At 31.8% G+C, this 54,716-nt stretch overlaps 1 protein-coding gene across 1 annotated transcript; it reads right to left on the bottom strand.

Moving 5' to 3' along the window:
* Window positions 1-23,081: 23,081 nt before the first annotated feature.
* On the bottom strand, window positions 23,082-44,295 carry LOC143069656 (uncharacterized). The gene is made up of 4 exons (XM_076244397.1): window positions 44,230-44,295; window positions 40,891-40,983; window positions 27,602-27,884; window positions 23,082-25,231 (listed from the first exon to the last, which is right to left on the bottom strand). Exons 2-4 carry the CDS (start codon window positions 40,907-40,909, stop codon window positions 23,782-23,784), a joined length of 1,752 nt encoding a protein of 583 aa, XP_076100512.1. The 5' UTR covers window positions 40,910-40,983; window positions 44,230-44,295; the 3' UTR covers window positions 23,082-23,781.
* Between the last annotated feature and the right edge of the window lie 10,421 nt (window positions 44,296-54,716).

The raw sequence follows: 54,716 nt of genomic DNA, 5'->3' as shown, positions 1-54,716 counted from the left end.
TGGAACAGGACCTGCTTACCCTTCCGAAGCACCTGAGATCACCCCCAGTTTTTGGTGGGGTTAGTGTTGCTTATTCTTTAGTTTTCAATGTTGTGTCATGTGTTCTATTGTTTGTCTATTTGTCTTCTTTCCTTTTTAGCCAGCAGTTGACAGTTTATTTTCGATTTATGAGTTTGACTGTCCCTTTGGTATCTTTCGTCCCTCTTTTACATGCATGAGCTTTTGCAAAATAAACGTTCGGGATAGAAGGCTTTAATTGAAAACAACATTTATCATTTATTGCTGAGGTTGGATGTCACCCGGCAAGGTAACTACTGTAACTTTAACGGAATGTGTATTGATCTTGTATTATAATAATAGAACAAGTGTTTGAAAAACGCCAATTTTCAGAATTAATCAATTAAAGTAATAAGTTCCTTTTTTTACATTTTCGAGATAATTCAAAATCAATTGATTTAAAATTAACACAAAATGCTACTGATATCTTTCAATTTTGAAAATATAGAAAGAAAAAGAGAAAACAATTTGTTGATCTTTGACCTTAATTTATGCAAAACTGTTACCACATTTCTTTTTGACGACATCGATATTCCAAAAGTACTAATTTTTCCGAATCCAATGATATATAATATAGCCATATAGTATGTTTGACGATTAAATTTTAAAAATATTGGGTCTGGTCACCGTACTATTATTAGAGACAGATCGTAAGTTGTGGTGTTGAACATCATTAACATTTAGCATTGCTAAGTAATCAGGTATTAGTCCATTTACAATTTTATACATCAGAATTGATGGTTGATATTTTATTCTTTTATTTCCTTTAAGAGGAGACTAGTCCGACATATATCCAATCTATTTGTCTATAGGAATTGGCTACTTCGAAAGGAGGGAAGTATACCTTACCTAATAATGACTTCACGCTTCAGCTAGCAAGCAAGCTAACCAAAGATATTACCGTTACCTACACACTCATTGCAATCGGCTGTAACGAAAACGAAAGGACACTTTTAGAGTTGCCGTCAACTGACATAATATATACTAATATTCCCAGCTTTTAACAAGTATATATCCGACTGTAGGTCATGTTAAGTTATGAAATAAACAGGGAAGACATAACATAACGAAAACAACAACAACCAGCTACTTATTTGAGGAAATCGATGACCGATATAATATGATGGACAACAAAGTTTTAATCTGACTATAGAATATGATGTTCCTTGTTAGTGGCAAATACTTTTGTCGTGTTTACCATGTTTACTGAGATATTATTTAACTAGTGTTAGATATTATTGCATATTGATGCAAATAGTGATGTAAAGGTCACAATTGGAGATTCAAATTCTCTTTTTTTGTTACTCTTTTTTAGAAGTCGTCCCTTACTGTATATGATTTTTTGTTTTCTTAATTTATATAAACGAAAATTCATAAAACATTTTGAAGATTATTTTTCGAAACATGCCTTTATGAAGTTGCATTAAAGTTAAAAATATAATAATTACAATTGTTTTCTTTTATTATTTATTTATTATGTTTTGGTTATTGTTTTTATTTTCAATTTCCTTTTCAGATGAAGATAAAAACAATAACCAAAACTAACTTTAGGTTAGTGTAAAGTTAGTGTCGCAGTGGTATTTTTTCGCATGGGAGTTTATTCTAAGTGTTGATTTTTTTGGCAAAAGAATTAGAATGGAAAAACGTCTTTGTTTCATTGAAGTTATCCTAATGTTTTTGATGGATTGGTCTTGTTTTAGACTGGCATATTCAGAAGTATATATGGTGATGGTATGGCAATTTATAACTTCATGATACATGCAGTTATTTAATGTTCGTTCTCTTAAGGTTAATCAGTTGATATACAATAATTGACTTATGATGAGATTGATACAACGATTATTTAATCTCAGAAATATATATCATAAGTCAAAAATTATATTTCAACAGTTGTCCATTAGTTAAGGTGTACAAAGTTCAATTATAGAATCACGTTCAAAAGTTGAACGGAATATAGCGAATAAAATCTCATCTTGAGTCATCTTGGAATTTCTACACTTGGTGAGCCATGACGAATCATCATACAACATCGGGTGCAAGGAAATAAAATATGTCCATAAAACCTGAAAAATAAATCAAAACAGCAGCAGTATATCGCCAAAATACACGTTTTGAAATCAAGAGGTGGGAGGGTGGGTTTTTCTTACATTACATAGAAATATATTAATACAAAACCCAGAATTTACTCTGACGAAAAATGTCTGCCTTTTCTTCTGAAATCTCTGAACGCCTATGCAGACGATATATTGACATCACAGACGATATTGGTCCGCTAGGCCACATGACCCTTTTTCGAGAAACTTAGTTTGATTTTCAGAAAATTGCAAACCTACATTATAAACAAACTGTATAAAGAAAGGTAGCTCGAATAACTGAAACGGCAGCTTCACAGAGTTAAAGCAATCTATCCCATATTAGGATAGATTGAATTATTCTAAGTGTTGATTTTTTGGCAAAAGAATTAGAATGGAAAAACGTCTTTGTTTCATTGAAGTTATCCTAATGTTTTTGATGGATTGGTCTTGTTTTAGACTGGCATATTCAGAAGTATATATGGTGATGGTATGGCAATTTATAACTTCATGATACATGCAGTTATTTAATGTTCGTTCTCTTAAGGTTAATCAGTTGATATACAATAATTGACTTATGATGAGATTGATACAACGATTATTTAATCTCAGAAATATATATCATAAGTCAAAAATTGTTTTATTATAGAAGAAGAAGAAGAAGAAGAAGAAGAAGAAGAAGAAGAAGAAGAAGAAGAAGAAGAAGAATTTATTATAGTGAAACCTGAATATACAAATAAATACATGTCTTAAAATACAAAATAATCAGCCAGCCAAATAGGCTTATGATGCTCTTTCTGATGATAATAGCCTATTCTGAATCTTAAAAATGATTTGTTTTAAATCAAAATTAAGTTTGTTTCTAACATGAAAGAAAAATTTAACGCATTTACAGCTTGAACAGATGTTATAAAATAGGTTTGGTAATTTATATACACACTATGTAGATTGATTTTTCAAAATTGAACAGTTAATAATAAATTTTGCCACTGTTTTACTCTTATTACTATTTAGAAGTTCTTTTAGTTAACAATTGATGAAAGGTTCGGGAAGTGATTGTGATGTAAAGTTTGTAGCTCTCGAAGAAGTTCCTATCGAATATTGCTATACAATTTACAGTTAATCATGAAGTGGAGCTCGTCTTCTACTTCATGTTATATTACTTTATAACCATCTCTAATTCTCTGGTATGAGATCATGGCAAGATATCTAACTCGTCCTTTTATAGCTCACCTGACCTGAAAGGTCAAGTGAGCTTTTTCATCACTTGGCGTCCGTCGTCGTCCGTCGTCCCGCGTCCGTCGAACGTAAACTTTTACAAAAATCTTCTCCTCTGAAACTACTGGGCCAAATTTAACCAAACTTGGCCACAACCATCATTGGGGTATCTAGTTTAAAAAATGTGTCCGATGACCCGACCAACCAACCAAGATGGCCGCCATGGCTAAAAATAGAACATAGGGGTAAAATGAAGATTATGGCTTATATCTCTGAAACCAAGCATTTAGAGCAAATCTGACGAGGTAAAATTGTTTATTAGGTCAAGATCTATCTGCTCTGAAATTTTCAGACAAATCGGACAACCTGTTGTTGGGTTGCTGCCCCTGAATAAGAATTTAAGGAAATTTTGTAGTTTTTGGTTATTATCTTGAATATTATTATAGATAGAGATAACCTGTACACAGCAATAATGTTCAAAGTAAGATCTACAAATAAGTCAACATGACCAAAATTGTCAAATGATCCCTAAAGGAGTTGTTGCCCTTTATAGTCATTATTTTACAATTTTCACATTTTTTTACAATTTTTGTAAACTTATAAAATATTTTCCACTGTAACTACTGGGCCAAGTTCATTATTGATAGAGATAATTGTAGCAACAAGAATGTTCAGTAAAGTAAGATCTACAAACACATCACCATCACCAAAACACAATTTTGTCATAAATTTATCTGTGTCCATTGTTTAATACGCACATAGACCAAGGTGAGCGACACAGGCTCTTGAGAACATCTAGTTTATACTATCTTCAGTAAATTTTCGACTTTGCAGTTGTTAAGGTTAATATAAAGTTGAATTAGTAAATACATATTCTAAAACAAATTAGCAACAAGAAAGAAAGAATAAGAAGAAAGACTAGAATCTGAAAGCCGTTATATATCTTCGTTATTGACGTTGATTAGGAGAACAACTGTTTATAGGTAGACATTATCTCTTCCATATCTTAGACAGGTGCCACATGTAGAGCAGAAATTGCTTACCCTTCTGGAGCATACGAGATCACCCCCAGTTTTGGGTGGGTTTCGTGTTGCCAAGTCTAGTTTTCTATGTAATATTTGTGTACTGTCTGATTGTATTTTTATATTTTAGCCATGCCATTAATTTATCAGTCTATTTTCGATTTATGTCCATTTGGTATCTTCCACATCTCTTTGATATTAACCTCTCATATCTTTTTTGGCGGTGAATATAATGTTTTATCGCTATTTTGTGCATTTTTCCTTTGATCTTTTTTTGTGAAAATTTTCATATCATGCTACTCGCTTGAGATGGAAAATTATCGCTAGAAACTAAGCATGCACGTGGCGTTGCTTACGAAATTGACATGAAATTGACAACGTCGTCATAAAATAGCGATAACAAGATTATCATTGTTCATCTCAACTCGATTGCCTTTCTCGCTTTCGCCGTCCCGGCTCAAACGAGAAAAACAATCTCGTTGAGATGATCACCGACAATCTATAATTAACAAAGAAGATCCATTATTATTAATTTATAGATTTACTGTTTACAAAATTTTTGAATTTTTGAAATAATAAGGCTTTTCTACCTCAGGAATAGATTACCTTAGCTGGATTTGGCAAATCTTTTAGATATTTTGGCCCTCATTGCTCTTCAAATTCGTACTTTATTTGGCCGTTTAACTTTTTTTGGATTCGAGCGTCACTGATGAGTCTTTTGTAGACGAAACGCGCGTCTGGCGTAAATACGAAATTTAATCCTGGTATCTATGATGAGTTTATTTTGTTAGTAACATATGTTTTTGATGTTATTGACCACGACATCAATTTCTACATAATTCAATTATAAATGACACATATTATATTTATATACAAGTACACGAAGTACTTCTTTTGTTATTCACAGAGGAACAGTAAATGACACATATGTTCAGTCTATCTGTGTCCTCCTTCATGCATGGGACTAACACTATATATTCAATGCTAAATGCATTTGCAAATGTACGAAGCAAGAAGGAGTACAAGGGGTTAGGGTGGTCTTCTCTGGAAATGAATTCAATGTGTGCGCTGCCTATAATTTTGCAAAATGGTTAAGACGAACCCTAACATCTTAGCTTATATATGCCATTACTTTAACCATGCAATATTTGTTATAACACTGTCTCACTCTTTATCAAAATCATATGATGACCTTTAAGAATACAACTATTGGAAACCATGAATCGAATTTAAACTTTAGGGGTCTGTAAATAATATCCTTGAAAACATTATGATGTTTTAATCCATATTGAAGAGGGTTTCTTCATAATAAGCTAAACTTCCAAACTAAGATTTTGTATCTAAGAAAGAATAAAGCAAAGGTTAGAAGACCTTTTTCAAAACACTTTCCCTCATTTCAATGTCAATTGATCATTCCAATCTTAAATATCACGATAGTCTTGGATACAGCGAACAAGTTTAAGCAAAATACACATTCTACTTAATATATTCTTATATCTCGATCATGCAAAACTCTGATTCCTTGTCCAGTTTAGGTTATACCCATTTGCCCTTCTAACGTCTTTAAGTTTTCGATTTTTAAATATTTTGGCCTGGAGCAAATAGTGTCGAAATGTGCATCTGGTGCAGACAATTAGTAACGTAAATATTATTATAAACGGATTCAAATGACCATCTCCGAAAAAACGAAAATTAACAATAGGAAAAAAATAATTGCTTTTCAGTGGTTATTTTTTGTGTAAAGATTTTAGCGTGAAGCTGAAATATTCGAATACAGAATAGAATACCTCTGTGATTTAAATTGTTTGAAAATGTTTACTTTGAATAAGTCATTTGGGATAAATTTTTTGTGTTATCATTGGAAAATCAATGAAAAGGTATTGTTTTTTTTCAAGAAAAAATATCAACCTCATAGTAATAAGGCTTTATTATTTTTTTTAATTTAATTGCATTTAAACGTCTATTCACCAATTAAATAAATATATAAAAAGAATATCGTTAAAAGGGAGCACTATTTGTACCAATAGGATAACATCCAACCTGGCAATACTGTTTTGGCAGAAACTGAAGTACATATCTATATGCTACTTAAATAGCCAAACATTATGACATAAATAAATGCAGTATGATTTCCAGTGAGAAAACATTTTGTTGTTAAAAGTGACATCGACTATGAATGTGCATTGAATTTGCAAATGATGTCAGCCACGGACATGACTGCCGTCGTGGTTGTTTGTGCATCTTGCTCAAATTCGTGTTTCGGTACAGTGAAATGTCCTGCTTTTGGTCGAATATATAGAGGCCTACTCTTTTCACTATTATAGCCATATATTTACAATACATATTAACCACCAAACCTGTTTAGTTCTATTAATCAATTTTAAGAATCACAAAGTATCCAGAATATTTCCCCGTTTAACAACAAAAACAAAGCCAAATCTAAAATTTGTAAGGTGAACTACATGTATATGTTAAATGATGTGAATAAGTTTCCTTCACTGGTCTTCTTTTAATCACAGACTCGTTTCTGACATGGCGACCCAAGTATTTAGATTTGGAGCTTTCTGTCAAAGGTCTGCCATAGTCTGTACTGTGTGGTTTAAACACAACCCATGCACATTCAATGTTAGCAATATAGTGATCGTATCTTCCTTTTGCTACAATTCCTCTGAAAGAATGGAAGTAACCTCTATTTTGCGAGGGAGATGAAGATGAGGGATTTCCACCATTACTTCCATACGGGCCATATGTACGACCATAATTAGTATCAAAAGATATGCTATTTAAAAGTATACCTGTTCTAAGATTGATGTTTGTTATGACTTCATCCTCATCCATTTCAAATTCATGCTCCGATTAAATGGAATTTCTAGCTTTTGGTCAGATGCCATGAAGTACGATCTTTTTACTCTTATACTCTATTTGTATTCCTCCAATTACAGTAAACCCTTCCCATCGTGTAAGCCATACCCCAACTTTTCTAGGTCGATCATTTATATTTGACATTTCCTTGAAATCTCTCACCAACTGAAGTTGATCCGGAAGTTTGGAATGAGGATTTTGTGCACAAGCCTTTAAAAACTCTAAACTTTTCAGAATCTGTGAAAATTGTCTTTTTGGATGAACAATATTCTGCAAATCCAAAAAAATAACACTAAGAACATCTTTCACATATGCTATATTATCGACTTGATTGGCTGTTAATGTTTTATCAACAACTTCGAGGATATGAAGTTCAGAATTATCAACCGGAATCCCTTTATGAAAAGCGGACAGGTTACTGTTTTTTTAAAAGGAACTTGAAGTCAACAATAGAAAGACTACAGAAGGCATTTTGCTTAACAAATGTTTCAAAATTTCCCGATAAACACAGGATTGTAGTATCGATCAATTTTGTGAGGTCATAACGAATCGCGAAGGAAAGTAGAGAAATAGCACTATTGTCATCGACTACATTTATCAAACCCTGTTCACACTCGTCCAATATATGCTTGACTTGGAGATATGAAGCTGTTGCAGTCACATCTTGTAATCTGTCAGTACTTATTTCAAGTCTTCCCGTATATGCAAAGTTTATGACATCGTTTAACGCATCGGGTGAAACAAATTCTCCATTCAGACAAATATTCCCCTCATGGTTGTTGAGTTCTAAATCAGCTTTAAAATACTAGTAATCAGCAACATTAGACAAAACTTCCCTATGGGCATAGGTTTTAAATTCACCGCACGTTATTTCTATATCACAGTTCTTTTGTGCTTCCCATTCACTTATTCTGTTTTCTTTGACGGTAATATTGAGACGTGTTTTGAAAACAGGATTCATATTACCTGGCTTTCTAAAAAAAGAAAAAAGACGAAACAAAATTAATTAATTTCTGATACGTAATACAACCATGTTGGTGACCTTCTGCTGTTGTTTTTTTTTTCTATGGTCGGGTTGTTGTCTCTTTGGCACATTCCCCATTTCCATTCTCAATTTTATTGAATGTTTGATTGATTTATATGTGCTTGTTAAACGTAAAATGTAAAGTAGGTATGTTTAACATGTGTAATAATTGTAACCTCACCATATTCTGTATGTGCCTGTCCAAAATCAGGCGCTTTTAATACAGTAGTTGATATTAGTTCATGTTTCATAATTGTTTTCGTAAATTGCTTTGAAAAAATTAAACCGTTGCTTTTTCTTGTATCATTTTTTTCTCTTTTTTAGGGACAGTCGTTAATAGCTGACCATACATTATGTTATTTACTCATTTCTGACGACCGTACGGTGATCTATAATCTTTACCATTTGAACTCTGGAGGACGAGATATTTCATTTCCAACAAAAACATATCTTTGTATTTGCACAGTTAGCATGAAAGCCGCGAAACATTCTATAAGCAGAATGCACCAAAACACTCCAAAATAGTCAAAGGTCACATGACTTATGCCATTGTAGCATGTTTGTGATTTATTGTAACGTTATACTGTGGATTCATTTATTGTCGTGGGTATCAATTTTCAATAATTGAGGAGAACTTGCGTTTTCGTGAAAATTTGATTTCTTGGTTTTGCCAATCTCTGCATTCAAAGTCAATAGAAAATTTTGTAAGTCGTTGAACATTTGAATTCGTAGTACCAACGAAACTCGTGAAAATTTGCATCCAAAATAATGAATCCACATTAATACTTAAAACTAAAAACATTAATTCACAATGTAATATCACTAATTATATGACAGTCATTATGTCCCCTGATTTAGTTTTTATCATATGAAATATTCATACCAAATAACCATAATACCAGGCTTGTTATGTTTTTCGTGCGCCAAAAGCTTTAGTCTACAAAAAACTCAGCAGTGATGCGCGAATAAATAAAATTAAATGACCAATAAAATACGCCGTCGAAGATAATTCAGGACCAAACATTTGTAAAGGTTTGCCAATTACATCTAAGGAAGTTTATTAATAGAATAGCCTTAATATTTCGAGCAATTCAAAGTTTTGTGAACAGTTAATGTATGATTATGATTATAACAATGATAATTCTTTTCAACATAGAAATGATGACTACTGGGACAAAAGAAAAGTACAAAACAAAAATGAAAAATTTGTATATTGTACATTAATAATGATATCGTGTAGTTTGTCTGCATAATCATATTTCAATGCTCAATTAACCGCTAAATTTGAAATCAATCTAACTTTTGCATATATTGTTAACATACACTATAACAATATATCATTTTACCAGACCACGATTTGCGGAAGTAGTCAAGAAGACAATATTATGTTTTTCAGGGGTTGACAGGATACACGTGATCGTTGTTAGTTTCAACTTCAATATTATTATGCAAGCAGATGTAATAAACAATGATTTCATACACTATTTTTTTTTGGTTTACACTTTATATAGGGCTTTATTTATGATCTTATTCCAGAGTGCACAATTCTTATTCTACATATTTCACCTTTATCAAAATTAGGAAATCTGTTTGGTCGTCCCATTTTGTTGTAGGGATGTTTAGATTAAGTGTCGAGTTAATATGTATATTATTTTGTGTTGTCTGCGAGAAACAAATCATTTTTCTGATCTAGTAACTAAATTCAAAACCAATATAGATAATGTTAACATATATATTTTATTGAACTGTGTAAATTAATCGGAATGCGAATGACAACATGCACCTACAATTCTTTTGTGTGTTTCCCGTTTCGGTAACACATGACATTTGCTCGGGAACTTCTTACATAACCGAACCGATTTACTTTTTGAAGTTTAATTACTATACTATATATAAAAATATTAATTTTCGCGAATCATTTAGGTCACGGAAATTCCAAAATATGGCATCAGTAAGGAGAGTTGTACAAATAATGTGAATACACAGAACCCCCATCCAATTCATCTTTAACTAAAAGTATTCATCATTTTCTATTTTATATGTACTAAGGGACAACATCAAAAGTTCAATGTAGGATAAAAAACTTAATTCACATAGTTTTTTTCACTGACCCCCCACCCCCCACCCCCTCTTAACTTAATTTGGGAAAAATTGATTTACCAATAGGGATATACTGTATGTAAAAATCGATTTTAGATATACAAAACTTGCAGAACTTTAACCCCCCACCCCCAAACTATTTGATTTAAGTTTTTTTTTTATCCTACATCGATCTTTTGATGTCATCCCTAACAATATTCCATTTTTCTATATTAAATTTGGATTAAAATGTGCAAAAATCTGAGTTAGAATAGGTCGAATGCCCCAAATAAACATTCCCTGATTGGTTGAAGCACTGTGGCGTCGATGTAAAGCATAACAAGCCTCGATGTAAAGCACACGCTTCACAGGAATAATTAAGGAGAGTTTTACAAATAATGTGAATACACAGACCCTCAATCCAATTTATGTATTGCTAAAAATAATCAAGTGTTCATCATTTTCTGTTTTGATTCTGTTAACAACATTCTATTTTTTCTATAATTCCATTTGAAATATGTGAAACCCCGCAATGAAAATAGATGGCCTCAATTATGTAAAAGCAACCCAAAAAATTTCCGTTAATATGTTAACATCTTGAACTTCGACCCTGGGTTCAAAGGGTTAATAAACCGATTCACAAATAGAGATATCCTTTCGCTCAAGTGAAGTATACAGGCAACTTCGTTTACAGAAATATATACACACTTTATCAGTAATATATTGTCATGCTTCTGCATATCCACGTTTTTTTGTATGCTGAACTTCAGTCAAATTCAATTCTATACAAACTTTATTACGTAAAGCAATAGGAGTAAGAATATTTTTTCGCCAATTTAACCGTGACCAGCATCATCGTCAGTATCAAAATTGTTTATTGTAATCATTGTGAAATTTCAATGACATAGGGTTTATTAATATAGAGCAATTTTGGTAAGATGGCTTATTTATGTTAAAGTTCTCCAGATGAGCTTCTCTAGACATCTTTGGCAGTCAGTTTAATCCCATTTATCTCAATATTATCCCCCAATGACAGAAATGTCAACCCGACCTATTCGTGTCAAAAGTGAAAATCTAATCTATTTGATGAACTAATTTCTTCTAAAACTGTACATGCATTATTTCTGTATTATTTGATAACCAATCACATTTGCGTTGCATGATAATGGGTACTGTTTGGGCAAACTGTCTAGTGTACTGCAAGATCGATGCAAATTGTGACGTCAGTGAGTGATCACGTGACATTATTATTTGTAAACAAACCAGCTCCTCATGTAACATGTGTCTCAGTCTGAACTATACATTCAAAGTGCAATCAATCTTTCAATCGCTATTTTATGATATTTTTGTGTCTGTTTTTTGGTTTGCATATCAGTAGTCGAAGTAAACTCAAGGTTATTATATAAAATTATTTGTCTCTTTTCTTCTGTAGTACATGCGTTTGAGGTCAGCTTTAAAGCTAGTGATAGAACCTTAACCAGATAAGCAACTGTCTAGGGCCAAGTAAGGAAGGTAAAAAAAAAACAGTATTGGTACTATTACGCAGAACCATAAACAGATGCATAGACAGACCCAGGGGTTGGCAGTGGCGGATCCAGAACTTTTCATAAGGTGGGGCCCGCTCCAGTCATGCTTCAGTGATTCCCTATATAATCAACAAAATTTTTCCAACGAAAAGGGGGGAGGGGTCTGCCCCCTAGATCCTCCTATTGGTGGGAAAAATTTAGTTGATTATATAGGAAATCATCAAAGCTTGACAGGAGTGGGCAGCCCTTTGGAAAGTCAGAGGCCACCCCTTTATGAAAAGTGCTGAATTGCTACTGAGATTTGCAGGTTTTCTTTGTAAAGATACCTTAAAATATCAACAACTTTGACTGAGTACACAATTTGATTCATTTTAGCTCATTAGCTGGGCTCACTCGCTAAAAATATTCATTGCGGCTCACTGGCAAATATCTTACGATACTCATGTGTAGAAAAACTGATCTATACATGTGTGTGAGGAGTAGTTAGCTTAAATATAGCTAAATTTGGAAAATTTGAAAATGACTTGGGGAATGAAGATGTAGTAAAGACCGAATATCAGTTATGGTCTTATATATGAAGTACTTTAAAATTTTAGTCTTACATGTATATATGTGTACAAATATATCACTGTTTCAGTGGCAATGGTAAATAGACACTGAAAAGTCTTGGATAACATTTTATAGTTTTGAATGTTTCTTCATCAGTTGACTTAAATTAGGTGGAGCCAGGATGTGTGTTCTTATTTCCAACAGAGGAGCGCTCAACCTATATCAATTTGTGCATGAGGCAAATTAATAGTTGCTAGATACTGAATGATTATACCACAAAAATGTTTTAACCTGTGCATACTTAAAATACGATAAAAAAACATGTCTTTTTCAGGACTTCTGATCCAACCATGTAGTACGGCATTTTATTGAGATATGGTTTTGGTCAATGGATGTTCATGAAGAACCTGCAGTACAAAGTATATCACTGGATTTAGCTCTTTGTCTAAGTGTATTATTAAAGTACTTTGCTTTGAGCTCAGTTCATTGTTATGCAATTCATTCTTTGTGAAATAAAGATTTGACAGACAACTCTCATGTACAAGGATTTGTCAAAGTAGTATCACCTCTTTCTTCAATGTAAGTAATAGGGAGATAAAAAACATATATCGATTTGAACCAAACATTATATGTCCTTTGACCAAATTTTATAAAAAGAACAAATTTACCCGACAATGCTACTCCCGCTACTAGCAATATGATGCTAGGTTGTTTTAATACATCTGTACTGCCTACTGATGACTTGGTCCTGAGTGTAAATGGTCATTCGATTATGTTTTAAAAAAATTATAGGCCTATCTGGCCTAATTGATTTCTAAAACTATGTTTCATTGTACATGTTCAACATTTTTCATTCAATTGTTTATTTCTAATAAATTTGTGTGAATTAACATTGTAACAGTAAATGTTAATTACTACACTTTCATACCACAACAAATACTGTATTTGTGGTACATGTATCACTTATATTTGTATCTACATTGTATATAACAAACAAAAATGAAAAGAGAATAATTTTGCAATACCTTTTGAATACTATAACTTTTTAGATATTTAGACATATAAAGACTAATTAAGTAGATGTTGATAATATCCACTTGACATGCTTGAAATTCTATTAGATTACTTTTGGAGCAGTTTTGAGTCTTTGAAGCATGCTCAAAAAAGTTCTTTTGGTGAAATCATTTTCATATTTGTCAATTTCTTTTGCTTCGACCAGCTTTGGAGGAAATATTATCAAAGAATTGATAAAAATCAGCAAAGAAGTTTACTTCCTAGCTCATCTAGCCCCTAGCATCTTGTCAGGCATTGTCATTACTAAAAACCAATAAATGTATTTTAATCTGAGGAACAATTCGACCTTTTAACAATTCTTTTTACTAATGATACTGACGATCCTCCACAAAGTAATATAAATAGAACCATACAAATAGTAAGCAAATACATATAAAAAAAGATGTGGTATGATTGCCAATGAGATAATTCTCCACAAGAGACCAAAATGACACAGAAATTAACAACTACAGGTCACCGTAAGGCCATCAACAGTGAGCAAAGCCAATTCCGCATAATCATCTATAAAAGGCCCTGAAATGACAATGTAAAACAATTTAAACGGGAAGACTAACAGCCTTATTTATGTACAAAAATAAATGAAAACGAATATGTAACACATAAACAAACGACAACCACTGAATTACAGGCTCCTTATATCATGTTCTCAAATCTAGATATCATCTCCCATTTAGAAAAAAAAACACATGAAAAAATGAACCTAGAAAAATGTATTATGTGTTGCTCTCCTAGCTACAAAATGTATCCAAAATCAAAGATGTGGAACATATTCTATCATAATCATTTGGTAACTAATGCAATTAATGTCTCCTCCATGCCCGTCTTGAACATAAAAACTAAATAATAAATAAACAACACTCCTAATGCTCACATTGTTTGTCATCGTGCAACACAACTAATAACACCATATAGGAAAAACATAGAACTCCTTTTGTCATACAGTCAAACATCCAAACATACTATCCACACTCATATGTGTCCACACTTGTATCTTTGAAATATATATATTTCATTCCTGCTCATGAAACAAGACTGGCCTTTAAAAGCAGATACACTGGTTCATAATATTTCAATGAAACTTTAGGGTAGGTGAATTAATAGAATAAATCCTGTCTAACTAGACTTAAGTAAAGTTAATCTAGCAGCATACCACATTTATACTTCAGAGATCTATTATTCTCATAAAAAAAAGACTAAGCCAATTCGAGTCAAGCTTCACAAAATTGATTCTTAATTAAACTTAAACACATTTTATTCCAGTCCTTTAACAATTTGGCATACATGGCCTATTAGAACAAGAAGGATAAAATGCAAGTTACCTTCCTGCTGTATTTTATCTGACAAATATTTTGTAAAAATATCATAATATATCTTTGTTTTTAGTATCAATATGATTTGAACATAAGGTAGATTTTCTTAGACTAAATCTTTAAGTTATCGGTTATTTTTTTTTAAAGCATGTTAAAACTTGAAACATACTAGTTTCGAATTTAATTATTTATGATTTGTTTGTTAAAATGAACTGGTTATTTTATACAAAGGCAAAAACCTATTTTTACGTTAAAGCATATACTTGACAGATGAGTAAAACTACTCTTATATGGGAACCAATTGTTCCCCTCTTTTTGACGACTTGTTCGTTTATCATTATGAGGCTGACTTCATATATGAACTTCTTATGAAGAAAGATAAGAAGTTAGCAATATCCTTTAACTTTACTTTCCGCTATACAATTGATGTTCTCTCACTTAATAATTCTAAATTGGGTCACTATCTTGAACGCATCTATCCCATCGAACTATAGATAAAGGATACCACACATACAGCTCATTCTGGTTCATATCTTGACTTACATCTAGAAGTTGACGATGGGGTTGGTTGAAAACAAAACTGTACGACAAAAGAGATGATTTCAGCTTCCAAATTGTGAACTGTACATTTTTATATAGCATCATTCCATCAGCGTCTCCATACGGAGTATATATCTCGCAATTAATACGATATTCCTGGAATTGTATTTCCTATAATTATTTCCTTGAAAAAGGGTTGCTGCTCACAAGGGAGCTATTAAAGCAAGAGTTCCAAGTGGTGAAGTTGAAATCATCCCTTCATAACTTTTACGGACGCCATCACGAGTCGGTTGACCGTTATGGAGCTACCGTTTCACAGATGATATAGGATATGTTCATTATGGCCTTTTCACGTATGTGACCTACCGAATCAGACTATTTTAAGATTTGTAATAACATGAACAACAAGACGGGTGCAACACGTGGATCAAGATCTGCTTACCCTTCCGGAGCACCTGAGATCATCTCCAGATTTTAGTAGGCTTCGTGTTGCTTAGTCTTTAGATTTCTATGTTGTGTATTGTGTACTATTATTTGTCTGTTTGTCTGTGTGTCTTTTTCATTTTTTATACATGGCGATGAGTTTGACTGTCCCTCTGGTATCGTTCGCCCCTCTTCTATAGGTGTCATTAGGATAAAATACTTGCGCTAACATCTCCCTTTTGTAAATCGGTTCACACATCAACCCTTCGTCTTAAAGTCACTTATCTGTGAAAGTCTTCCGGTTGTATGACACAGAACTTGACAATCGTTGTTTCTTGGTTGCGATTCATGATCCCTCGAATTTTGCCCACAACAAGCTATTGATAAAACACAGTTCATCAATTCGGGTTGTAACTTTAGTTATATACATGTATAACTTAATAAATACAAGAGCATAAGAAGTGCCGTTGATAAGTTAGTCGCAATGTTAATTTCAACAGTACAAAAATATCCTCGCCACCCAAAAAAAATACCCAAGCCAAATCAACGAAAAAACAAAACAATTCAACCCCCCCCCTGCAAAATTGCATTTTCAAACTGAATATTTGTTACACGTATGTATCAGAATATTTAGTGTTCAACAAATTCTAAAGGTGTTAAACACAAAATATGTTGGAATGAATTCAAATTACTAATACTGCAATAGAAACCATTTAGATTTTTTGTTGTGTGAAAAAGATAGCTACAGGGAAGCACATATACCCAGCTAATGTACCGATAATTTACATTTGAAAAAAATGCATAAATCTCGTTAAATGATCAATCTTAACTTAATTCATATTCATACGTGATATTGCTTATTTATTTTTATGTTTTTGATATAAATCACTTGTTTTCGTCCGACATATTTAAAATTGTAACGTTTGATTAAGATTTCAAGAAAATCTGAGGAAACATTTAACTGCCAGAGCGGTCTCATTGGACACCTTATAAAATTGTGACAGTTCTAAATAGGGAAGAAAATTGTTTAACAATACATGTTTTTTTTTATCCCATTTCTCAATAGAGGTCTGATATATTTTCCCAAATCCATTAAAATTCTCATAGCTTCATGTTTAACACTATTTTTACAAAAAAAAAAAAACACCTTAAAAGATGCAGTATAATCAATCACTGACCATACAGTTTTAGATATACATCATATCGATATTCAATGTTTATAAACACTACCTTTTGATTATGAGTAATGTCTTTTCGTCCTGCATTGTTTTTGGACTAAATGACATGAGCAGTTTGGTTTGAAACACATAAATTTGAGGGATAAGTTTTTATATTTGGTGATGTCCTGTTACTTAATTACCCATAACACACACAGTATTTGCATCTTATATATCCCAGTGAACTTGAAATTGAGTATATTACGGATACAAGAAGGACGGCGTAATACTTAGATCTTATCCACAATATTGACACAGATGGAAGACTTCAACTTTAAATCTATGACACACGGGATAATTTCAACTTCCCAATTGTCAAGTTCCCATTTCTCAGCAGTAACATAGAAGAGGGACACAAGACACTAAAGGGACAGTCAAACGCATAAATCGAAAACTTATGCCCCGTCGTATGGTGTTTACATATTTCAATTGGTTCGTAAATTTTTTGTCTATTTTTTGTCATATCCATTTGTCATATCCATTTGTCATTTGTTATTTTACTTATATATCCCGTCATTATGTTAAAGTGTTATGGTAAATTTTTGTATTCTCTTCTTTCGTTTTTACTTATGTTCTTTGTTTATTTTGTTTTTCCTTTATATGTTTATAACATTTCTAAATATTTCATCTAACGTGAACTCTCTTTACACCTCACCAAGAAACTATGTCTGTTTGGACACACACGTTAACATATCAATACCTATGACCTTACTTTTTTTCGGTAACATATGCATTTATTTTCGTCTTTATTAATAACAATCGGGTCGAAACCTCTACTGTCTCCAGTATTGTAACAGCACAGTAGCTTAATTGCACATGGATGTGATGAATGTTAGCATATGTCAAATACTGTAGAATGTATCTGTCATAACAAATGTAATTTATTTCCTCTATCGTATAACAACTGTTTTGTGTTAATTTTACAATGGTTCTCTACACTAGTCGTATATAAAGTATAGACAATTTATAAAACATCAATAATCCTTAAAAAAATACTTTATCCTTAAAGAAAACTGGTTGAAAACTTGTCTTTGACTTTAAGTAAGAGGGTATACAATACAATTAGTGAATCAAAACAATCGACCCCCCCCCCCCCAAAAAAAAAAAAAAATACGATTAAGATTGATCGTAAGCCATGAACAATTCAGTCTTAGTCGTAAGTTGTTTTGTGAAACCGACTTCTGGACTAAATAATTAAAATAGAATTAACAGACATAGAAATTAATAACGTTTATCAGCAACAAATCGTATCAAATATCCAACAAAAGAAATAAATATACTAATATATAACATATAACTGATACCTCGAATTTGACATAATAGTCATCTCAGTACCAGAATCTACGACAAACTAGACGAAATTAATTTTGAAATTATAAATTTCCCACACCTTAGTTGCAAGTTTCCAACTTCAACTGAATATGGGATATACCAGTGTCTGAGCAGAAAGTTGATGAACCAGGGGGTATATCAAAGAACGTCTCGTCCTTTTCATAAAAAGGTTCATCGGAAGGTACCATGACCTTGTTGATACATATTCCGTATCAACTACAAAAATAATAAACGATGGTCTTGAAGTATGGACTCTGGGTCCTGACGTTGTTTATCGTCTAAATAACGAGTTATATAACTCTTTTATTTTTCCTCATTTATATAAGTTTTTACTGTTTAGTTTGTTTTGGTATATCTATTAGACGTGACTCTGTACTTATGTATTCCGCTATTGTGTTATTGATCCATGAATATTTTTGTATTCTTGTCTTTCATTTTTTCAAATGTGATTTGTGTATATATGCCTTTTAGTGTTTCTTTGATACATATGACGTGGCTCTATTTTATTTTTTATTAACTTTTTTTTGTTATTCTAAATTATATCAATTACCACATGGTAAACATCAAATTGTTAAATGCGAAAGCTGTATAGCCAGTCAAGGTCTTTAAAAACTTTATTTGTATTGATCTGTGATAATTTTTGCTTTCTTGTCTTTCAGTTTTATCAGAGTGATTTGTCTATATGCCTTTTTGTGTTTTTATGATACATATGACATGGCTCTGTACTTATACATCCCGTCATTATGTTATTGTGCTATTGTACCCTTTCGTATTCTTGTCATTCATTTTTGCTAATATGCTTTTTCTATATGACTTTTTCTGCTACTTTTTTTACGTATTTGTTTGTTTGTTTTTATTTCTATAAAGATTATAACACAATGTTGACTGCTTTTCTCTTATTTTGACATTTTTACCTATTATATTTGTTTTGTTCACTTACGTTGACATTATAATGGAATTTTATTCGACCGAAATATAAGTGAGAGGTTTAGCTAGCTATTGAACCAAGTTTAATTCACAATATCCACAGAAGAACATGCATAAACCAAGTCAGGAATATAACAATTGTTATATATTCGTTTAATGTGTTTGAGCTTTTGATTTTGCCTTTTGATTAGGGACTTTCCTTTTTGAATTTTCCTCGGAGTTCATTATTTGTGTGATCTTATTTTTGTTGTTAGGAATGAGGGATGCAATTAATTAGATCGTTAGTTTTCTTAATTGAATTGTTTCAATTTCTTTTAAATGTAGGAGTCTTTTATAGCCGAAAAAGGGTATTGGTTTTCTCGTGGTTGCAGGCCCTACGATTGGCTTTAATTGCTCACATTCACCTCTTTAAACTTTGTTGGATAGTTGTATCATTGTCAATCATACAAAATCTCTTTACTTTTATTAAAACACGCAACAGTACGAGTATTTCAATGTTCAATTTTAAAAATAAATAAAAAACATATAAAATTAGCTACAGATCTTATGACATTGTGACAAAGTGGTCTAAGTAAATCTACTACTGTAATCATTAGCCAGTCAAAACTGAGATTGTAAGTTCGATCCCTGTCCATGTGGATGCACTAAACCAATAAACAAGAAAACTTGCCGCAACGAAATAGCCCAAAAGTGGCATTAAAACACCACCTATTCATCAACAAATAAACCAATATAAAATGTTCAATTAAAAAGATTCTCGTTACTCCATAAATAAATAAGTTACTCACCTGGTAAAAATGTTTAAATCGGCAATTACAAAATTGATATTCATTAAACAACATGATTTAACCTTTAAACAAAGTAATGAATCCGATCAAGAAAAACGATATTTTACTCACTAATATAAACGAAATAATAGTGCACTGTATGGATGTTTTATTAGATTATTCTTAAATGCAATAAAAGAATACTTATCGATATGAAACACCGTTCGTATAGATATAATTATCATCATGGTACGCTACGGTTTAAGCTGTAGCAGGTAGGTCATTGGTAACAGTTTTGGTAAAAAACTATGAACTTTTTCCTTTTTAGCCATGGTGTTGTCAGTTTATTTTCCATCTATGAGTTTGACTGACTCTGGTATCTTTCGCCCCTCTCACCGAACATTTTGACTATCCTGTTATAATACGTTCTTTGTAAGGATTTTTTTTGTTGATTTTGCATCCGGTACATAAATCCGAGATTTTCAGTGTCTTTTTTAAGGGTCTAAATCAAATGTGGAAAAAAGCTAGTTTACAAAATTATTTTTGATTTCAAGCAATCTTTCTTCAATGCAATAGGATATTTTTCTACAGAACCCTTAATGATAACGATGTCCAAATTTCGAACAGAAAGAGTCAAACCAATGTAGGAAACAGATTTTGAACTAGCATATAATTTTATTTAGGGGCCAGCTGAGGCCCACCTCTGGATGCCGAATTTCCCCGCTGTATTGAAGACCCATTGGTGTCCTTCGGCTGCTCTTTGGTCGGGTTGTTGTCTCTTTGAAATATTCCCCATTTTATTTTCAATTTTATTTTTAATGATGCAACCGCTTGAACTCATGAAGAAGGGAAAATTGGTGCGTCGTTAAGGTAAGTGTCTTCTGCAACGTAAACTGTTATTTGAACAACCAATCTCAACAAAATTACTATTAACGGACAAAAATTCATTCTAGCATACCTTAATTGTGATCAACAGATCGATGCATGGCTACATGACGACAGTTTTTAGAACGGATAAAATGCATGGGTATTTTATATACTTCGTCTGAAATTTAGCCCGTAATGTTAAGTCTGAGAATTTGCGGACGTTAAGTTTTCTGTGGGATTTTAGACTATGCTTCTGTATTATCGTGGCACCATCTCCTAAACTGGGTCAAACTATGCTGTATAAAAGTAAAGTCACATTTTATATCGAGTATTGCCTCTTAATCTCGGATTTTAGTTCCGAAAGGTTTAGAATTCTGCTACAAGAATTTCATTCAGTTTTGTAATAGCATATATTCCAATCAAACAATGCATTTTAAAAAGATGGTGAAAGAAGAAAAAATCAAAAGTGGAAAAGGACAAATCATCTTAACGAAACATATCAAATTGTCAAAATAAATAAAATAAAAAAAAATTCTATTGATATAAAATATATATATATATATATATATATATATATATGAGTCTGAAAGATTGTGTAACAATACCGATAAATAGATGGAAAACAAAACACTAAAAAGTGTTGAATATCATTGCACAAAGATGGAAAAACTGAACAGATGATATAAATTATACAATAATTGCAAATATTTCGGCTCAACAAATGGCCTTCTTCGGTGACAAAAGTTTTAACAATAATGAGATATATATATATATATATATATGAAAGACGTCCTTTTTAAGTATTATCTTAAAATCAACTACTGTAAATTATCATGATTTTAAATTTGGCAAGGGCTTAAAATGACTAGAAACATAAGTATCAATGAAATTCATATTTGATAGAATACATAATGGGCAATGTTCAAGTGTTATCTCATACATGGGCATGTTTTCAGCAGAAATTGATTACCCAAACACTGTTCATGTAGTATATACTATACTGCATGATTAATTGTAGATAATCAGGTAGTATAGGTAGAAACTGTATATCTTAACCATATTTGTTTTATTTATTGTGTTAAAAACATTTCATCAAGCATGTAGTTTATTTCACCTGTCCAAGGAACTACGCATAATTACTCTACCAAATATGTCTGTCTCGACAATCAATGATACCTGCGGATCGGAATATCTGCCGATAAACAGTATTGTCTTAAGGGATATACCATTACAAGCCCGGTAGTTTAACTGCATATCACTTTTCGGGATTTGAGTATCGGTTAACTATTGTTGCCTTTAATAATTTATAATATTGTTATGCATTGTTATGCAGCTGTTTATGATAACTTCCAATTTTCATTACTCGACTATGATGTGGATTTTTTCTGTTTAAATAGTTTTGGTATTATATCTGAACTCCGAAATAGTACTTATTTACTTATGAAGATGAGATATGCGATGCGTATGCATGGTATATGAAAATATACACTGACATCGTTATGATAATTCAACATTAAGACTTTATAAACTGTAAACAAATACATAGATGCCAACACATGGAAATGCAATTAAGGAAGTACGCTACAGATTCAAAGGAGGTTATACCGTTGCTAGCGTAATATGTTATTTTTTTCGAGACGTCAAACATCGGGAAAAGCCTGTAATTCAGTGGTTGTCGTTTGTTTATGTGTGACATATTTGTTTTTCGTTCATTTTTTTTACATAAATAAGGCCGTTAGTTTTCTCGTTTGAATTGTTTTACATTGTCTTATCGGGGCCTTTTATAGCTGACTATGCAGTATGGGCTTTGCTCATTGTTGAAGGCCGTACGGTGACCTATAGTTGTTAATGTCTGTGTCATTTTGGTCTTTTGTGGATAGTTGTCTCATTGGCAATCATACACCATCTTCTTTTTTATAAAATGTGCATTTTCGAGTGATTTTGATTATAGCTTGAAACGAGTCCCTGGACTCTTTTTTTTAAATGTCATTGACTTGATACAGAATGAAGACAAATTATTTCAATTTTCATGAAAAAAAAATCAACGATGATTTTTAAATAAGATAAGTATGCAGCAAAACAAAAACCTATTTTTTTTCTTAACTCATAAAGTATTGATAAGATAACACAAGAGGGGCGAAAGATATCGAAGGGACATTCAGACTCATAAATCTAAATTAAATGACAACGCCATGGCTAAAAAAGAAAAAGAACAACATACAAACAATATTTAACAAAACATATCATACATGAAGAAAACAAAACACAGAGCAACACGAACTCTACTTAAGATTAGGAGACTGCAGGTGCTCCTGGAGGTTAAGACACCTGTTTGTGTTGCTCATACAAACATACAAATCCGGTAATAAGTCTGATTCGGTACGAGCATACTAGAATATTAAAGATATTCCTTTTACAAAATCTGCATGTGTTTATCTGTACTGATGTTCCTATTTTAATGCAAAAAAACCCGTATTATACTAAAAGTGTCAAAAAAATCATTTGAAAAATGCCAGTAATCACCGATGATGGAAAGATTTTGCGAAAGACTATGATTGTCAACCATATTTATGATATCAGGAGTAATCCAACCAAGTGGCGGTACAAGACATATTTCGTTATAATTCACAAGGAATACTATGCTGTCAATGATCATGCAACGTCAAAATTATTTTAAATTGTTTGTTTTAACAATTCTAATCATGCTCAACTTCGTGTTCCGATGCATTGGAGTGTTCTGCTTTTGATCGAATACAATGAGACATACTCATTTCACTCTAATATTCTTACCGGAGTCATCCATTTACAATAAGTCTTTACAACCAAAACGTTCTTGTTCTATATCTTCAAAATCTTATAAGTATCCAAAAAAGTTCACATTAAACAACATTAAAAATACAAAACACAAAATACATTTAAAATTTGAAGGCTAAACTATCTGCGTGTAAAATGCACTGATATTTTTTTCTCGACTTTATAGTTTGTGCTAAAGATACGCAAGGTAAAAGTTTGGAACTTTCATTCATTAGTCTGTCGTTGTCCGTATTGTGTGTTTTGAACACAACCCATGCACATTCAATGTTAGCAATAAAGTGATCGTATCGCCCTTTCAATACAATTCCTCTGAAAGAATGAAAATAACCACGTTTTTGTGAAGGAAATGAAGATGACGGATTTCCACCATTACTACCATACGGTCCATATGTACGACCATAATTCGTATCAAAAGATATGCTATCTAAAAGCATACCTGCTCTTAGATTGATGTTTGTTATGACTTCAGCCTCATCAAGTTCAAATTCATGTTCTGATAAAATGGAGTGTTTAGCTTTTGGTCGGACACCATGAAGTACACTTTTTCCGCTCTTATACTCTATTTGTATTCCCCCAATATCGATATATCCTTCCCATCGTGTAATCCATAACCCAATCTTTTTAGGTCGATCATTAATGTCTAAAATTTCCTCGAAATATCTCACAAACTTAAATTGATCTGGTAATTTGTGATGAGGATTTTTTGCACAAGCTTTTGAATTTTCTAAACCTTTCATAGTCTGTGAAAATTCTCTTTTTCGAAGAACGTTGTTCTTCAAATGTAAGAAAGAGATTTCATCCAATGTCATAAAAGCATGGTAACTGTTATATAAATAAGTAAGATCTACTTTGGGTATTTCTGAAAACCGAATAGCACTAAGAATATCTTTTACAGATTGTATATCATTTACTTGATTTTTTGTTAATGTTTTACCAACAGCTTCGAGGATATGAAGTTCAGGATTATCGACTGGAATCCCTTTACGGAAAACAGACAGATTCTTGTGCATCAATAGGAGCTTGAACTCGTCATTAGAAAGGCTACAAAACGCATTTTGATCAACATATGTTTCAAAATATTCCGATAAACACTGAATTATACAATCGATCAAATTGGTGAGGTCAAAACGAATAGCAAAGGGAAATAGAGAAATGGCACCGGAGAAGTCGACATTTTTTATCAAACGTCTTTCGCACGCGTCCAAAATAAAAGTGACTTGGAGATATGAAGAGGTTGCAATAACATCTTGTAGTCTGTTAGTACTTATTTCAAGTCTTCCAGTATATGCAAAGTTTATGACATCGTTTAACGCATCCGAGGAGACAAATTCTTCATTGAGGGAAATACTCCACTTGTGCTTGTTAAATTTTGTATTGGCTTTAAAGTAATCAGAAACACTTGACAAAACTACACTATGCGCATTGGTTCTAAATTCACCGCACGTTATTTCTATATCACAGTTCTTTTGTGCTTCCCATTCTTTTATTCTTTTCTCCTCGACGGTAATATTGAGATATGTTTTGAAGACATCATTTTTATTACATGGTACTCTGTACGAAAAAAAATGTATAACAATTAATAGATTACTGGAACCTTATACCACTTTGTTTTTTTGTTTGCCTAACATAAAGTGTCAAATATGTCATACATATTCAGGACGAAAACAAATCCACAATTGCTAAATAAGAAGGTAGAGGACCTGGTGTCTGTTCAATCTTGGATTTTGAAGTACTGATAACTGGTCAAGATTTTTAATGAAATGTGCAAATTTTGAGAGAAGTAAACTATACGATTCATGTGTAAGACTTTCGATATCAATATAGAAAATTGTGTGTTTTCTTATATCTATGGCTGTTTTCATTCTAAAAACATATTTTTTGTCTGTAGATATAAGAAGATGAGGTATACACGCCAATAATACACACTCTCCATCAAAGTTACAATGTATAAAAGTAAATAATCGTAGGGCTTAATACGGTCTTCAACACGGATCCTTAGCTCATACCTAACAGCAAGCCATACTCTCAAAATTACTAGTGCAAAACCATTCCAAGGGGAAAACCAACGGTATATAAAAAACGAGAAACAAGAAAAAATATCACATTAACAAACAACAAGTCAACATCAGATTCCTTACTTAGGACAGGTGCAAACAATTGATTATTTTTTTCCAACTCTGCAAGTTAAGGGGAGATAACTTGGATAGTAAGGGAAATAACTCAGATAAAGTAATTTTTATAATAATAGTCCAGTCAATCTAGCATAAATTTGACCCTAACCTGAAAATAATTGCAACAGAAGATTTTTAAGTTTTAATCTTTAGCATTATACCCCAAATATACACATAAAAAAAGTCCCATCAAATCTTACTTGAGGAAGACTAAAAAAATCATGATTTAAAATTTCATGGAGATTTACATTGAAAAAAGAGATAACTCTTGCAAAAAGGCAGAAATATCAATAAAAATTGATACAAAATTATAAATTAACCGCTTCTATTCATCTGAATGTATTGATTCTTAATTTTTTAGCGGTCGTTAGAGTATAAAAAACAACTCTAAAATGGTTTACATATCTTTTATCAAGCTATAATTTAGATTTCGTAATTCATTAGTTGACCATTTATTGAATTTGTTAACATGTCAAGGTAAAGAATCTCAAATTTAATAAAAATATTTAAGTATGTATTCTTTTTTTTGTGGTTTAAAGTTTCTTTAGACTAGAAAGATGATGAATAAATATAATATACAGATATAAACAATACCAAATTTTCACATTATTTTTTCATTGTGGTCACAAATCTGCAATTTCTTTAATGAAAAATGCACACAAAAAAATAAAAATACCCATAAAACTTCGGTTTTGTACATTTCAGGAGCAGAAGATTATATAATTTAGTCAAATACTAACTTATTACCCCATCAAAGTGTCATACTTTACATAAATTTCAAGAAAATTAACAAATAAAAACTGACAAAAAGACTCATTTTTGCGGGAGTTATCTCCCCTGTCAATGTTAAATTCCATAGGAAATTAAAAATGCTGATTTTGAGTTTTCCTCGATTTAGATTTAAGTGGACTTTTTTCTGTGTATATTTAGGGCATAATGCTATAGATTAGAACTATAACATTTTCTGTTGCAATTAGTTTGAGGTAAAATTTTAGTTTGACTGGACTATAAGTTTTGTGAATATACCTTTTTAATATGTAACAAGAAAACAAGTCCGGTGAACCAAGCTTTTCTATCACTTATCTGAAAGCCTGGTAACAGAGCTATTTTCTCACATTTTATCTTAGAATCCTATTGTAGATTTCTTTTCATTACACAAAATTAGATATGTCATGCATAACCTATGCAAAATCTGACAATTATGCACAACCTGTAGCGTGAAAAAAAGTCCGGTGACCCATACTTAATATCATATTTAGGAAAAAAAGCATCATAAAAACTACATTTTGACAAATGATAAAAACATTCTATGGATTTTAATCTAGATCCCCCATCCACCTTTAGAAATTAAACTATTATTAGTTATGATTGTATTAAAACTAAAATTAAAAATTTTGAACCTCTATACTTTAGTATACATTCTAAAAAGACCACACCACAAATAACACGTGTAATTAGCGTCAATAAGCTTTGATCATAACGTCATAGAAGATTTCTACAAACCAAAAATGTAACTCATCTGTTTTTGTGAATCAAATAAATAAAACATCATAAAAAAACAAAGAATGGTTTCATTTTGACTAACTATCTTTTTGACTGTTCAAATGAAGCTTTTTGGAATTCTTTTGATTCGAAGGCAAACCCATTTTGCTGGCTGATAACTCATTTCACGTTATAGCTATAACTTGAATGACAGATGAGTTAAACACTACTTTTATAAAAGTCAAAAGGATAAAATACTTGCACTAACATCTCTGGTGTGCAGATGGGTTCACACAGCAACTCTTCGTTTTGAATTATCTTATCTGTCACATTCTTCTGACTGTCCGAGAGACAATCGCTGTTTCTTGTAGGCGATACATACTCATTTGAATGTTGTCTTAAGAATGCTAACATCTCTGGTGTGCAGATGGGTGCACACACCAACCGTTCGTTTTTAATTATCTTATCTGTCGCATTCTTCTGACTGTCCGAGAGACAATCACTGTTTCTTGTAGGCGATACATACTCATTTGAATGCTGTCTAAAGAATGCTAGAAATAAATAATTTTTTTATCATTTTAGTTTGTAACCAAATTGTTATATATGGCTTACATAAATAGAAATGCATAAGTACCGTATTATGGTAGCACTACAGTCAGAATTTTCTGACTCCAACCAACATTTTTTAAAGATTAATTTCTCCAAAACTACTCAATGGATTATTAAATTCTCTAACTCATTTTAAAGCTCAAATATAACTCTTTCTTAATCTATAAATATATTTATTCTTTTGTATGATTAATCTCAAAATATAGCTCATTAATTGCCAAGAAAGTGGTCTTCCAACTTGGATATAAATGGCACATTCAGATCAAATGGTAGTAAAAAATTGTTTTCATCTCTTTAATCAAACATTCACAATCTACAAAACGTGTCTCATATTTTTGATATAGGCATCCAGTAAGAAGATATATTGTTTTTACTGCTGGATGCCAAATCTCAATTCACCTTTCATTTTTGCAGACCTATAAATTCATTTAGACACAAATTATCAAAAAACTGGGACATGGTATTGTAGAAAATACTCCATTCAATCACATATATCAAAGTCAAGTCAAAGGGGATACCCATAAAGTTTCTATATACATTTTTCCTTACAATTCTCATGAAAAATTGTTCTGAGAAATGACCGTAAAACTAAATTTCCTCTTAAGAACCCTATATAAATGACACATTAATACAAAACATCCACTGTGAACACCCCAGAAGGGTTCTGACACAATTGCTATACCAATAGAGTCACACATCTTGTGTCTCTGATGCTCTAATGCTGTAAAATTTGCATTTTGTGTGCACTGTAGAACACTAACTTGGCATTTGACCAACATCTGTGATGTAGTAATTGAATAAAGACAAAGCTCTTTCCAGACAGTCTTAGATAAGAGAATAACAGGATTGACCAGCTGCATATAATTAATACTTAACATCATTATTCTCACTATAAAAGATAATTTTCCTTTGAATTTTAAAAAGAAATTTGATATGCCATGATGACTGAAATTAGCTAGAATATTAATATTGTGCATCAAAAGACATGTCCATAAAATGTTCAAGACTATTCACTTCTTAAAAATAGACTGTCCAACATGATTTTCGAGTTTTATAGAATTTTTTTTTATATAGACTTTGAATTAGATAAAATGCTTTACTATATGCTTGACCTATAGTTGTTAATGTCTGTGTCATTTTGGTCTCTTGTGGACAGTTGTCTCATTGGCAATCAAACCACATCTTCTTTTTTATATTCAAATTGTTTTTAATTGTAGAAGACCAAAGACGAGAATTTTATACAAGCAGTCAGAGGCTTTCAAAGATACTTTTACACTCTTTTCCATATTTTTTTTTCATTTTCATTGGTAGATTTTTCCCTTTAGATTTTTATCTTTTCATATCTTTTTCGTTTTCTCTGTTCTAAACTTCCATGTTTCATAAATTAGTTTTGTTGCAATGTAATGAGATATTTATCTTGTGGTCAGGGATTACCAGCTGAACACTGGTATCAACAGATGATTGACATAATAGCTCCTCCCAAATGATCATATATTTAGATTAATTACATGTGTTTTTATTTTCATAAGTTCATTTCAATTTACTCCCTGTTGTGATATGATAATGACTTTGGGATTTTTACAAACTGTGCAGAATAATACTTACTTCAAAAATTATGTGATAAAAAAATATCTTCAAAAATTCATTGTTAGACTGTAGTGCTACCTTTGGTATCTTGAATTGTCCCTCTTTTTTTAAGTTGTTTTTCTTATTTCTAATGTTTTCATTCATATCATGAGGAGTACAACATCCTCTCCGTCAAAAAAAAAAAAGGAACCCAACGAAACTAAACATTTAAAATCCATCTTTTCATTTAAATAATGCAATCATTCTCAAAATGATTGGGATATATAAGATGCAAACAGTTCATCAATATATTTGAAACTGAATTTGGCATGAAGTTGATATCAGAGTAGGTTATGATTCATATTAGTATAATTCTTATATGATTTGCATATTAGGGAATACGTTGATATGATTAGTCGAGAGGACTTCCGGTAGTTGATCTTGACGTTGGTTATTTTTCGATAGACGACGTTGACCGAACTTCTTTTCGTAACCAATGTAAACAGGATGGCGGCGATAATAACACCGACGTTAACAAAATTTATTTCAGTGCACGTTAATCGTTAAATAAAATAACAAAATCAAAAAGATTCGTTTGAATGATAATAAAAGTTTTTGTAGCTTATTTTTATCAGATTGCAAAATTCGTTGAGTATATATTTTTGCGTAAGCCAACAAATAAATTCATGCGCCAGGCATATTCATTGTCACAAGTATACAACTTACGTGGGATAGAGGTTACGAGTGTGGAAACACATTTTCCCTATTTCCAATTTTAAAGAATTATAAGGATTAAACGCCTTTTTAAAGGAATTTATTGGTGTATAAACTGGACAAAGTCACTCACAAACATATCATGTTTGTGAGTTAATTGGTCGAGTTTATACACCAATAAATTCCTTTAAAAAAGCGTTAAATCCTATAATAAAACCAGACCAGTTACGCTATAAGTGACCAAAGTATGTAACCAAGTCAGGAATATGACAGTTGTTGAATTATTCGAAATACTAAGGATTTTCTTATCCCAGGCAAAGTTAACCTTAACCGTCTTTAGCACAACGTTTTGGAATTTAGGGTTACCAATGCTTTCCAATTTTGTTCTTGTTTGACTTTCTTACTATTTATATCCGATCGTCACTGATGAGTCTTATGTAGACGGAACACGTCTATGAAAGGCCGATCATGTCAAAAACCCGATCAAATAACGCGTTAACATTTAACGCGATAAAATCACATTTAACGCGATGAATACAGTTTAAACGCGTTAAAAAATCAATAAACTTAACGCGTTAAACTTTGCAATGATCCAGTTTGGGATTTAACCCGTAGGTCAAAAAAGACGTTTATCGCGTTTAAATACCCGTCGCACTGGCCACATGTGTCATAATGAATCACATTAACGCGTTAAATTTACGCGTTAAATTCAACACAATTACGTTGCTACGATACATTACTTTAACGAGTTAAAACATCATTTAACGCGTTAAAATATCATTTAACGCATTTAAACATCGTTTCACGGGATTAAACATCGTTTAACGTGATAAAACATCCTTTAACGCGTTAAAACATTGTTTAACGCGATAAAACATCCTTTAACGCGTTAAAAAATCGTTGGATGGAGTTATTGAATAATGTTGCTAACGAATACAATGATCTGTTCGCATTTTTTGGAGTATCGTGGTGTCCTGGACATTACAGACGAGGGGGATAATGAAGATATTACATTTCGTCTTCCTCTCATAATTGAACTATTCTCTTTAACAAACCAGATTTCAAAATAGCAAACACGGTTTGTTAACTGAAAACCATACAAGTTCTAACAGGTATCTTGAACAACATACTATCAAAAACAAGTGCTGCAAATGAAAAAAACCACCACAAACACAAGAAGATGACACCAAGGAAGACGATAACATTTTAGCACACTCGGAAATGAATTACAGCCTTCAACTTGTAGCCTTGGTTCACACCGATCAGCAAGGTATAAAGGGTCTTAAAAAAGACTAGTGTAAAACCATTCAAACAGGAAAGCCAACGGTCTAATCTATAAAAAGAAAATGAGAAACACTTATGAAGCACATCAACAAACGCAACCACGTTACCAGGTACCTGGCTTAGGACAGGTGCAAACAAATGCAGTGGGTTAAAACGTTTTAATAGGCACCAACCTTTATCCAACTTGAAACAATAGTGTGATATCACAACGTAGAAAGACACACTTTAAAATATCAACTGAAATGGCTTTACTCAATCAAATGATATATTAAAATAACTAATGAAGATACACTGAACGAATAAATTTGATCTATGACTCAATGTAAATACAAAATAAAACAATGGGGTTAGAGTCAAACAATATCAGAAAGACAATCATAACCTTGAACAAAAATCAGGACTGATAACAGAGAGAGAAACGGACGGAAAGTCTCTTTCAGCTTTACAGGTAGGGCATTAATTATAGCGCCCATTTTAAGGGGGGATAAATAATCGGTTCTCCATACATGCCATATTACAGAACAACGCAGTATTTAGAGGAAAAATTGTCGAAAATAAATGATTGCGCGGCAAACAAAAAAAAAACCCTACTTAGTAAGTAGTAAAAATCAAGAATAACATCCTCTTTCCCCAATGGATATCAATTAGGTATCCTCTTCCTTTTGGCACAGATTCATTACCTTATTGGGCATGGTTTACTAGATTCTGGATGCCTGCTCTTAAAAGCCTCTTGTTTTTTAAAAAAATATTTTCACAATTTACACATGATTGCTAGCTGATAAATTCATAATGGATACCAGTTTTGAAATTTTGTATTTGCGTCAGACGAGCGTTTCGTCTACATAAGACTCATTAATGACGCTCAAATGAAAAACTAGAGGCTCTCAAGAGCCTGCATGTGTATCGCTCACCTGACTCTACTTGGGTTTTTGAAAACGTATAAAAAAAGATTTTTTGGTTTAATATTGCATTCTGTTCTGCGGTTTTCTAAAAGAAGACATTTGTATGTATTTCCCTTGGGACCTATGTTAAACTAAGTCCCTCGCTTGCGGCCATCTTGGATGATGGATCGGCTACAAAGTAACAACACTTGGTCAGCACCTCATCAGGAACATTCATGCCATGTTTGGTTCTATTCCATTCCGTGGTTCTCCAGAAGAAGTACAAATGCAAAAGGTTAAGGTAGCACTCCACAGTTAGGTGTGTAGTTTCGCATTTTGGCCCCTGTGGATTTTTCAAATATGAGAGCTAGTGTGCAATAAAATTCATTTTTGGATAGCTGAGTATTAAAATAGCCTTTGTATTGGGTTTATATGAACATCAAGATTATGTAATGTATGTAATATAGGCTATTTTCTGTATGACAGTCCGTATTTGAATGTCCCTACCATACATTGGTCCGGCAATTATTGTAATGTTTTTTTCCAACTTTTTATCGCACGAACTTTGTGATTGGATTTTACGAAAAAATGAGGCGAAAGACACCCATTTTTTATTTGATCATTAGAAAGATTTATGAAAACAGTTTCTAAAAAGGTATCACTCAAAGGCATTGAAATTCTAGTTTGATCCAAATTTTGAGGGCATATGTGACATGTCCACCCCCCTTTTTGCAATATTTTATGGTAAATAAATGCAGAATGTTGCCATGGATACACATAAAAGGAATTAATTTTCACTCTTTTAACTTTTGAAAATCAAATCTATGGAATATACTGATTACATACATATGCACATGTACAACACAAACAGTTAGGTTAATGTATTAGAAATCCAGGAATAGGAGATGATAAAACATTTTGTGGCTCATTTTTAATTTTATTTTCTAACTGTGGAGTGCTACCTAACGACGACGACTACGAGGACGGACGACAGACGACGGACGCCAAGTGATGAGAAAAGCTAACTTGGCCCTTAAACTTAAAGTTGCATTTAACGCGTTAAAGTTGCATTTGACGCGTTAAAGTTGTTTTAACGTAAAAGTTGCATTTAACGCGTCAAAGTTGTTTTTAATGCGTTAAAGTTGCATTTAACGCGTTAAAGTTGCATTTAACGCGTTAAAGTTGCATTTAACACGTAAAAGTTGCATTTAATGCGTTAAAGTTGCATTTAACGCGTTAAAAATGCTTGTCACGCGTAAAAGTTGCATTTTTCTTATCTTTTTACGCGGTAACCTTCTTTTAACGCGTTAAACCCAACCTTCTTTTAACGCGTTAAACCCTCTTTTAAGAGGTTAAACCTTCATTTAACGCGTTAATTTTTATTTTAACGCGATAAGTAATTAATGACGATGATATCAAAAATGTGCTGAAAATCAATAAACTTTATCGCGTTAATTGATAAAGTTATGACACATGTTCCAATTTCATTTAGTAAGTTTCGAGTAAAATCTGACGCCTTAAATTTTAGTTGTGGCGAAAGAAGAAAGTATTTTCGGTAATTTTTTGTAGTTTTGTGCTTAACGCGTTAAATAATAAAATAACGCGTTAAAAATGTATTTATCGTGTTAAATGGGATTTTATCGCGTTAAATGTTAACGCGTTATTTTATCGGGTTTTTGACATGAACGACCTTTCATACACGTCTTGCGTACTAACTCATAAGCATGCTAGCTTTGATAACGATTTACACAACTGGGTCGATGACACTGTTCGGGGACGTTTTGTCCCCGAGGGTATCACTATCCCAGTAGTAAGCACTTCGGCGTTCACATAAATAACAAGCAAATGCCCTTTTTATATAAATATATATATAAAAAAAGTAAAATCACACAAATACCGAGCTCCGATGAAAATTCAAAACGGTTTTTCCTAATCAAATGGCAAAATCAAATGATAAAACACATCAAATGGACAACAAATTGGTACATTTCCTTTACTATTTTCAATTTGGTTATATACTCAATCAATGTTTTGATTACGAGTAATTCCCTTTCGTCTCGAATTTTTCAAATTGAATGTCATGAACAGGTACATGTACGTAACATACGTGAATATATACCCCGTCCCCTTTCCGAAAAATAAATACATGGTTGGGATATCGCTATAAAAACCACCAAAAAATCATAGTTTTGTTTATCATATATGTCCAACCCAACTTTGTCATTTGAATTCTAGGAAATAATATGAAGAACTAATGATCAACATGTGATGGAGAGAACGATCTTAATAGCAGATATATAACAAAAATAATCAATAAAATCAGTATTTGATTTTACACATATTGTGCAAGACAAATATTTCAAGTATTGTCTAATCATTTATCGCCGTATATTTGGAAAGTTAACGAGCCCTGAGTATGTCAAAGAACGTCTCGTCATTTTTCAAAAAATGTTCATCGGGAGAAAATGAAACCTTGTCGATGAAAATTCTGTATCAACTTCACAAATTATACACGGTGGTCTTGAAGTATAGATTTTGGTAACTGACTGAGTTTAACATATTTTAAATAATGTGTTATAGTATTCTTTATTTCTCATTATGAATATTACTTTTACAGTTAAGGTGGCTCGTGGGTACAAAAATTTCAGCCAAAAATTAAACCTTTATTTTTTCATTACAAATTTTATTTATTACACTATTTGTTATTACTTTATGATATGGTACAAAAATCAACCCCAAAAAAAAAAGATTCAGTTTGGCCCCAGATGACTTCTAAAATGTTTATATCATTGAAAAAGCTCCAAATTATCTCCCTTTGGTGGAATAATGCCATTTTTGGAATTAAATTTGAAATATTTTTTTGAACTTATCGGTGACCTATATTTTTTATTATTGTTTTCAAATAAGCTGTACACAATTTAAATAATTGTAAAATTTAAGCGATTTCTGTAATAAGGTTATTTTTTTATTTTGATATTACCTCTATTTCTCCTATTAGCTCAACAGAAAAAAGGACATTAACAAAAATGTATGCTTCTTCCGGAGGCAGATTGTGAGTTAAAGGTGACCCTATTTTTTTATTTCATTTTTACTTTTAAGTATATGATAAAGTTCATTTAGAAAAAAATATAACGAAATCCTATATTAGAAAAAAAAGATTTATACCCAGGAGCCCCGTTAAGTCTGTTTTTGGTGATATAAATTGATGTGGCTCTGCAGTTATACATCCCGTCATTATATTGTGTGCTATAGAACATTTTTGTATTCTTGTCTTTCGGTTTTGATTATGTGCTGTGTTTAAATATAAAAAAAAGAAGATATGGTATGATTGCCAATAAGACAACTCTCTGCAAGAGACCAAAGTGAATTAACAACTATAGGTCACGATACGGCCTTCAACAATGAGCAAAACTTATCCCGCATAGTCAGCTATAAAAGAAGATAAATACAAAACCAAAAAAATCAAACGAAAAAACTAACGGCCTAGTTTATGTACAAAAAATGGATGCAAAATAAATATGCAACACATCAACAAACCACAAAATTACAGGCTCCTGATATGGGACAGGCACATACATACAGAATGTAGCGGAGTTAAACATGTTAGCGGGATCCCGAACTTTTCATAACCTAGGACAGTGGCGTAACAGTACAACATAAAAATGAACTATAAAAATCCGTTGAAAAGGCGTCATCAGATTAATACAAATAGAAATACATCGAACAAAATCCCTAAATCAACTTTTCTTTTTCTTTGTTATCTATGACGTGGCTCTGTACATACCGTTATTGTGTTATTGTGCTATAGTAAATTTTGTATTCTTGTCATCGATATCATCATCATTATCATTACCAATTTAAACGTTAATACTATTTCATCTTTTGTTAATTAATAGATTTGTAAAGTATTTAATATTCTGAATTATTACATGCTCACATAAATATTGTTTTGTAATTTATTGTTATTTCAAGCGGACTTCATCAGTATGGTTACTTGTGTCCATTCCATTTTACTTTGAATAAATCAAATATGTTTAAGTTAAAAGTTGAAAAATAATGCATGTTTACAGGAATTAAGCTGCTGGGTACAAATAATTGTCATGATGACAATAATGGCTGTTTTCGGTTACTCACTAATTTTGTCAATATAACGTACTATATGCAGTTGTCTTGCAAGTAAAAGTTTTAGCTATGAATACAGGTTGAATCTACCATTGTCTACCAAGTCAGGATTATGCCAGTTGTTATACATTCGTTTGGTGTTTAAGCTTTTGATTTTGCCATTTGATTGTTGACTTTCGTTTTTGGATTTTCCTCGGATTTCGATATTTTTAATATTGTACTTTTAAAAATGCTAAAAAAATATAGAAAGGCTTAACATGACTATAAACGCATATGTCAATGAAATACATATTTAATGTTATTATATGATGTTGATGCAACAATTTTACCAATGGCCTTTTACATCAGTAATACAACTTTTTTTGAAATGATTCAAATCGTTAAGACAAATATTTCCAGAAATTATATACCCAGTTAAGCAATATTGTCTCCACAATTAAATAAAAAGAAATGTCGAAAACTCGCATACGAGTTCAAGTAAAATAATTGGATTTTAAGACATTTTCCTAAACATATGAAGAGGTGATGCAACTAGATATATACTAACTACTTTCATTTCCAGTGAACGCTAATAAAGTAAAAAATTCTCAGTCAACTTGAATAGACAATGATCACCCCCAACAGAGCCAAGGGACACTCGCCTGACACAGAGATGCGAGTCGAATGTGTTTTTAATCGGCCGCGTTTCTAGACGTTATTGCTAATTTAGGAATTTTTAGAATTTCCTCTCACTTGAACAAATTGTATCTTTTTAATCGATTTATGACAATTGAACATCGGTGATCTATTGCTGCCTCTGGTTTCTAATAACTTTAAGGATTTTCTTATACAAGGAATAGATTACCATAGCCGTATTTAGCACAACGTTTTGGAATTTTGGGTCCTCAATGCTCTTCAATTTTTTTTACTGTATTTGACTTTATAACTATTTTGATCTGAGCGTCACTGATGAGTCTTGTGTAGACGAAACGCGCGTATGGAGTATTAAATTATAATCAATGTACCTTTAAAAACTAAGATATATAATAATTACAATAAAAAAAGATTTTTTAACAGTCATATGTAACGAGTAACTTAAAATTGTAATGCTAAGGAAATTATTGAACGCATGTATATATGTAGGACTCACACCACCGGTTGGTTCCAGATGTATGTCATATTCCGAATATATGATAAATCTAAATCTCTGTCCAATTTTCAAGTGATCTAATCTGTGGTGGATTTCCATATGCATGATATGAATGCGACACCCGTAGCAAAGTCCACAGTAAACGAAAAAGCAGGTAGCAAGAAAAATTCAGAATTAGAAAAAATCAGTGTAAAAGTACGACGACGGGAGCATATCAATGACCATGTTAAATGGACCTTCCATAATCGTCAAACAAATCATGATGGCGACTATAATATTTCCCAAGTGAGGCAGTGATATCAACCGAGACAAACTATTAGAGTAAAATGGAAATAAGCATTATACCTGTTCAGCCCAGTAATTTAAGCAACAAATCAAAATAAAAGTCATCTAGTAACCTAAAATGCACAATATTTTTTAGGTGTTTATAAATCTTTTTTTAACCGATAGCGTTTAAGTCAAAGTAGTTTCCTGTGATTTCATCCTTAGCTTAATATACTTTGCAAGCCGTCAACCCGTTATCATAAAATATCATTCCTTTCCTGAATACATCGTGGTATAAGGAAGGTACATGACATATTGTCCCTCTTCTGGATAAAAGGTCACATTAAGAGGGAAAGTGTTTCCCTGTGTATTTATTAGTTTGAAAAACTCTGTTAGTTCCGAGTAATATGACGTTATTTAAATGTGACGATATAGTTTACTTCTAAAATTACTCAAGTAAAAATCTTTTTTTCTATTTTCCATGAGTTTTGATTGTTAATCAAACAGTTGAATTTGGTGTATTAAATATCTAGAATCAATAAAGACAGTCTTGCTTCTACGTTGTTTATCTCCCCCCCCTTTTCCACTTCCCTCCCCGATTTTTTATTGAACTTGCACAAGGTGGTAATTACTAACTTCATATCGAGAACTTGTGAAGATGAGATTATTGTACTGTTATCGAACTAGAGGCTCTAAAGAGCCTGTGTCGCTCACCTTGGTTTATGTGAATATTAAACAAAGGACACAGATGGATTCATGACAAAATTGTGTTTTGGTGATGGTGATGTTTTTGTAGATTTTCCTTTACTAAACATTCTTGCTGCTTACAATTATCTCTATCAATAATGAACTTAGCCCAGTAGTTTCAGTGGAAAATGTTAGTGAAAATTTACAAATTTTAGGAAAATTGTTAAAAATTGACTATGAAGGGCAATTACTCCTTAGGGGGTCAATTGACCATTTTGGTCATGTTGACTTATTTGTTTATCTTACTTTGCTGTTCATTATTTCTGTTTACAGTTTATGTCTTTCTATAACAATATTCAAGATAATAACAAAAAACGGCAAAATTTCCTTAAAATTACCAATTAAGGGGCAGCAACCTAACAACCAATTATCCAATTTATCTGTAAATTACAGGGCACATAGATTTTGACCTGATCAACTAATTTACCTCTTGTCAGATTTGCTCTAAAGGCTTTGATTTTTGAGTTATAAGCCAAAAACTGCAATTTACCCCGATGTTCTATTTTTAGACAAGGCGGCCATCTTGGTTGGTTGGCCGAGTCACAGGATACATTTTCCAAATTACATACCCCAATGATGATTGTGGCCAAGTTTGGTTTAATTTGGCCCAGTAGTTTCAGAGGAAGATTTTTCTAAAAGGTTACTAAGATTTACGAAAAATGGTTAAAAATTGACTATAAAGGACAATAACTTCTATAGGGGTCAACTGACCTTTTTGGTCATGTAACTTATTTGTTAATCTTACTTTGCTGAACATTATTGCTGTTTACAGTTTATCTCTATCTATAATAATATTCAAGATAATAACCAAAAACAGCAAAATTTCCTTAAAATTACCAATTCAGGGGCAGCAAACTAACAAATAAACTCATCATAGATATCAGGACAAACAACGGGTTGTCAAATTCATCCGAAAATTTCAGGGCAGATAGATCTTGACCTGATAAACAATTTTACCCCATGTCAGATTTGCTCTAAATGCTTTGGTTTTTAAGTTATAAGCCTCAAACTGCATTTTATCCTTATGTTCTATTCTTAACCATGGCGGCCATCTTGGTTGGTTGGCCGGGTCACCGGACACATTTTTCAACTAGATACCCCAATGATGATTGTGGCTAAGTTTGGTTAAATTTGGCCCAGTAGTTTCAGAGGGGAAGATTTTTGTAAAAGTTAACGACGACGGACGACGGACGACAAGTGATGAGAAAAGCCCACGGGCCAGGTGAGCCTAAAAAGGCATTGACGTATATGCCAACGAAAAAAAAAAAACCAAAAAAAAAAAAAAATAAAAAGAGACTTGTCGGTTACCTGTAATTTCAGATGTAGGCGTTTGACTTATTTATAGCTTGTTGAACAATTTTGTTCTTTACACTTTCTCTTTCTTTAATAATAAAAAAAAACATAACTATAAACTGTAAATTTTCCTACAAATCAACTATATCTGAATAGTAACCCAATTGTCCTATTGGTTTTAAGATTAATTGACAGATAGATCTAAACCCTTTCACCTTTGTCAGTTTTGCTCTTACTGCTTAAGTTTGAGACACTTCATTTGAACATATGTTCTCATTTTAGAAACTGCCGCCATGATTGTGAATGGATTAAATCCCGGAATTCAATTTATAAACAAGATACCCCAAGGAACATTCTATGTAAGTTTTTAATTTTTTGGCGAAGGGGTTTCAGAGAAGAAGATTTTTTTAAAAAGTAACAGACTTGCAGGAAAAATGTAATAAAATACAAACTTTTAAAAAATAACAAATACCTAAGGAGTAAATTGACTATTTTGATCATTTGACTTATTTTTAGATCATAATTTGCTTATCATTTTCGTCATTTACACTTAATCTTTATCTATTATGATATTCAAGATAATAACCAAAAATAATGTATGGTCGTATTCGTCTGAAACAGATAGATCTTTACTTATGTTTCACTTTAATTCTTTGTCACTTTTGTCTCAACTGCTATATTTTGTTTTAGATATAAGCTAAAAACTTGACTTGATCCCTATGTACTAATGTTAGCCATTGAGGCCAGGTTTGTTGACAGATCTAAAACTTCGGATACATTTTATAAACTAGATACTATTTGGAACATTCAGTTGAACGGTGTTTGACCCAGTAGTTTTAGAGGGGAAGATTCTTAAAATATTTTACGGCGACAGACGCCAAGTGATTGTATAAGCTATATAGCCCTCATATGGCCCTCAAAACAAAAACATAACATAAGTAAATTTACCTTGGAGAAAATTTCCCATCTTCAATCTCCGGCACTGTTATAGGGTTTACCTATGTAACTATATATAACCACTTTCTGTGTAAATTCTCAATTCTGAAACAATGCATAAGTGGATGAGTAACTATTAAAGGGATAATTCGCGATTTTTCACTTTTCATCTTATTATGTTCATAATACCATAAAAAACATATTCACCAAGTTTTATTTCGATATGAAAAGTAATAAAGGAGAAAATTGGGAATTATTAATTTTATTTTATCAAACTTCCTGACTTATGTGACGTAGTTTAAGTCTTTGAGCATGCCGGGAGTGAAATTAATCTCATTTAAGTCTTGTTCGTTAACCATCTAATAACGCTATTTAAAGCGCATCGACGACTTTTGGTGTAGCTATTAACCCAAGAAAAGTAAGTGATAGCCATGCAACTTTTTAAATTAGATTGTAGGATTCATGTGTGGATTTTTTATACGAATTCTAGTAATTAAAGTAAATAATACAATAGAACATTTTTATGATTTTTTTTCTTCAAATACTTTAAACAAACATATGAAACTGACACGATCGATAGTGTATTAAAAAATACATGTTTGTATTCTGAACTTTTTGCTTCATTCCAGAAAACATTTTCACTTGCTTGTACTGTGGAAATTAAATGTGTATTAATATGGACACTTAGTGAATGTTGAATGCGTAGTTAAACTCAAGGTAATTAAAGGATTAGCATTATGTAATTCTAATCTTTTGATCTTCATTCAGTGACACCTAGGCGTCACGGTTCAGCATTTCAGGTGTGAACAACATTTCGTATGAATTATATACGGGAGTCACTTATAGTTATAGACACAGAAATGTAAGAAAAAGAATTAAAATGAATTTACGGGAGAAATAAGGTCGCACAATAACTGGATAGCTGTTGTATATTTTTATATATTTTGCATTAAGCTCACTTTTAAATGAATTATGACTTCTGATTAGTTTTGTAACGACAAAATACTGAATTATTTTAATTGAATAAATTTATAAATAAAAATAGCCTTCTAAACACGAGTGTATGAACTAAAAATTGTACCTTTTTAAATTAAAATCGCCAACCTTTAATATTTCAAACAGATTGCAATTACATAATTTAGTCCATCCAAAGCGATCTTTATTTACCTATTTAGGAATTAATGTTCTCATCAAAATATTTTAAATCTCACAACGCATGCATGAATACTTCAGCTATTTGAAAAAAAAGATGTCCTCTTGGAATGGAATCGAAAAATTACGAATAGAATTTATTTTCAAGTGTGAAAAACGTCAAACAAATTTATTCATAATCGGGAGCGTCCTTATATTAAAATAGTCTTCTTCTCACAACGAATAATACTTTAGCTATTTGACCAACGATGTTTAAAAAAAAGACAACGAATTTAATGTCATCTTAATTTCCCTATTTTTGAATGTAATTATAAGTCTGTTCAACTGGCAAGAATACCCCTAAAGCGGACAAGCAGTTTATTCTTTAAATTGCTGTCATTGAATATCAAGAAAGAAAATAATTCCCGAAATCAATTTGAAACTTTAATACTCAAAAGTTTTCCTAGAAAATATTAACATCCCTTGGGGTTTATTAGTGTACGTCCAGTTGCATATGTTTTACATGAATGTCGGAACAATTGTGATGATGTCGAATTTCTTCCTTTATTGGAGAACGATCTAATTGATATATATACATTTGTGATTTTACTATGTTCATAACTTCGATGAACCGAAGCAAGTTTTTATATCGACCTGTATTTAAATCAAATTGGTCCTCTTCTTCTTCTTCTTATTCTTCTTCTTCTTCTTCTTCTTTTGGTATACAATAGTCTATCGAATTCGATGATTACATACTGTTGGCATTCGTGGACTAGTCTATTTACAAAACTGTTACCCCAATTTACACAAAATGTATGTTTCTTTCTTATGTTCAATGTATACATGTATATATTTTAAATTGCGATATAGCTCCGTAACTTTCTATCCAGGCGTAGAAATGAATCGTCGACAAGTGCGTACATTTTTTTAAATCAATATTTCTGGTATGTTCCAATCTGTCCTTTACTATTGACAACGAGTATATATTACATTTTCCCAAATTAAACCTTGGAAAAAAAATGTAAATAGATTTTTATTTTATCAAATTTTTTTTTTTTTTTTTGTATTATTTATTTTTTTATAAATAATATTCTTTACACCAGTTATGTTATTTATAAACAAGCGTATGAGTTTAGTAATGACTAGTATATTATATCACTTTCGGACACGCAAGACAGAGATGTATATTATACACCTGATAGTTCAAAATGGAGAGTTGTAAGTTATCGGCCGTGTACACTGATCAATACATACAGAAGTGAAACGATGCATGAACTTGCAAGCCCGACAGGAAATCGCTTGAATACCTGGACGTGTCACCTCACACCCCTCACAATACCTTTGGGAGTAATACCTTTAGTCATGCTGGTGATCCGAATTTATTTGAATAAAATTTATTACTTGAAAGAATTATAAACGAATTAGATTTACGAAAACAGTTTTAACGGAACACTTATTTATGATTTAAACTTTGACTTTTTAACTAATTCCAATATTAACAGACTGTGGTTATTTAAAAAAAAATAAGAACATTTTCCGTATCAAGTTAGTTTGTCAGATAAAACAACCGTACGATTGACAAGATATCGACACGCAATTACGACTACATCGGTTACTGTAATTTTGGTCCTTTGTGGTTTATAGACATATCGTGATTTTTCATCGGGGAAGACGACAAAATGGCGGAACGCAGAGAATTGATACTCTAAATTTAAAATCGATGGTAATCTCTTATCTAGCGGAATAAAACTTTAATATCTATAAATTTGAGCATTTCTATATAGAATGGACATAATATCTATTTTTGGTTTTTTTGCGAAGTTTCCCTTTAAATTGAGGCATATATATATCTGTTATATGGTAATCTGGGCGGAATTCACACTAGATGACTTATGTGTCAATTAGTTTATAACGATTGCAAGTATATCATGATAAATGAGATTCTGCTGTCTTCCAGTTACAACTACTACTGCTCGAATTACAATTTTTGATAATAATTACAATTGAAAAATTTCGATGCTTTAATTTCAAAATGATCAATCAAATCTGCTTTCACTTCCTTAAAAGTTTTGAAGACTACGGAAAGATGATTAATCACAGGAAATTCTGTTGAAGATACATTTTCTTAGATTATTTAAATTTATTTACTTAGATTATAAAGATACATTCACTTAAAATACAAAAACATATAAATCTTCTGACATAATAAAAACAAATTACCTTCGAGGCAACTTCCCATTTCAAAATCCTGACCTTATTACGGGTTTTTCCTACGATGCTATTTTGGTGTAAGATCTCATCTATTTGATATTTACGACTATTTGTAAAATTTGATCATTTATATCAGTAATCAGGTAAACAGTAGACTACTTGACCTAAATGACAGTGCGTTTATAATAAGCATATTAGTAGACACACATATATAAAAAAAATAATAACTAATCAAGAAGAAATAATTAATAAGATAATCCGTTTAAACACTGAGACAAGTAAACACTGCAATTAGCTAATAAAAACAATCTAGACGAAATGATTTAAATAAAACTAACTGACACAGAATGTCATAACGTTTATCAACTACAAATCGTATAACGTATCAACAAAAGAAATAAATCTGCTAATATATAATATATAGCTTATACCTCGAATTTGACATGCTTAGTCATCTCAGTACCAGAATCTACGACAAACGAGACGATTTTGATTTTGTAATTATCAATTTCTCCCACTTTAGTAGCAATTTACTAACTTCCCCTGCATATGGGATACACATTTCCCAACTTATTCGGTATTAAAGAGGTTGCAGCTCCTATTCAGACTTTGTAAAATGTCACCAGTGTCTAAGCTGTGAGTTGATGAACCAGGGGTATGTCAAAGAACGTCTCGTCCTTATTCTAAAAAAAAGTTCAACGGAAGATACCAAGACCGTGTTGGTATATATTCCGCATAAACTTTTTAAAATTAATACACGATGGTCTTGAAGTAGAAATTCTAGGTACTGATGTTGTTTATCGTCTTAATAACATGTTATATTATTCTTTGACTTATCTGGCTTTACTAATATCCGTTTTACTGTGCAGTCTATTTTTGTTGATATCGATTAGACGTGACTTTACTTATTTCTCCCGCTATTGTGTTTATGTTCTATGAAATGTGTGTATTTTTGTCTTGTATTTTTGCTAATGTGATTTGTCAATATGCCTTTTTGTGTTATTGTGCTATTGTATTTTTTAAGTCTTTCCACTTTTCTGTGGAAAGACTTATTGTATTTGTTCTGATTATTATTATTATTATTATTATTTTTTTTTTTTTCCGCCAACTTTTGTTCTTGCGATAAATGTTTGTTTCGCAATATGTTGCTTAGATATTTCTCATATTGTATCGTATAGTTTATGCGCTTTTAAATTTCACCCTGCTAAACCGAACCTTTTTCTTTGTAAGAGTTATCTCCCTATTCACTGTTTATCATCAAAGCGTATCTCCTTCGTAACAAAAAAAGATAGCGAAAAAATTCTTTTTACAAATTGTTCGTTACATCCTCAGTAATTTTTGGCTTATTTGGATCGAAGCGATTCGATGAAATTTTATAGGAGTTATCTACCTTTACAAAATAAATTTGTCGGTATGTTTATTTAACTCATTAACAGATAACCATATAACCCTGGGATGTTTTTATTTGAGTCCCCTAGGTCTCAACTTAAAAAATGAGCTCAAGGTCAAAGGTCAAGGTCAAGTTCTCAATTGTGACTTTTGCTTGTTTTTGCATTTTCTCACTCACTTTGAGAGATACATATAAAAGAACAAGTGCAAAATGTCTGTTTAATTGTAATGAAGATATGCTACATTTAGTCTTATACAATTAGATGGCATCTTATAGGAGTTGTCGCCCCTGAAATGTCTTGATATGAGGTTATTTGATTATAACTTCAAGTAAGTTCATTATAAAGACATTTGACCTGATACAAAAGGTTAATTGACAAATGACCTTGAAAAATGGCTACCGGAAGTGACCTTGAGAAAACCGGAAGTAGCTTTTTTTGCTATTTTTTCACATAAAAGTACTCAGAATCCATATATTTTTTCATATAGATACATGAACAAATTACTGAAGACTAAAAATGACTTTCAACAAACCGGAAGTGGCCAATTATCTCCCATTCTACATACAAAAGTATATAGAAACTATATATTTTTGCAATCAGTGTGAAAGAAGCTATCATATGAGACCAGATGTGACATTCATTTCACCGGAAGTAGCATATTATCTCCCTTATATCACTCAAAAAGATAATTAAACCATTATTTATCGCAACAGTATGAAGAAACTACCTTCTTATCCAAATTTCTGTGGTGTGGAAAGACTTTCAATTGTTCTCTGAACAATTGGTTTTTAATTTTATTCTTGTCTTTCATTTTTTCTAATGTGCTTTGTCTATTTGCCTTTTGATACTTCTCTGTTACATATTTGTTTGTTTTTATAGGTATAAAAGATAATAACACAATTTTGACTGCTTTAACCCTATTGTAACCATTTTTACATATTATGTCTGTTTGTTTTGTTCACACTTTGAAATTTGATGTGAGTTTTTTGGTGGAGTTTGTGTTGTGTGTTCTTAAGTTTTCTATGTTGTGTCATGTGCACTATTGTTTGTCTGTTTGTCTGTTTGTCTTTTTTATTTTTAGCCATGGCTTTGTCAGTTTATTTTAGATTTATGAGTTTGACTGTCCCTTTGGTATCTTTCGTCCCTCTCTCTTTTATACAAGTGTGAGATTTAGCTAGCTATGAAACCAGGTTTAATATACCCCTTTCTACCAAAACAAATACATGTACTAAGTCTATAATTTGACAGTTGTTATCCATTCGTTTGATGTGTTTGAACTTTTTTTATTAGAGACATTCCTATTTGAATTTTCCTCGAAGTTCAGTATTTTTGTGATCTTACTTTTTAGTGAGACAAAAGTTTAACTTTACTGGGAGATACCTGTTTACTAGGTTTTGTGTTTAAATTTAAATTGATAGTATGCACAACCTGAAATCCATTGAATTAAGATGTGTACTGATTCATATCTTAATCTACGATACATGATTTTTTTAAAGTTGTTATTGAACTAGCAGTTAGTAACTACAAATAATCTCAGATCTGTAATGTCTTTTTATAGTTAGGGACTAGGGATGTTATAATTAGGTCGTAAGTGTTCTGAATCAAATTGTTAAAAAAAAACAATTTAATGTCGGGGGCTTTGATTGCCGACGGTATTGGAATGATCATGGTTGTAGGACGTATGGTTGCTAATCACTGCTTACATTCTCTTTTTAACTTTGTTGGATAGTTGTATCATTGGTTATCATACGAATTTTTCTTACTTTAATACAAATACGCAACAGTACGGGTATTTTAAAGTTTAATTTAAAAAGAAATTAAAAAAAAATAAAGATTTCATGACACTTTCCGGGTCCTTGGTGGCCATGCGGTCTAAGAAGTTCTATTACTGTTATTACTAGCAAGTCAAAGCTAACGTTGTGACGTTGTGCGAGGGGCACTCGACTGCAATCTTATTTGACTAGAATTGTCAGTTTTCCTGTGGAAGTCGGTGGTTTTCTCTGGGCACTTCACCAATTAAAAACTGTCCGCCACGCAATAGCCCAAAAATTGTGTTAAAACACAATCAATCGATTAATATTCAATCAAAATTTAATTCTCAATTAAACTTTTTTTTCTCGTTACTCTATAAATAATTAAGTTACTCATCAGGTAAAAATGTTTAAATCGGCAAATTACAAAATTTATATCCATTTAAAACATTCTCTCATCTTTTCTCAAATATAAATACAAAACAACAGAATATTCATTAATATGAAACTCTGTTCGTATAGATATAAATAAAGGCAACAAATATTATCATGGTACACTACGGTTTAATCTGTAACAGTTAGGTCATGATCGATTGTTAAACTTTTTATTTATAAACCTATAACTATAATTTAATTTAATGTAATAAGATAAAAGACACAAGTGTCTTATAATATCAAAATAGGGCATCACTCTAGAACGATAAGACTCACTGCCCAAATTAAAAACCCTGTCTGCTAGCTTTGGTTTTCAGCATTGTGTATTAGTTAGAAATCAAAGCAACAGTAGAATACCGCTTTTTAAAAGTCATTCTCTTAATCCAAGTCACATTTTGCAAAGGCAAAATATTAATGGAATTATAGATCGAAGTACGGTCCTCATCACGGATCCTTGGCTCACACCGAACTGAAGTCCGTATTGTGTAACATTGACGATCGTACCATATCAATTGAAATATTAAAAATAATATAGGCAGCTCTGTTACTTTTCAGATATGGAGAGTTGACAATTATAGGTTGTTATGCGTGTTTTTGTTGTGGTTGTTAACATGTCGAAATGTACTATATATTTGTTTAGGGGCCAGGTGAAGGACGCCTCCGGGTGCGGGCATTTCTCGCTACATTGAAGACCTGTTGGTGACCTTCTGTTGTTGTTTTTTCTATGGTCGGATTGTTGTCTCTTTGACACATTCTCCATTTCCATTCTCAATTTTATTGTATTGTTAAATTGTGTATTTTTCTGTCCTGAATATTCTTGAATTTATTACTACTGTATTCCTGGCATGAAAAAAAATGTTTAAGTGTTACATTTAACATTGCCATTAAATAAGAGGTTTGGCTAGACATAAATCCAGATTCAACCCACCATTTGTTTAAATGAACCAAGTCTGAGAAAAGGCTATTTGTATCTTGCAGTTCGTTTCTGTGTGTGTTGCATTGTCGTTTGTTTTTTGTTGCACTTCAGTCCTTCTGTGGTTTTGTTGTTTTCCTCTTATAGTTGATGTGTTTCCCTCGGTTTAAGTTTGTAATTTAGATTTGTTTTCTCTCAATCGATGTATGACGTTCGAACAACGGTATACTACTGTTGCCTTTATTTATAGTTTTATGTTTTTCCTAGATTCTAACCTGATGTCGATAAAATATCAATAGAATGGGAAAGATCAAGATTACATGCAAACACTGTAGTTTTAGTAGTGTCCTTGTTTTTATAGACAATTACAATCAAAACCAAGGAGTAGACCAAGGACTCACAAAACCAAAGGACATTTACATCAACAGTTATAAATAATAAATAAGAAACAACACAAACTCCACTAAAACTGGGAGTGAAATCAGGTTAAGCATTTCCTGTACCGTATACGGCACCCGTCGTGTTATTTCTTTGTTCAGTTTGGTAATTGATTGAGAGATAAAAAATTGAGTTACAAACTAAAACAGACATCGTTACGAAATACAACTAACAATCACTTGAGACAAAAATGCAGGTGTATTTGTTTTCCTTTGTATTCCCTTTAGAGATGATGCGATTCCATCATTTTATCTTATTTCATTTTCATATGTTTATGATGATATATATTATACCAGTGAAATTTGAAAGATCTACAGCTTAATCTTCGATCACAATCTTTGCAAATTTGCACCAACATAAAGACTTTTGATTTTTCTACGCTATACACTACTATTGCCCATGCTCAGTTGAAATATTGACTTCAACATCTCATAATACAGAGCTTTTTCCATAAAAATGGCAATCGTAGATACAAATTTCTTGTTTTGGGTTACAATAAGTCATATTTTGTGAAGAATCACACTGAATCTTCCAGAAAATATCCTGAAGATGATATTATTAAAATGCTGGACTTTTGAATCGACAATATATGTGTTGAGTTTGGAGGATTTATATTTCAACAGACAGTCGGTATTCCAATGGGTACTAATTGTGCACCCCTGCTGGCCGATTCGTTTTTGCACTCGTATGAAGCAGAACTCATTCAGAACCTTCTAAAAGACAAAAAGAAAAAGCACCTTGCGAAATTCTTTGATTTTACTTTCCGATTTATTGATGATGTTCTATCATTGAATAACGCATATTTCAGCAAATACTTACATCTCATATATCCCAGTTAACTTGGATTTAAGGATACTACTGATACTAAAAGGACTGCTTCATACCTTGATCTTTTCCTGAATAATGACACAGATGGACGACTTCACACGCAAATCTATGATAAACGGGACGATTTCAACTTCCCAATTATCAATTTCCCATTTTTCAGCAGAAACATACCCTTTGCCCCTTCGTATGGTGTTTACATATCACAATTGATACGTTATTCTCGAGCTTGTTCATAATATACGGACTTCATATACAGGAGTGTGCTCCTTACGCAGAAACTGCTTAAAAAAATTATGAGGAGCTAAGATTAAAATTGACACTCCGTAAATTTTATCGACACCATCATGAATTGGTTGATCCATACGATGTGTCTTTGACCAAACTAGCTAAGGACATTTTTACCACATGGTAGATTGTGGTTTGTCATTACCTTGTCTTATCGTTTAATTACCGAACGTGACTTATTCCTGATTGTGACTGTTTTGCTGAGTGTGAATTCGCATTACTCGTGTTACTATAAGACTTGTTACGGTACTTATCTATCCCAAATTCATGTATTTAGTTTGATGTTATATTTAGAATTCTCATCGGATTTTGTTAAATGTGTTGACGTCTTTTCTATTTTATTCATGTGTTATGGTAAAGAAAATTAATCACCGCCATCATTTATAAGATTTGAGTTTGTTCAACGTAATCTGTACGATATTTTACGTTTGAAGTTAGATTCAAAACAAACTGGACTTAGCTATATGATATAGTTAATTTCTACCTCAGTTTGCTATTAATAAGTATTGTACTGTGCATTGTTATTAAATGTAATATCAGTATTTAGTTCAAATATAATCTTAAATCAATTCTAACTCTATCTTATTTTTGAGATATAATTTTAGTCATTCAAATGTGACGTCATTTTGTGCTGCTTCAGAATTTCAAATGTGACGTTATTTTTGTGCCTTTCCATCACTTCGTTTGTGACGTCACTTTTTTCACTTTTTGCGTTGAGGCCTTGACTAAGTCGGATGTATCTATTTTTTGTGTTGGTTTATATAATGTATCCGGGTTTTGTTTTCTGTAATAGTTAATAATTCAGTTTTATCATGTATATCTTTTATATTCATTTGATAAAATTTACTGTTTGCAATAGCATGAATTGTTCTAAGTAATAAGGATGTTCTTTTCCCAAGCAGAAACCCTAGCCGTATTTGGCACAACCTTTTTGAACTTTTGATCCTCAGTGCTGTACAACTTTGTACTTGTTTTGACTTTCGAACTTTTATATCTAGGGGTCACATGTACGTCTTGTGTAAGCAGGGCGCGTTTCTGACGTATTGAATTTTAAACCTAATGCCTTTTGTTATCTATTATTCATGGGTTTCTTTGTCTAATATGTTCTCCTATTAATTTGTATTGTAGTCCTGTAAAATTATGTGGTCATTTCAATGTTATATTTAACATTGCAATTAAACTGCGAGGTTTGGCATGCCACAAAACCAGGTTCAATCCATCATTTGTTTCTTTAAAAAAGTCCTGTACCAAGTCAGGAACATGGCCATTGTTATATTACAGATCGTTTCTGTGTGCGTTACATTTTAACGTTGTGTCGTTGATCTCCTCTTATATTTAATGCGTTTTCCTCAGTTTTAGTTTGTTAACCCGATTTTGTGTTTTGTCCATTGATTTACGAGTTTTGAATAGCGGTATACTACTGTTTCCTTTATTTAGTTCATTTTTAATGTTTTGTTGTTTAGTATGGCGTCCATTTCACTTACCTGTAGACACTTTTGTTTAGGGTCAATCAGAATCCACTTCCAGGAACGGAATTTTCTTGCTGCGTTGAAGACCCATTAGTAGCCTTGAGCTGTTTTCTGTTCTTCGGTATGGTTGATTTCTCTAGGACACATTCCCCTTTTCCATGCGCAATATTATCATAACGTTTTTTTTTATTAAATAAGCGAGGTGTTTCATTACTTTATAGCTATAGAGTATAATTTATCATAAAATGATTCCAAATAAAAAGATAATTAAATTGTCTTTAATTTTGCACGACAGATGAGATCGCCTATCTCTTCTTTCACAATAGAAAATAACTACCTTATCAATGCATTTACAAAAATACAATAATAAGAGACTTCCTCTATATATACTTGGAATCAGGTAAACACACAAAATTAAAACGATTCTCAGCATTGTACTTTGTTGTACTTAAAATGAAAATAAAAGATTTGACGATTTGAATTTTTAAAGGGGATTTTTTTATATTTTTCTACATTTAAAGAAAACTAAACATATCTTTTATTACATTTTTATATATTTTAAAACCTGTAAAATGATATAATGTTTGTGTACATAATCACTACCTCGGTATCATATAATCGTCCTTGGTAAATGTACATTGCAGATTGTATTTTGTATTTTATGACGCACTTAATAAATAATTCGACCTAAATATAGAACGTTAGCACATCTGAAATATGTTCACAATGTAAAATAAATTCCAGAGTTCTATAAAGTTACATTTATGTTAACTGTTCCTTATATTCAGAATACTTAGGGTTATATAAAAATATTACATTTATTTGCTCTTCATGCTCTGTATAAGTATCTTAATTCCACCGCCCCTTCCCCCCCAAAAAAAAACAAAAAAAAAAATTAAACTAAACAATTAATTAAAAAAATCGAAATCTTAAACTTTCGTATAATTAGTATGTATACAAAGATGTACATGTGCGGTACATATGTCGATGAGACAACTTTTTAGGTGTTTAATCTCCAAGTTTTAACTTTGAATATCCACTCTCTACATGCCTGTGGTACAATGTTCGAGAAACACATTTCTTTTACATAGTTTTGGTAAATTTGAGGATAACAAATCATCTTTAAAATATTTGTTCTATAATATTAAGTCAGTTTTTATGAGATGTTCTATGTACTTTCTTCGTTTTTATTTTCTTAGTTTTAATGGGGGTATCATGTTAGCAATACATCTCCGCCCTCTGATATTATTACCAAGGACGAGTATATGATACTGACGGCGTGATTATACATGCTATATACACAAACATAATATCACTTTACAGATTTAACAAAACTATATATTTATAATTCTCGTTAAAAGGACTTAAACATAATTATCACCATAAAACTTTTAAATGTAAAAAAAATACTACATAGAAAATGCCTGCGCCTAGTACTATTATCATAATCAACATAACATAAGCTAATTTTTTTTAAACCTGTTTAAGTAAAGATACCCTTTCATGAACATTATGTTTCATACAATATTTGTACTAAAATATGCACTCATTTTTAAAATATTGAATATTGAATCAACACATATTTCTCTATTAATCCTGGAAATTTCTGTTTGGCCATCAAAGTCAAATACAAAGTTTGTAAATGTATTTGATTGCAAATGATAACATTGTAAATATTGAAAAAGGAACGAAACTCGCTTATCTAACCAGAATTTAAATCGAGGGATTGTATTTCGGTATCATCAAATGTTTCAATGATTTCTAAAGTTCTGATTTTATTTTGCAGTTAATCCATAAGATTAGAACATTTTTGTGACATCGAAATTCTTTTTAAAATGTTTGGTTTCGAAATGACAATATCAAATAAACAACATATTTTCTGAACTATATCATATATTGAAATATTTGTGGCTTTCGACTGTCTACTGGCTACTTTCTAGTGTCATTTATCCTTCATTGTTAGTATGTTGTTACTTTGGCAGAATCTGTATAATTTTATTTTAATATAAAACAGTGTTGCTGTGTATATATTGTTTTTTAGTAGAGGTATATGGGGAGGTTTGAGATCTCACAAAACCTGTTTAATTTTAGTTCATATACTTCGGATTCTTCGTTTGATACCAATTTTCGTGGATTTCATGGGAACAGTTGAACCACGAAATTAAATATTCAACGAATGACCAATTTTCTTATGACTTGTATGCAGACTTCGGCAAAACAACGAAATCAAATATCCACGAACATAGAAATTTTCCTCAATCCACGAAAATTGGTACCCACGAAAATAAATGAAACCACAGTATATATATTTCGGAGTTTAGTATGACGTCCATTACAAGTTTGAAACTAAACCTACTTTTTACCAGATATAAACGGAAATAGAATGTTATTATGCTGCAGTATATTCTTGTCAATTTTTGGGATAAGCGTTGATCACAGATCTCTGGTGTTTTTAATGCTTTGCCTGCGGCAGATTTTCTAATCAGAAGTGATTTGAGGCATGACATATTTTATTGATAGATATTGTTTGTGATAAAAATTTGAACGTGGTATAAGCTAACTATGGTTTGAGAAAGCCATGCATTGAGCTTTAATGTCCATTTAAACCTGACATATGAAGTGTATAATAACGATATGGAAATGTGGTATCATTGGCAATTAAACAATTATCCAACGATGGCCATAGAGCGAGGAATTAAACATTTTCATGTCAACGATACAGATAATATCGGCTATATTCCTTATGTCGTAACTGCAATGTCGTAAACACGAATGTGACCTACCGGATTATACCGTTTACCGGCTTTGTAACAACATGAGCAACACGACGGGTGCCACATGAAGGACAGGATCTGCTCCCCCTTCCCCACCACATGAAATCACCTCTATGTTTTGATGGGGTCTATGTTGTAGTTTTGTACCCCTGTTTGTGACATTTTGTTCACGCATCATTGTAAATATTATTGAAATTGATACAACTATCGTA

The sequence above is a fragment of the Mytilus galloprovincialis genome, chromosome 3, assembly GCF_965363235.1.
Source record: "Mytilus galloprovincialis chromosome 3, xbMytGall1.hap1.1, whole genome shotgun sequence".
Taxonomy (NCBI): domain Eukaryota; kingdom Metazoa; phylum Mollusca; class Bivalvia; order Mytilida; family Mytilidae; genus Mytilus; species Mytilus galloprovincialis.
The sequence above is the reverse complement of the archived record's forward strand: the minus strand, read 5'-3'. Positions and strand labels throughout refer to the sequence as shown.

Excerpts from the sequence above, each read along its gene's own strand:
- LOC143069656 (XM_076244397.1), bottom strand. Across the intron at positions 25,232-27,601 it reads CCCATCTGCACACCAGAGAT|AGTACCATGTAATAAAAATG; the intron begins GTTAGTGCAAGT and ends TTTTTCGTACAG.